This window comes from Hibiscus syriacus, unplaced genomic scaffold, assembly GCF_006381635.1.
Source record: "Hibiscus syriacus cultivar Baekdansim isolate YM2019G1 unplaced genomic scaffold, ASM638163v2 tig00019423_pilon, whole genome shotgun sequence".
Taxonomy (NCBI): Eukaryota; Viridiplantae; Streptophyta; class Magnoliopsida; order Malvales; family Malvaceae; genus Hibiscus; species Hibiscus syriacus.
This window is the reverse complement of record NW_024062470.1, coordinates 171,905-243,993: the sequence shown is the minus strand read 5'-3', so window position 1 is coordinate 243,993 and position 72,089 is coordinate 171,905. Positions and strand designations below refer to the sequence as shown.

General features: G+C 35.2%; 3 non-coding genes and 7 pseudogenes across 3 annotated transcripts; 3 read left to right on the top strand and 7 right to left on the bottom strand.

The window, feature by feature from the left end:
- The first annotated feature begins 16,827 nt into the window (after positions 1 to 16,827).
- LOC120209595 lies at positions 16,828 to 24,890 on the top strand (annotated as a pseudogene).
- Positions 20,227 to 27,711, bottom strand: LOC120209631 (annotated as a pseudogene).
- A 1,006-nt stretch (positions 27,712 to 28,717) lies between these two features.
- Positions 28,718 to 30,373, bottom strand: LOC120209593 (annotated as a pseudogene).
- Positions 30,374 to 31,075: 702 nt separating this feature from the next.
- Positions 31,076 to 33,869, top strand: LOC120209630 (annotated as a pseudogene).
- Positions 33,870 to 42,350: 8,481 nt separating this feature from the next.
- On the bottom strand, positions 42,351 to 42,427 carry LOC120209660. Its single transcript, XR_005524427.1, has one exon. It is a non-coding gene; the product is annotated as a small nucleolar RNA snoR122 (small nucleolar RNA).
- Positions 42,428 to 42,513: 86 nt separating this feature from the next.
- Positions 42,514 to 42,601, bottom strand: LOC120209659. The gene has a single exon (XR_005524426.1). It is a non-coding gene; the product is annotated as a small nucleolar RNA R44/J54/Z268 family (small nucleolar RNA).
- A 293-nt stretch (positions 42,602 to 42,894) lies between these two features.
- On the bottom strand, positions 42,895 to 42,970 carry LOC120209658. Its single transcript, XR_005524425.1, has one exon. It is a non-coding gene; the product is annotated as a small nucleolar RNA Z267 (small nucleolar RNA).
- Positions 42,971 to 49,713: 6,743 nt separating this feature from the next.
- On the top strand, positions 49,714 to 51,079 carry LOC120209592 (annotated as a pseudogene).
- A 711-nt stretch (positions 51,080 to 51,790) lies between these two features.
- On the bottom strand, positions 51,791 to 54,038 carry LOC120209591 (annotated as a pseudogene).
- Positions 54,039 to 57,697: 3,659 nt separating this feature from the next.
- Positions 57,698 to 60,169, bottom strand: LOC120209629 (annotated as a pseudogene).
- Positions 60,170 to 72,089: the final 11,920 nt, after the last annotated feature.

Here is a 72,089-nt window from a genome sequence, read left to right as displayed (position 1 = left end):
GAAAGAAGAGATGTGGTCTGAGAGACAGGGATGGAATCGATTCCTCGATAGAAAGCAGGCAGAGATTGGATCGTGGATGCAGAGATTCTCGACAAAAAGTCAGCAAGTAGATGAGCTCACGGGAGAAATGGGAGAATTACAGATAAGATTCGAACATGAGATGAACCAATCTCGAGCTATGAATGATGAGCTCAAAAGTCATGTATCGAACCTTGAGCAGTCCCTTCTGCAAGTACAAGTTCCTCCCGCTTCAGTGGACCTAAGAGTTGCTCTCGAGGAAAACAAATCCTTCCAGAAGGAAATCAGAGAATTAAAGGGTGAACTCCAGAAATGTCGAATTCATATTACCAATCTAGAGAAAGAGATCAAACGCATCAATAAGGGATGGGAAAATACATACGAGCATTATCGATCCTTAGTAGAAGAACGCGAGCGCATGATGGGGAAGCTATTGCTCAAATGGGTGAAGTGGCTCGGTACATGAATGAATTAGCCAATAGAGCGGAGATCATCCAACTGCGCACAAATCCGGTTTCTGAATATACAAGGGAGATCATCGCCATTATGAACGAAATTGTAGAGCTGAGTCTGAGGGCTAGGCCTTATATGTAATAGAACTCCTTTGTAATGAGTGAAACTTTTTATCCAATGAAAGTATTTCCGAATGGTTACTGCTTGGGTCAACGCCTTTTATTTGCATTTCATACTTGCATCATTCATTATGCATAAGTAAATTCATCATTTATAATGCATCACCAATAAAATGTATCATTTATAGCACATTACCAATAATATGCATTCGAATTTAAAAGAACAATAAAATTAATTTCCGAAGGGTTATGTGACAGACGATTCTGGCAAGTAAGAACTCCAATCCTTATCACACGCGAAGTAGAGCCATGGAGGCCAAGCTTGATCAATTAAAGAAAGAAATGCAAGAAGATTTACTAAGAATACAACAAGAATGGCAGGCAAAGATGGATCAGTCACAAAAGTCAATTATAGATCAAATACTGCAAAGCCAGGCTAATATGATGAATGAGATGATGACCAAGATGTCTGGGTTACGTACTGAAACAGTTAAAGAACCAAGCGCTGCCCCTGGTGAAGTTTCTAGGCAGGAGTCTACTCCGAGACTAGTTATCTCACCTGAAAAGCTAGTGGAACATCCTGCAGGGTCTTCAGCTGTAAAGGTTCAAATGGCCACGACTAACCCTCAAAACAGTCCTTATGAGTATATTGATGTAGATCCTGAGGAAATGGAGAAACCTAAAACGGAAGTACCGGAGCATTTAAAGGACTGGTGCAAAGGGTTTTTTAAAGAAATGGGAAAGCAGGGTTCTCAAGACGGAATGAATGCAGAGGAATTGAGTCTTGTGCCAGACCTAGTATTACCACCTAAGTTCAAAATGCCAGAATTTGAAAAGTATGATGGAAAAACTTGTCCTGTTGCTCACTTGACCATGTTTTGTCGAAGAATGACAGGATTCGTGAAGGATGATGGGCTATTAATTCACTGTTTCCAGGCCAGCTTGACGGGGTCAGCTGTCAGATGGTATAACCAATTAACCCGAGCTAAAATAGGGTCTTGGAAGGATTTGGCCAATGCGTTTAAAGAACAATACCAACACGTTACCGATATGATGCCTGATCGTGTTACTCTCCAAAATATGGAGATGAAGCATAATGAGACCTTCCGACAGTACGCTCAGCGCTGGAGGGATATTGCTGCTCAAGTGCACCCACCACTTATTGAGAGGGAGTTTATAACCATGTTTATAGATACGTTAAAATCTCCTTATATTGATCATATGTTAGGAGTGGCAACTAAGAGCTTCTCTGATATCGTGATGTGTGGAGAGATGATCGAGAGAGCATTAAAGAAGGGGCAGATTGCCGGTAGCCAAGTTCCTGCAAAGAAACCCTATGTGAAAAGGAAAGAAGGAGAGGTGAATAATGTAAATTTCTCTGTGAGTAAGCCGAAGACGGGAAACTCTTCTTCATCTCAAGGAGAGACTAAGCGGAGCATAACAATGAAAGGATGACGTTCACTCCCATACCAATGACTTACAGTGAGCTCTTCCATGGATTAGTCCAAGCTCACGTAGTATCACCAAAATTCATTGATCCAATTAAACCACCTTATCCAAAATGGTTCAACGAAAATGAGACATGCGAGTATCATGCAAATCTCAGAGGACATAACATTGAAAAGTGTCTCGCTTTTAAAAGAGTGGTTGAAGATCTGATCAAGAGAAAGGTGGTGTCCTTTAATGATTCTGAAGCACCCTGTGTTGCTGCAAACCCGCTCCCAAATCATCAGAATCAGGGAGTGAACGCTATTGAGGAAAATCAGAGAATTAAGAGGAGAATTGAAGAAATAAGAACACCACTGAAATGGGTATATGCTCAAATAAAGGAGAGAGTTGTTAAGCCCTAGAAATGAATGCTCAACGGGAAAGACAGAGAACTTTTGTGAATACCATGGTGAAAATGGTCATCAGATTCAGGATTGTCAAGAATTCAGGCAGATAGTCCAAGAATTAATGAACAAGCAGGAGTTGCAGTTCTATGAAGAAAGAATGAGTGAAAATGAAAGATATATCTGCGCTTCTGAAGAAAATTCAAGGGAAGCTGAAAAGAATTTAAAAAAGCCTGTCCTGGTCATATCAAAGCCAAATTATGAGGCCAGCAGTGGAAGTATAACATCTAGGGTGGTGATCAAAACCCCTGCGCCTTTTGCCTACAAGAGTAACAAGAGTGTTCCCTGGGACTATACATGCCAAATTAATACTCCTAAGAGTAAGGAGGAAGAGGTGGCTGAAGTTGGATTTTTCACCAGGAGTGGAAGATGCTATGCTCCTGGAAAGGCTGATAAAGCAAGAGATGTGGTTATTAAAGATCCTGATGATAAATTGAATGAGCCTGTTAAGATTGAGGAGGCTCAGGAATTTTTAAAGTTTCTGAAACACAGCGAGTATAATATTGTGGAACAGCTTCATAAGACCCCAGCACGGATTTCAATGTTATCTCTACTGCTGCATTCGGAAGTACATCGAAATACTCTGATCAAAGTGCTGAATGAAACTTTTGTAGGGAAGGATATACCAGTGGAACGTGTGGACAGGATGGTAAATCATATTAATGCAGATAATTTTATTTATTTTTATGATGACGAGATACCTGAAGAAGGAAAAGGCAGGGGCAAGGCTTTACACATTACGGCTCATTGCAAAGGAGTCATCGTCTCAGGAGTGTTAATTGACAACGGATCGGCCTTGAATGTTATGCCATTCGCCACTCTAAATAGACTTCCTGTGGATGTATCACAAATGAGGGTTTGTGGCAATGCTGTAAGGGCATTTGATGGGACAGAACGCAAGATAATGGGGAAGATGATTATTCCTCTCAGAATTGGCCCTACAACATTTGAAGTAGATTTTGTTGTCATGGATATTCATCCGAGTTATAGTTGCTTGCTAGGGAGACCCTGGATTCACATGGCTGGGGCAGTTCCTTCCTCCCTTCACCAAAAGCTCCGATTCATTGTTGATGGGACTCTAGTGACCATCAAAGCGGAAGAAGACATCATTGCCTCTATCACTACAGATGCACCATATGTAGGGGTAGATGAAAATGCACTAGAGTCCTCCTTCCAGTCCTTGGAATTTGTTAATGCTACTTTTATCTCTGAGGGCAAAAGAATTCCCATTCCTCATCTTTCAAAAAATACAAAGATGCAATTAAAGGAGACCTTAGCTAGAGGAGCAAAGGTAGGGAAAGGCTTGGGAAAGAAATTGCAAGGAATCACTGAAGGATCGGCTCCAGTTCCTAAAAGAAATTATTTTGGTCTCGGATACAAACCAACGTACCATGATAAAGTCAAGGATGCACAAAAGTTTAAAGAAAGAAGGAAGGCAAGAGTAAAGGGAGAAGATCTTGTTTGGGGACCCATGGTCATTCCACCACTCTCCAAATCTTTTGTGTCTGGAGGATTTGTGATTGGCACGCTGAAACAGTCAGGAGATATTGAAGATACAGAATTTGTTGAAAATTTATTGGGAAGCCTGAGCATCAACGTTATCACAGAAGATTCTACTGGAGAGTGTTCATTGGCATCAATTCGTCCGTGTCCTCCTGGCTATGTTTTGAACAATTACACTGTTGAAGAACTCCCTGTGTTCTATAAGCACTTTTCAAAGTAATGCATAATAACAAATCTGTCTCCTTTTGACCCAAATATAATAGGGCTTTTGTAAAAGGACAAATTGTTATTTGTCATTGCTTTAATGAAACAGTGTTCTTCTTTCATTCTAATCTTAGCAAGTATTTTATTCATCTCTTGAGTATTCTTTATTCTTTATTGATAATTATTCTCTTGATAAATATTATATAAAATTTTTGTCCACAGCCAATATACTCCTTTTGATTCGCAGGTCTTCAGATATCAACTGTTCGAGTAATGATATTTTTGAACCACAAATTGATTTTGAAAATGACATGTGTCTCGAAGAATCTGAGGGTTATAAAGATGAAGAGGAATGTGAGTTAAACTCTGAGCTTGTTAGAATGATGGAGCAGGAAGATAGACAAATATTGCCCCACAAAGAGACAACTGAAACAATAAATTTGGGAACAGAAGAGGATATAAAGGAAGTTAAAATTGGCACTTCACTCTCACCAAAAGTAAGAGATGGTCTTATAAGCCTTCTTCGGGAATATAGGGATGTGTTTGCTTGGTCTTATCAAGATATGCCGGGGTTGGAAACCGACATTGTGATGCACAAGCTACCAATAAAGCCGGAATACAAGCCTGTTCAGCAAAAACTTCGAAGAATGAGACCAGATATGCTATTAAAAATCAAGGAAGAAGTGAAGAAACAATTCGATGCTGGATTTTTACAAGTGGCCAAGTACCCTGAATGGGTAGCAAACATAGTGCCAGTTCCAAAGAAAGATGGCAAGGTTGGATGTGTGTTGACTACCGGGATCTCAATCGAGCGAGCCCCAAAGATAATTTTCCACTCCCACATATCGATACTTTGGTTGACAATACGGCTGGTCATGCTTTTCTCTTTCATGGATGGTTTCTCAGGTTACAATCAAATTAAGATGGACCCAGGAGACATGGAAAAGACAACTTTTGTGACAATGTGGGGTACGTTTTGCTACAAGGTGATGCCCTTTGGACTTAAGAACGCTGGGGCAACATATCAAAGAGCCATGGTTACGTTGTTCCACGATATGATGCACAGGGATATAGAAGTGTACGTGGATGATATGATTGCTAAATCACAAACTGGAGAAGAACATGTAAAAGTCTTAAAGAAACTATTTTTAAGATTAAAGAAATACCAGCTCAAGCTTAACCCGGCCAAGTGCACATTTGGAGCTACTTCAGGGAAGTTATTGGGATTTGTAGTCAGTGAGAATGGGATAGAAATAGATCCTGATAAAGTCAAAGCAATTTTGGAATTACCTCCCCCTAGAACGCAAAAGGAAGTACGAGGTTTTCTAGGAAGGTTAAATTATATTGCCAGATTCATCTCTCAGTTGACCGAGAAATGTGATCCAATATTCCGATTATTGAGAAAGCAAAACCCAGGAGAATGGGATGATAGTTGCCAAGAATGCTTCGATAGAATTAAGAGTTACTTAATTACTGCTCCTGTCTTGATGCCACCAATCCCAAACAAACCATTGATTTTATATTTGACTGTCTTTGAGAAGTCGATGGGATGTGTGTTGGCCCAACATGACGAAACTGGAAGAAGAGAACGAGCTATTTACTATCTCAGTAAGAAATTCACTGACTGTGAGACTCGATATTCCTCTATTGAAAAGCTGTGTTGTGCTTTAGTATGGACTACTAAGAGGCTGAGACAATATTTGTTGTATCATACTACCTGGTTGATATCAAGACTGGATCCGTTAAAGTACCTGATGGAATCAACGGCTCTAACTGGAAGGATGGCGAGATGGCAAATGTTGTTGTCCGAATTTGATATAGTCTACATGAACCAGAAATCAATTAAAGGAAGTGCTATTGCAGATTTCCTGGCAAGCAGAGCATTAGAAGACTATGAGCCAGTAAAATTTGATTTTCCGAATGAAGACTTGATGAGTATATTTGTTACTGAAGAAGATACTTCGAAAAATGAAGCATGGAAAATGAACTTCGATGGCGCTTCTAATGCTGTGGGACATGGAATTGGGGCAATACTAGTTTCACCTGAGGGAGATCATTATCCTTGTACTAGTAGGCTCGCCTTTGAATGCACTAACAATATGGCAGAGTATGAAGCATGTATCTTGGGTATTCAAGCTGCAATTGAGCGCAAAGTTAAAAGCCTAGAAGTATTCGGCGATTCTGCTCTGGTTATTTATCAGCTTCGCGGGGAATGGATGACTCGAGACTCCAAGTTGATAGAATACAAGAACTTAGTGATGGAGTTGATCAAAGAGTTTGAAGAAATTTCTTTTGCTTATCTTCCTCGTGAAGAAAATCAAATGGCAGATGCCTTGGCTACGTTGGCAGCTATGTTCAAGGCCGATGATCAATCTCGAATGATGCCTATTCGGATGAGTATAGAGAAATGCCAGCTCATTGTTGCAACATAGAGGAAGAAGAGGATGATAATCTCCCATGGTATTATGATATTCTCCAATATGTGAAGTATCGGGCTTACCCGGCGGAGGCAGCTGAGAATGATAAACGAACCTTAAGAAGATTAGCAATGGGGTATGTCCTTGATGGAGATATATTGTATAAAAAGGGCAAGGATCAGGTGCTTTTGAGATGTGTGGATAGAATTGAGGCCAAGAAAATACTTGAGGAAGTCCATGAAGGAGTTTGTGGAACACATGCTAATGGATTCACAATGGTTAGAAAAATCATGAGGTTTGGGTACTATTGGTCCACTATGGAAGGAGATTGTATCAGATTTGCTCGAAGATGTCATAAATGCCAGATTCATGATAACCAAATACATGTTCCTCCTTCACCACTCCATGTAATGAACGCACCTTGGCCATTTTCAATGTGGGGCATCGATGTCATTGGGGCAATTTCACCGAAGGCCTCAAATGGACATCGTTTTATCTTAGTGGCTATAGATTATTTCACCAAATGGGTTGAAGCTGCCTCTTATGCTAATGTCACAAAAGGAGCAGTGTGCAGATTTCTAAAAAGAGAAATCATTTGTAGATATGGAACACCTGAAAGGATCATCACAGATAATGCATTGAATTTGAACAACGATTTAATGAAGGAAGTTTGCACAAAGTTAAAGATCAAACATCACAATTCGGCTCCTTATCGCCCAAAAATGAATGGGGCAGTAGAGGCAGCGAATAAAACATCAAGAGATCATCACAAAAGCAACTGAAACATATAGAGACTGGCATGAGAAATTACCTTTTGCATTGCTTGCTTATCGCACGTCCGTTCGTACATCTACTGGGGCAACACCATTCTCTTTGGTATATGGGATGGAAGCAGTTTTACCTATTGAGGTGGAAATACCTTCTTTGAGAGTATTGATGGAGTTGAAACTAGACGAGGCTGATTGGGTACAAAGTAGGTTTGATCAATTAAATTTGATTGAGGAGAAAAGGCTGAGAGCTATCTGCCATGGCCAAATGTACCAGAGAAGGATGATACGAGCATATGACAAGAAAGTCAGACCTCGAGAATTTCGTGAAGGCGATTTGGTACTAAAAAAGATCTTACCTATGCAAAAAGACTTTCGAGGGAAGTGGATGCCGAACTGGGAAGGTCCCTATGTTGTAAAAAGGCATTCTCAGGAGGAGCTTTGGTGTTAACAGAAATGGATGGGGAAGATTTGCCTAATCCCGTGAATTCAGATTCGGTCAAACGATATTACACCTAAAAAAAAAAAAAAAAAAAATGAGAAAATGAAAAAGAAGAAAATAAAAAAGGAGGGTTCAAGATGAAAACCCAAAATGGGCATCTTGAAACCAAAGGAGGATTCGAGTTGAAAATCCGTAATGGACGGCTCGAATAATCAGAAATTGAAAGGGTAAATTCCCTCGGAAGCCTAACGGTTTAGGGAAAGACTCTCATGCTCACACATCTTTTGTACGATCTGAATCTTCGAAACACATGTCAACTTTCGAGAAAGATTTGGGGTGAAGAAATAGAAGGACTCAGCATTTGATATTCACTATATTTGTCCATTGTTTTTCTTTGTATATACTTGCTTTCTTGTCCCAAAAGATTGTACTTCTCATTATCTGTCTTCAGTAAAATTTTTGAATTTGATTCAATGTCCTCGCATATATTCACCAAATTACTAATCAATAACAACATCAGTTACTATGCTTTACTCTGAAAAGTGTCAGATTATGGGGATTTTGAAACAGGTGTTCACCAGAGAACACATGCAAAGGCACGCTCCCATCAGTCATTAAACAAATCATTGAGGGAAAAGAGGGTAAATTAAAGAAATCAGTTTCAACATAATCATACTTTTCCCAAGCAAAGAAGTCCCAATTTAAAGGCATGTAACAAGGAGAGTCCATTCTGAATGAATCGTCTCTGAAAAATCAATCAATGACCAAGAATCAAGATGCAAGATAAACTCTCTCGGGGTAGATCAGAAGGACCAAGTCAAAGAATATTTAATGAGAGGTCAAGAAAGTAACCAGGCACGGATGAACGCATAAATTTCGCATGTTCGATCAAAGAGTATGAGGGAGTCTCAATGCCAGGAACGAACCGAGCATAACCCTTTAAACATGCATTTAGATCATTCTTAGAGCATATTGATAACATGAAATCATGGCATATGACCATTTTTACAGGATCTTCAAGACTTATTGAAGCAATGAGTCAGTCAACATCAACTGACCAGACTTCCTCATCACGTAGGAGCCGTGTCAACATTAGGATAACCAGCCGTCCTCATCACGTAGGAACCGAGTTATCACCCTTCCTAAAGGTGGCCAGAGTTTTTCATCATGTATGAACCGTGTCATCCCCAGACCAGATCTCTTCATCACGTATGAGCCGTGTCAACCATAGATAACCAGCCGTCCTCATCACGTAGGAACCGTGTTATCACCTTTAGATGGCCAGATCTCTTCATCATGTAAGAGCCGTGTCAACATTAGGATAACCAGCCGTCCTCATCACGTAGGAACCGAGTTATCACCCTTCCTAAAAATGACCAGATCTCCTCATCACGTAGGAGCCATGTCACCCTTAGACGACCAGACCTCTTCATTGCGTACGAGCAGTGTCGTCCCCACCAACAAAATTATCCATCTTTTCAAACCCAAAAGGAGAACCAGACAAAAAACGTGTTTCTTGTCGTCTTTGCCCTATTCTTGTTAACACAAGAATGTGCAAAGAGGGGCAGCTGTAAACACCCGTTTTTGTCCGGGATTTTTTTCCGTTATTTTATTATTATTATTATTATTATCATTATATTATTAATTATTATTATTAATTATTTTACATATTACATTTTTTTTTGTAGGCTTAGAAGCCCAATTCAGATTACAATTGGCCCAATCCCGGAGCCCAACAACCCACCAGATTAGGGTTTCAAACCCTAAATCAGTTTAGGGCTTCAAACCCTAAAATCAGATTAGGGTTTCAAACCCTAAATCAGTTTAGGGTTTCAAACCCTAAATCAGTTTAGGGTTTCAAACCCTAATCCCCAACTGCACAGCCGCCGCTCAAGCCAGAGTCCAATCCCTCAGCCGCACGTTGATCTTCACCAGTCATGCCTGAGCCGCGTGAGCAACCGTGAGCCAATCACCGAGCCACCAAGCCGAGGTGTCCCGTCGCCGCCGACTGTTCTCCTGCATGAACAGTAACCGGTTCTTGTAAAAACAGTAGCCTAAATCCTAGAATCCATTTAAAAACAGATTAAATCCCGAAAAATCGGGAGGTAATCATGCAAAGACAGTAAGACCCATATCCTATTTTTTCTAGATATCATCATCTCACCAGATACTGAATATAAAGAAAGCAAAAAGGAAACAAAAAAATACCAGAGGGGACGGAGAAAAAATCGAAACAGAAAAAAAAAAAGAGAGAAAAAAGAAAGTTTTACCTCTTCCTCGAACCACCACCGCGAACCTCGTTGTGACCTTCTCCGATCTCGGCTAGCCCCGTATCTGAAGGTAAAGCCTTCTCCTCTTCTAGGTTGGTTAGGGTTGGAGTGAGGTGATTTTTAGGGTTTTGAGTCGCTTAGGTTTTTAGGGAGAGAGAGATGAGTTTACTCCCCATGGCCACCGATCCACGGTGGCCGGGGAGTTTTGGGTCCTCTGTTTGCTGGAAAAAGGGGTTGAGAAGGAGAAGCTTGAGAGCCTTTTCGGCTCTCTGTAATGAGAAGGAGAGAGGGAGATCGGCTGAGGAAATGAGGGGGAGAGTATATGATTTTTAGGGTTTCATAATAACCCTTAAGAGGGTTATTTTTCAGACGTCGAACGGCGTCGTTTTGAGGCCGAGTGTTGGGATTAAGGGCTAATAGCCCATTTGGTCCTCTTATCTCTGTAATCTTGCACGCGTGTCCTTAGCATTTATGGGTGAAACTACATTTTAAATCCCTTTAGCTTTGTAATGGTTGTAATATGATCCTAAATGAAATTTCATCTTTCTATTTGAGCTCTTTATTTATTTCTTGTTCCGTTTTAATCCTATATGATAAGTATTATATTTTCTAAGTGTTTAGATTTTTGGTTGCTTGTTTCATATAATATTCGTTTTAGTCCTTATTTGCATGTGTTGTAGGATTTTAGCTGATGTTCAAATTTGGCCCTCAGATTTATGCATCTTCTGTTTTAGTCACTATTTACTATGTAAAAGAAATACATGTTTTATTCATGTTTATAATCCATGTATTTTGATTCTGAATGCATTTTGATCACTACTTTTATATTGGGTTAAATGCTGATATGGCTTGCTTGTTTTACTTTCATTTTATTTTAGTCCTTAATAATATTGTTGAGTTATTTTGGCTTCTAGTATTTGTATTTTTAATGTTTTATATTTGGATTCTGTTTGTTTTGTAATTGGTGTTTAGTCCTTTAGATTCTGTTTTTGGCGTTTTGGTCCTTTAATTTTCTGTTATTGATTTTGGTATTTTAAATTCCTGTTTTTGCTGTTTAGCCCTTGAAGATTCTGTTTTTACCGTTTTAGTTCCCAAAATTCATTTTTATTTACTTTGGTTTCTAAAGTTTCGAGTATATTTATTTTGGTTCTTTAATTTCCTGTATTTTTGCAGTTTAGTCCCTAATATTTTTGTCATTTTAGCTCTTTTTAATTTCCATTAATTACATTTTATTGCCTTAAATGATGTATTTTGGTATTTTAGTTTGGTTTGTAATATTTAATCGTTTGCTTTTCAATCCTTGATACATGTATAGTAAGTGTTCTTATTTAATATTGTAAATATTTTATTTGTCATTGGCAATCATATTTGTTTCTATTTTATTTCCTTAGTTGTTAATTTCATTCAAATATTTTTCAAGAACATGAATTTATAGAACGGGCGTGGAAAGTATCGCTTGATCGAAGGGGTACAATCCGATACGACGTTCAAACGGAATAAAAAACGCAAATTCTTCCTTTTACAAGCTTATAGAAATTATTTTTATTGTTATTTTATTTTTTGTTAATTTATTTGATGTTCATATTGTTTAATATTTAAATTTTAATCTTTATTATTATTTCTTCATTGAATCTTAATATGAGTGATGTATGCTTTGGAAAAGTATAGTGTGATGCATTATGTCAATTTTCGTCATTTTTTTTATTTAAAGAGAAAATATTCTTTACAAGTAAGAAATAGACGAGGTAGCTTTCCCGGCGGAGGATTGCAAATCTCGGGATTTCTTATCGAGAAAAGGATTTTTTTATTTATTTATAACTAATATTCAATAAATAAATCATAATTTATTTATTATTCTATTTCATATTTTTTATTGTATTAATGGTTGTTATGTTAATATTAACGATACATAAATTAAGCATATTGTATCTTCTACTTATGACGATATTATTTAGGGGTAATTAAAAGATAGGACATACTTTATAGATAAGAAATAGATGAGATAGCTTTCCCGTTGGAGGATTGCAAATCTTGAGATTTCTTACCAAGTGAAGTATTTCTATTATTTTAATTTTAACAAATATTCAATAAATAGATCATATTTTTTACTTCATATTCAAATTGTAATTTCCACCATTTACGACGATGTGTAAGCGACACAGTACCAATTTTGGGCGTTGTGGGGGTGTTTATCCTTCCCCACACGTAACCGACTCCCGAATCCATTTTAATTGAATCTTTGGTAAACGCAGACTATTTTTGTCTTAAAAATGATCTTTCTTAAAATTGTTTTAAAAGACGTTTTTAGGTATTCGGCCTACCTAACCCAAAGGTCGATGGCGACTCTATTCAATTTAATTCAAATTAATTACAAATCACCAATTTTTCCAAAATAAAGTCGTAATCGTTTTTAAAATAATACAGAATTGTTTTACAAAAAAATGGTTATGACATGTGTTATATATTATATGGATACAAATTGCATGTTTGTATATATTGACTGCTAGAGCTTGAGCTTGAGCTTCCAGGACAGTATTCACCTCCAGACTTTGTTCACAGCCATCGACGAGCTTCCAAGAGTTGTATCATCCTTTTTTCTTGGATTGGGCCAGGTTAAGACGAGGATATGGGGGTGGTAGATAGGGGTGCTTATCGAGCGAGTCGATCGCGAGTTGGGCACTGTTTGAATTGTGTTCGTTAAAAAATTTTGTTGTTCGACTCGACTCGTTACTCGTTAAAATTATGCTCGACTCGTACTCTTTAAGAAAATTTGTTGCTATCCTCGTTGCTCTCTAAATTCATAATTTTTTTTAATTATAAGTAAAATCCATTAATACTATATAAAACTTAATATAAACATAAATTGGATTAGGGAAAAAAGTCAAAAGAGTGTATAAAATAAATTCAAAGTTTGAACACTAAAATAACAATCGATAAATACATTTAAATAATAATTAAAGTTTGTTTTTTAGGTGTAATAAAATAATAATGATTAATTAACAATTTAGTATTTAAATTTATTTATTAGAAAATCAATAGATTGGTAATTAATCATCTTTTTTATTATCTATTAGTAAATAAGTAATTTTTAATGAAGTAATTTTTTAAGATAATTATTAAAAAGTTATGAAAAATTAATGAGTTTCTCGTGAACTTATCGAGCCGAGTTGGACTTTGCTTGACTTGGCTCATTAAGGTCTCGAGTCGAGTCCACCCGAATCGAGCTTTTATTAAGTTTTAACCTAGTCGAGTTCAAACTGCTCAACTCATTAAGTACTCCTGCTGTAGATGCAACAATTTAATTCGAGTAAAACATTTCTCTTTAGGCATTGATGATGAAGAGTAGGAAATTCATTTTAAATAAACTTCTTTCTATGCAAGTTTCATTTATGAATTTATTTCTATAAATAAATATTATGGATATGGGTTTAAAAATAAGTTAATTAAATCTTAAATTATGTTTAGACACAAATCTTTTTGTATTGTTTTTTCGACATAGTGAGTTTTCTCATTTTCTTTCCATGATTATTTTCATATTAAATATGTTGTTTAAGAATGTTTTATATTTGTTATCATATTACTTATATTATTAAAATGTAAAACACTTGCAGCTTCCATCAGTTGTTTTCAAGAGCACACCACTGGTTTCATCAAGTGTGTTGGTTAAACATTAAAAGTAACAGCAAAGAACACAGCTCCTAAAACCTTGAAAAACATGCATGCATGCCGGCAAGAGGCTACTTATCCTCTCTCAATCGAAAATACGTACTCATCCTAAAATCTGAATTTTCTTCAATTAGTTATTTATTTTATTGATGATGTTGACCGGAAACACAACTCCTCGAGATAATGTTTTGGGATTTTTGTTATTAATTTTTTGGCTTATTTAGACTAATTTTGCCTCTTTTTGATTGGTGTAGATGGCCGACTGAAACGGCGCTGAACGGTTCCATATCAGGTGGCTAAGGAGGAGGAGGCGCTAGAAGAGTTACCAACAACCCTAAATGGTTTGGGTCATTTGGATGGGCTTGGTTCCTGGGCCTCGGATCGTTGGCTGTTTGTTGGGATTTGTTGTTGGGCTTTGGTGCAGTGGGTTGCATTGTTTCTTTGTAATTTGGGCCAACTGTAATATGAAAATAAATAATAATATTAGTAACGCTAAGAAACATCATACAGAGGATCTTCCCTCAAGAATATGCTGAAAGAAGGCCAGAACAGACAGTCTGATAAATTTTGGTAATGATCTGATACCGCTTTTCGTCATGGATGTTGTCATCCCGTGTCATAAGTTTCCACTCCACATATTTGAACCACGCTACAGACTTATGGTGAGTTTCATACTCTCTAATCATAATTGTGTATTATAAATGAAAGAAATTTGGGTATGTTATGGCTGTCTACGCATGTTGAATGGCCAGTAGTTCCTCTCTCTTTTTTTTCCTTCTGTTTTCTATGTTTCTTTTGTCAATTATATTTGTAGGTCATCCGTGATCCCGATACAGATTCAATTGCTGATTTTGCTTGTGAAGTGGAGATCACAGAGTAAGTGTTTGTAGACTTATTTCTTTTTAATGCGATTCCTTTGCTGCATTGTTTACATTTGAGAATATTTTGTTTTCTTAACCTCGTCTTTTAATTGGATCATGTATATTGTATGCTTAGATTCACAATTTCCATTATTCATACCAGTGTTGTCAAGGTGTGCGCCCAGGCACATCTGCACCTTATACCCTTTCAGCTCAAACCTAGTGCACCTACACGTGCTTTTTTGTAAGGTGATACGCATAAAAAATGGCTGCTTGATTGAATTTCTCTTCTTCTTTTATTTTTCACATTTCTCTTTAATTTCCTTAATTTTTTTTTCATTTGATACACCTTTACTACTAAGAAAAGGATAATATCAAACTCTATACTTCGTAATATTGAACATTCAACAACAAACATTGTTCGCAAGGGAATCATGCATATTGGCCAGTAAAAAAATTGCATGTTTTGTAGATATACTAGACTCCATATTAGAGTTTATTATATATCTTAAGCTTTATATATATATGGGTTAGGATCCAATTATATTGTGTAAATCTAAAAAGTTGTATACCTTTTTAGGCTCGTCGGATGAGGAGAAATCAAAGGCTAAGTCGTTAAGATTAACAATAGAAAATGAGAAGATATTTACAGTAAAAAGGAATTAATCTCAACATTTGATTTCATTCAATCCAACCGTCTAAAATGGGAAAGTTTTACACTGAGTGTAAGTAGATCCTAACCCTATATATGTGTGTGTATTACAAAAAACTTGCACATATGCATATTGTGCTTTACTTAACTAGCACTTTGCGCTCGAGGCAATATAAGGGTTTAAGTGCCAAGATTGTGCCTCAAACCCTTGACAACACTGATTCATGTCGGCATGAATTTGTTTCGGAACATCATACTTCTGTTATGTTATGTTTAATGCAGATACCGAATGGCGGAGGTTGAGTGGGTACAAGACATACCACCAAGAGATAGAGAAGATGTACGACTGTCTCTATTCGTGTTTCCCACCCATATTATTTTTCTTATTAATTTCTGAAATAACAAAATGGAGATATATTAAATTAATGAAACAATATACTGCAAGGTGGTGGAATTTGCCTCTTTTCTGTTTGTTCTTTTTGCTTAAAAGAAGCATCTTAGGAAAAATATTAGCCAGTTTTACCTCCAAAGGCATGTAGGTTTGTATGTAAGGTAGCAGAGCAGTGCAATTGTTCATCATCTTCTTTTAGTAGCATCATGGGTGAGACAGTTTTGATCTTGGATTCTTAGTTTATTCTGGTTGTGCACCTCCTGGATAATTTGGGGTTAGAGCCAGGAATGATGATGCTTATACAGATAGAAGCAGATTGATAGATATTATAGCAATTTGTTCTTTTCATCTCTCATTCAAATTTCAATAGCTATATTGCTCCGACTCTTCATTTGTTCTTAAGTACTGACATGCAACATCTATGCCAAACATATACTCAGACGTATGAACAGCCGTATAACCATTCAAGTATTTAGGGGGAAAAAACTAGAAAAGAAATAAATTACTTATGTCGGACGCGTCTGTATTCTACTCCTGGGATAGATAGAGTCTTGCTTCACAAAGCTTTTTGAGATGCAAGGCCTCAAACATTGGTAGACTTGACTTGATCAATCTGTTAAGTAATCATTAGCCTACAAGGATTAATAACTTCTTGATGCATTTGCTACTTTTGCTCTTTGTTCTTCAAAAGAAGAAACGTTTAGATATTTTTCTTCACGTTGATTTGTTATTATTAGTATTAGAACGCGTTCATGTCATTTTACACAGACCTGCCTCTTGGTATTCAAGTTAGCTTTACACTTGCATATATTCAGTACTTGTGTGATGTTGCTTTATTCGTGCAGTTGCAGGAGTTGACAAATAATGCAGCAGTACATGCTCGGTCATGGTTAAGTACAGCAAAAGCAGCAACATCATTTGGGGACGTGCAGTCCATGCTCTCTTCAAATACCGCTTGTTGTTTGAACGTAATCAAACCCATTTCCTGAATAATTCTTGATTTGATTTCATGAGTGGAATGCACGTTCGTCATTTCAATTCCTCTTACTTTTGCATGTACAATTTTATAAATAAAAACCTGAAATCCATTCATTTTTCATCAATCTCTCATTCTCAGATCTGACCACAGAAAGATACGTAAATTCTGTTTTCTATATTTCCGTTTTTTCCCTCATGGGTCAACGTAATTTCATTCCGCAAAAGAGATTCTTCAGCGGCGGCGGCGGCGGCGGCTTACCCACAACCAACAACGCCGTCGGTGGCGGAAGAAACCGAATGCCGCGTGGCCGTCAGTTCAACAAGTCCTTCAGCAACATCAAAATCACAATCTTTTGCGGCTTCATTACCATCCTCGTACTTCGCGGCACCATTGGCATCGGCAGTTTGGGAAGCTTCCAAGTCGAAGCTAACAACAACCAAAAAACTTATCGAAGAAACCAACCGGATCATCGCCGATATCCGCTCGGATTCCGACACGGACAAACCTCCGGAGAATGAGACCGACCATAATATCACCTTCTCCCTGGGACCCAACGTCTCAAACTGGGATCAACAGCGACAGATTTGGCTTTCCCAGAATCCGGGATTCCCAAACTTCATTAATGGAAAAGCTCGGATCTTGCTGGTTACTGGTTCGCCGCCGAACCCATGTGATAACGCTATTGGAGACCACTACTTGCTGAAGGCGATAAAGAACAAGATCGATTACTGTCGGCTTCATGGGATGGAAATTGTTTATAACATGGCTCATTTAGATAAACAACTCCGGGTATTGGTCGAAATTGCCATTGATAAGGAAGTTAATGTTGTCTCACCCAGAAGTTGAGTGGATTTGGTGGCTCGACAGTGATGCTTTCTTCACAGACATGGCCTTCGAAATCCCGTTTTCCAAATACGAAAACCATAACTTGATCGTCCATGGATACCAGGATCTGATGGAGAAGAAATCATGGGTTGCTTTGAACACAGGGAGTTTCTTGTTGAGGAACCGTCAATGGTCGCTGGATTTGCTGGATTCGTGGGCGCCGATGGGACCGAAGGGTAAAATCCGTGAGACGGCCGGTAAAGTTCTGACGGCGAGTTTGAACGGAAGACCGGCGTTTGAAGCAGACGATCATCGGCATTGATTCACTTGTTGATTTCACAAAAGGAGCAATGGATGGAAAGTTTTCATTGAGAATCGATATTATTTGCACGGGTACTGGGTGGGATTGGTCGACCGGTACGAGGAGATGATGGAGAAGCACCGGCCGGTGCTGGGGGACGAACGGTGGCCGTTTGTGACGCATTTCGTGGGGTGTAAGCCTTGTGGGAGTTATGGGGATTATCCGGTGGAGAAATGCTTGAGAAGCATGCAAAGAGCTTTTAATTTTGGGGATAATCAGGTGATTGAAAGTATGGGTTTCGACATAAAGGGTTGTTAAGCCCTAAAGTTAAGAGGATTAGGAATGAGACGGTGAGGCCATTGGAGATCCTTCATAAGCTTCATAGAGCCACCAACTAACCTGGGAAATATCACATATTTGTAAAGACGATGATAACGAAAGGTTGGGTCAAATTCCATGAATAGTCCATGTACTTTACTTAGATTTCGAAATTAATTCTTATATTTAATTTTTTTGATTAAATAAAATTAACAAATTAAATGAATAAACGTTTTGGCTAAATTATGAAAAATATTGTGTGATGAATTTATTAATCTCTAAAATAATTCAATTCAGATTTTAAAGTTAAATATTGTGATTAATAATGTATACATGTATATACAATACGATTAAATTAATTAATTGAAAAAATATTTATCTTTGTTTTGTTTTGAATCCTTAATTAAGCTTATGGTTGAGTGGAATAAAAATGTCATAAAACTCACAATCTGAAAAATAAGCTATTACTGCAAACTCCTTCTCAACATAAAATCATACGATCGTCTCTGATCCTAATCTCTTAATCTCAAATCTCTCACTTGAGTTTTCAAGCTCAACTAATAACCTAGCTTAGCTTCCTTACATTAAATATTAGGTAAACTACATAAATTGTTACTTTCATTTGAGTTTTATAATTTTTTCTCACCGAATTCAAACAACATAAGATTTAGTCATTTTCGTTTTATTTAATTAAGATGTGGTCACTAAAGGTTAACGGTTTGTTGAGGTGACACGATGAATATAAAATAAAATTACATCATATTCATGTAGATAATACTTTGATTAAGTTTTGGTCACTTTCCTTTCATATTTGTACACTTTTGGTCATTTACTTTATCGTTTTATTAAGTTTTGGTTACTTACGTTATCGTTTTGTTAAGTTTTGGTCACTCGAAAATGAGATACTCAGAGGCTGAATCAATGGCGGTGATGCGACAGATCACAAGAGTCAACGGTGATTCATAGAGGTATAGAATCGGAAAATTGCTTATTCTTGAGTAAAAACAAAGATTTCACGTTGAAGATAATGGATTTTGGATTGAGTTCAGTGGATGAATTCACGGATCCAATTATGGATTATTGGATTCGTTGATTATGTTTCACCATAGGAGCTTTCTCAAGGAAAATCATCACGAACAGTGATATCTTGTTATCGCGCTATTTGGATCCATTGATTTGTCTTCTTGTTGGATTTGACATTATGTAAGTTTAATCTTTTGAAATTGAATTTTTAGTTTGTATAGATGAGATTACCCAACTTCATTTTATCTATAGATGTATACTCCTCATTTTTCTCTGAACTTGTAGTGTTATTATTTATTATCGGAAGTTGAAAATCTTTCATTATTCTTGAAATGTACCCCGAGTCCTTGAAAGAAGGCAAATGGAACAACGGAGTAGAGATGTCTGAAGAAGCATGGAGAAGCTTAACAATAATGGGATTAGGAAGAAAACCTACTTAAAATGGATAAATTGAAATTTTATCCCTAAACTAATTTGAATTCACAAAAAGATACATAATCAATATTTTGTCTAAAGTGTAGGGTTAAAATAAAAATTAAATCATTTTACTAACGAGTCACGTCATCAAACTAATGACATTCAACGTCCAAGTGACCAAAACTTAATAAAACGATAACGTAAGTGACCAAAACATAATAAAACGATAACATAAATGACCAAAAGTGTACAAATACAAAAGGAAAGTAACAAAAGACTTAATCCACATATTATCTAAGTTGAAATGGTGTAATTTTAATTTTATATATTTAACGTACCACGTTAGCAAACCATTAAAAGTTTAACGGTTGTTAATCTTCAGTGACTAAATCTCAATTAAAACGAAGCGAAATTGATCATATTTTATGTTTTTTTTAGTTAAGTGAGAACACTCAAACGCTGTAGTTTACCCTTAAATTTAAGCAACCCGTCTCGGGGCAGTATGGGATTTGCACGACTCTGAGGTCTTATAAGACACCCAAAATGCAGATTCTTTAATGTAAGTACATTTGAAACATACAAAGTCACTAAATACAATATGAGGAGAAATGTAAGAGTGTAAAATTGTTACATAATCTGACCCGAGTGGCACCTAAGGTTGAGGAGTAAATACATGCAACTGTCATTCCATAGGATTTGATTACATTCTTCATTACACAAACTTCCTTATAACAAAAATGCTGCCAATACTTTTGGGTCTATTGTTTAAATTTGAACCATGGAAAACAATACACCTACAATGCTTAATATCCATTTACATGCACTCCACATGGGCACTGGTTCCTAAGGAAGCACGTCCAACATTTTGATCCGGCCGCTTTTCACCTGGTTCCGAAGGATGCACGTTTGCTCTGATCTGTGGTCCTCGCTCTTCTTCGGTAAGAAGGACTTCTTTCAATGGAACACTACTACTCCTTCCACAGAGGTACAGAAATATAATAATATAATATAAAATAAAATAAAATAAAAAGAAGATGATCCATAAATATAGAGTGAACATCAACAATCATTACGTATCATCTTCAGGAGAAGACTCCCTCAATACCTCCTCATTGTCATCTTCATCCTCCTCGTAATCAGCACAAGCAGGTTCCCCGTTAAGATCAACAGTTACACTATTTGATTTCCTCACAAACTGCCCCCTCAAGCGAGGCCTCCTCTCAGCTAGCTTTTTTCTATTTACATATCGAATCTTCTTATCGAAACAGCGCTCTTTCCTTTTCTGCCTAAATTTGACTAATGCTGCCTCTCTTCTGTCAACCTTACTTGGTTTCACTTCACTGGAAGATGAATTTCCGACTGATGGCCATGAGGAACCTGTCGGCACCGGACCAGGTTGCATGCACATGTTAACTGGATAGTACGGAAATGATGATGCCATCCCACTAGCATGTGGATGGGAATGACAATGTCGAAGGTGATTATATTGAGGTAGCACACTGGAACTTGCATGATTTCGGAGTTCAAGTAGGTTGTTCTGAAACAACTGGATCGATTGTGGCATCATAACTTGAGTCATGCTTCCCTACATATAGTATGAATAAGCATTCTGTGTTGGGAAACCAGATACATCATGTAGAGGTTCATTTCTTGGTGGCATAAGTTCCTGAAGAAACTTGTCTTCCCTAAAACTCTTGTTGTGAGAACTCAATTGATGCAGACCTTTCTAAGGAAAGTGAATCCGGAACACTGCTGCTGCTTTGAAAGTCACCGCCTTGTGAACAGTTTTCCCATGCTTCACCGTTCTCGTGTACTTGGGTACCATTAACCACTTGTTGACCGGATTGAGGAAGATTCGCTCAAAGATCTTATTTTGAGCAGCATTTTCGTCACTAGGGGTGGCCGCTTGAGTGCTGCTTTTTACTGCAGGTGACTTTACATAAGTAAGAAGGCTGAAGACTCACCAATCTTTAGCTCACTCTTATTTGGACCACATGCAAGCTGCCCTGCAAAAGACTACCAACATTAGGACATCTACTGAATAAGGGAACCAATGAATGAAAAAGTCTGGAAACCAGAGAAAAGAGTCACAGCCGTAGTTTTCTGGAATTCCCGTGTTATCACATGATAACTGGTGCTTGCATTATAAAGAATAAGATATAAGACACAGACTCTCCGAACAAGTCCCAGTTCTCGGCACATAAACTAGCATGATATTAATCCTATGCAAAGCCACTCATCCTTGTGGTATTGGAAACTAAACAGAAATGTTATGGAGACAGATATCTACCCTTCAAGAAACATTAAATCCAGTGTCAAGCCCTTGAAGAATTTCATATATATCTCTTCTAATAAAGATCGCCAATTTTGACAAATTGGTGACGTAAAACATTCTCTGACTCGATTAATAATAGAACAAAGCAATATTCCATGCATTCAAAAATTAAACGCTATACTGAAGACTAACGTTCTCCAAAGAATATGAAAATAGAAGGCAAAATTATATATCACTCCATGTCTCTACTTAAAAATATCACATGCATCAATAGAAGAGCAGTCCACCTGTTCTCCGAACACTTATTCCTGGAACACCGGGACGACATTCAGATGAAATCATTCTGAGGAGGTTCCACAGTAGCAGCAGCGAACTGAAAGACAAAAACACTTATTTGAACACAAACAACAAATTTCACTCTTTAAACCAATGATTTGCCATATATTTGTAAAACCAAGTAAAGATTATGAAATTACGACATGCATCCGCAGCAGCATAGATGTAAGAGAGGAGAATCTTAATGGCCTCAAGGTTTTGTGGCAAGAGTCGGTATATATTATACACATTCATATACAACTTGCCTATGCCTAAGGTGTTTTGGATGGGGTTACTTTTTAACCTTGTTTCGTTCATGCCTACAATTCCAAATTCTGCAAAGTGCATTTTATGACCCATCATATACAACTTCACAATGGCTGCAAACTACCTGGATAATCGGTTCCACAGATAACAGATTCCAGTTCAGGAGTATAAAATCACCTACTAAAAAATCTCATCACAAGAAGCAATGGAGATTAACTGCAACAATATTAACGGGAAGGCAATAACAATAGATACTTGTTAAATCACATATCTTATAACCAGCGGCCATTTCCTAAAAGTAAAAGTTAATGATCTCGGGATGCACATTCAAACACGCTTTTCCCCTAATTTTAAAAGCACACAAATACGTATTTTGCTATCCAACTTCAATACTCACCTCTTCTTCCTGGTGGATAGGAACTCCCATCTCTGGATTGGTGATCTTCCGTGACCTGTCAGCTGTGTCATCCGAGAACAAAGTGGTACTGTTTGTATTTGCATCACTAGGGTCTGATGCCACCAGATCAAAGTCATAGTTCAAGATGCTCCTTTTTGCCAGACCAAGCTGCCAGAGAAAACTTTTCAAATGAATATATAAATAAGTTCCCGTTAAACATCCATACATGCATACATGTCAAGTTCTGAAAGAATGTAAGTTAATGGTTCTTTTAGCTCTCTCTATATATTTTTCACCCTAATTGTACTCTTATAAGCATAAACAGCAATGGAACAACGGAACAATTTTTACAATAGGGAGGAACGAAGGACAGCCCGGAAGAAAGTACAATTGAAACCAACTAGTAAAAGAAAACTGCTAAATAACACAAACCTCGCGCCGCCTTCTCCACATATGCGTCCACAAATTCAGCAGCACCAAGCCTTAAACACTTAACAAAAATAGAGACCTCATCCTGGGCTGACATCACTTATCATTGAAAGGAAAGAAAAATGTAATGATCAGACCACAAACACCAGAAGGAAAATTCAAAACAACGAAAGTCAAACAGCTGAAGAAAAGAAGGTTAAAGGCAAACTTACTAATAACAGGAATCCGACGCAGTTCTTTATTCCGCATAATATACTTCAACAACTTCATTCCTTTTGACATTGGGAGGTCAACTTCAGCGAGTATGATATCAATTTCAGCTCCCTCGGCATTCAATGCATCAATAACTTGTCTAGCAGACCTTACTGAAGTCACTGCAAATAAAAAGCAACAGAATCAAGAAGCTGATTTCTCTTCCAGAAGAAGCATATGGGAAGTGTCATCTGTCATGAAACTATAGGGAACTCTAAGTGGAACTTATAATGATAGAAGTAATACAAAAAGTTGAGTTCCTACAAAACGTAGAAGCAGCCTAAATAAGCGACACAGTGAGCATACTCTAAAAGTTTTACGAAAATACATTATTCAACTTCGTGGATAGTAACTGAGAAATAGAATACAATTCAACTCAAAATGCCGTCCGTTGTATTTTCATTTTACTTCTACCTCGTTGCTCTATATGCATGAAAAGGATGTAGCATACTTGGCACTATGTTATACATGTCGAATTACACATAAGTCCTCATTTCCTGTATTGCACTTTATCCGGTGCTTCCTTAGAGGAGAGTTCATTTCTTTCTTTCCTTTATTACCCACATCTTACTAAAACTTCTCACTTTGGCCAGGCAAAGCATGAGAGTCAAGGAACTAGAAGACAAATAGGCAAGGCAAATACATGTATAGCTAACATACCCTTTTTACCAAGTTTCCTAGAAGAGCAGCTCTAGTGGGGCAAAGCAAATCAAGTCAAAAGACTAGGATTCAGCAACCAAAAGTAGAATAATCGGGAAATAAAAAGCATTATGAAAGAGAATAGTATATATCTGAGCATTCCTAGTAATGTTCTATACATGTTACAGCCTTACAAGCTACAAAGTCCTGTTTTTTCACACAAGAAAAGGGTAAGCTATTTTGTAGTTATTTATTTTTATCTAACTATAATAGCGAGTTTGCAACTGTATTTCAATATTCAAGCCTAAAAAAATCAACCAGTTCCAACAACAATCATGGCATCAACCCACTTATCATCCTTTTACTTAATCAAGCATCTAAATCACACAAATCAAACAAAACCAAACAACAAATGAAATTAACATAAAAGACAAAAATTAACTTATAAACTTTGAAAAGGAAATAAAATAGCTGAGAACTCCATAAGAATGACAAAGGAAAATCAACAAAGAGTGAAGTATACCCTGATAAGAACGTCTCAAAAGAAGAGAAAAAACCCTTTACAGCTCTTGGTATCATTATCACATAGCAAAATCCTTGCTCCTATCTGTAAACCTATCTCCTCCTATTCCTGCTTTACTCTCCTTACCAAAATTCAGCTCTTTGCTCTCCATCATTGTTTTGAAAATCGGACCGGATCGATCGGTTTAATCGAAAATCGTTGTCTAATTCGGTTCAATTTAGATCAGTTAAATCGTTATCAGCGAACCGGCCAGAACCGCTAAACCGAATCGACTGAAAACTGGAAAAAATCGCCAATTTTTTTTTTTAAATTAAATCAAACGACGTCGTTTGTTAAACAAGTAAAGTCGAACTCGAGTATTGCTGAGCTCGACTCGAACTTGAAAAATTTAAAAGTAAACTCAACTCGATTCAAACTCACGAGCTAAAAATTATGAAGTTTAACTCGAACTCGAAATATAATATTGAAACTTGAACTCGAAAAGGCTTGAACTCAAAAAAAATTTAGAAGTTCGATTGAAGTCTAAAATTCGAGCTTGATTGAAGTGAAAGAATAGTTTACTCAATGCTTACCAAAAGGCTCTATGATTTTGAATTATTTATAGAAGTTAGTTGGGATGATCTTCTATTTTTCTTAGTCACGTGGGATTATTTTTTAAAAAAAATTAAACCAAACAATATCATTTTGTTATGATTTTTAGTCCCAAATTTATTTTTTAATTATAATTATATAATTATATTTATTATTTAATATGTTTTACCTTAAATATTATGTTGTAGTTAATTTGAATCATTTTGTTTCACTTGATTTTATGGGTTTTAACTTATATATGTTATGACTTGCTTTGAATATGAATTATGATATAAAAAATTATTTTTTATTAAATATTTTTGGTATTTTTATTTAATTTTTTAAATAATTATAACGTCGTCCGATTTTTCCGACCGATCGAACCGATTCGACCGATTGAACCAATAAACCGATAGCATGACCGGTTCGTTAACCGATTCGATTCTAAAAACCATACTCTCTATATTCACAAACCCCAAAAAAAACTTTTTTATTAACTATAAAAGGAATACTAAAGAAAGCCCATAAACGTAGTTCTATTTCCCGGCGTTTATCTCGAAAAAGTATCTTTTTCATTTAATATTTTTTGTTAGACATCGTTCAGACTATATTTTTTCATCTAACACTCTTTGTAGAAAGACGCGTCCCTGTACTGTGCTGTGTAAAAATTCTGAGTGTTAATTTTGTAAATATTTTTAAACGGGTGCCAAATGTGTTATTAATTTTATTAGGGTGCCAAAAAAAACTTTTTTATTAACTATAAAAGGAATACTAAAGAAAGCCCATAAATGTAGTTCTATTTCCAGGTTGTAAATTGGCTGGGGTCTTGTAACAAGTTAATGAAGTGGACAGTGTGTATAGTGGTTGAGTTTATTAGTATTTTAGTGTCACAAGTTTATTTTTTATAATAATACTTTTTTTATAATTTTAAAAATTATAAATTTCATATATTTTGAAAAAATATTTTCTTTTAAAATTAATTGTTTAAAAATATAAAAAAATATTAAAATAAACTTTTAATTAAAATTAATAGATCAAATGAATTATTATTCATTAATTTTTATTTTTAACAACAATTAATAATGTTTATTCATTTTTAATAAAATTATTTTGATTTTTGCATTAAAATTACACAATACGTATAATCTAGTATAAGAAAATTTTGAGTGTAAGTATTTTAAAATATGAATAATTTTATAAAAGTTTTATAACTAATATTTATTTTACAAAATGATGATGGTGATGATAATAATAATATTTTATAATTTTAAAAATTATAAATTTCATATATTTTTGAAAAAATATTACCTTTTAAAATTAATTGTTTAAAAATATAAAAAATATTAAAATAAACTTTTAATTACAATTGAGGGATCAAATGAATTATTATTTATTAATTTTTAACAACAGTTAATAATGTTTATTCAATTTTAATAAAATTATTTAAATTTTTGTATTAAAATTACACAATACATATAATCTAGTATATAAAAACTTTGAGGGTAAGTATTTTAAAAAATAAAAATTTTTATAACTAGTATTTCTTTTACAAAATGACGATGATGATGATAAATATTTATAATTTTAAAAATTATAAATTTCATATATTTTTGAAAAAAAATTATTGCCTTTTAAAATTAATTGTTTAAAAATATAAAAAATATTAAAATAAATTTTTAATTACAATTAAGGGATTAAATGAATTATTATTCAATAATTTTTTCAAAATATATAAAATTTATAATTTTTAAAATTATAAAAAATTTATTATTATAAAAAATAAACTTGTGATACTAAAATAATAAACTCAACTACTACACACTGTCCACTTCATTAAAACCCTAGCCGATTAACAATATGGAATTAATGACGTATTTACACAATTCAAAATATTTATAAAATGTTTATGTTTTTACACAAATGTCATCATAATAGGAATTAATGAAATATTTGACACCCATTTAAAAATATTTACAAAGCAAACATCCAATTTTTTTACACATTTGGTATGGCGCGCCTCGGGGGCGCACCTTCGATCACGTGGCGTAAAGCGTGATGTAGGGGGCTCGCATTCATACAAAAGATGTTAAATCGAGAAATATAGTCGGCACAATATCTAACAAGAAAATATATAGTGTTTGGGTAATATTTCGGGAGAAACGCCCTCTTTCCCAACAATTTAAACTGGATACAATTTTCCTGATTACTACCCGTCCTTACACCCAGCCAAATAAAAGACTAAGCTTGATTGTTCATGTAAGCTGTTGTATCTTTTTCCACTTTGTTAAAAGAAATGAATCAGACTTTCTACAAAAGGCAAAGAAAAGCTCAAGTGGACCCAGTCGGACGGCGAGGATCGATGGTGAGATGAACCATGAACGGCTAGCATTTCAGCTCCCCCAAGGAACTAACCCCCGCGTTAAAACAACACGCCCAAACTGGAAGTGGAGATTTCCTCATCCTGAATTCTGGAAAAAGGCCAGTTTCATATTTTTTATTTATTTTCAGGGAGTTGACGGGGGACAGTGAGGGTGACTAACGTGCGCTGCATTTGGGAGATGGATTCGGGGCGCTGGATGGAAGGAGGGAGAGGGTGCGTTGTAGGGACGCCCAAAATAAATTGTTATTTGACTAAAATAATAAAAAACAGTGATTTAATTAAAAAAAATAATATATAAAAAATATTATTATAATTATTTTTAAATATATAAAGTAAAATTATATTTTTTAAATTAAATAAAATATTTTTCACTCTAAATCTAAACACAATCCAAACATCACATAAAAAAAAAACTCATATCATGCCCACTCTATACTTCGTAATAGGAGTGATAGACAGATTGGGGGGACAAGTGGAGGAGAAAAGAAAAAGCGAAGGGAGAAAGAGAAAAGACCACGTCTCCCTTCAGATCTTTACTTATTTAATCATTTAATAATAATAATACTTGGTCATCTTTGTTTCAAATTTGTTTGGCTTTCGATACCTAATTTAATAAAGTTACATTTCAACCACTTTTATCATCTATGTATTATATTTTTATCTTTGAATCATTAGTTTTTATTAATTTAATAACATAACACGTTAAAAATAGTTAATTTTTAGTGTAACTCATATCTTTTAAATGTAATTCAATCAACGGAGAGCTTATATTTGTTATCTTCATTTTCGAGTCTCAGATATCTATTTTTCAAGTATCAGAGAAGTGAGTTTTAGAGTAAGAGATAGGAGAGAAAAGATAATATTCCTTTTGTTAGAGTATACTTAGAATGTCTGATAGTCATGATCATGACCATTCATTTGTAGGCCCTGGAAAGTTGGGGACTTGATGTATGTGCTCGTCGATCTGCATAATTGTTCAAAAGAACGAACAGATCGAACTATTTTTATTTTCACAAGTTAAATAGTTAACAAAGTTGAATACACCGGTATTGAACTTGTATCCGAGTAAAATATGTTCTAGGCACGCTTTAACACTTGTTAATGCTAATCAAGCAAATTTCTATCAAGTTTTAGGGAAATGCAGATACAGATGTCACACGTTGGAGCCAAGCAGATCATAAACCACACAGCCACTGCTTCGCTCTTTTGCTGGTTTTGATTCCTCTAATAGCTGTTAAATTGTTCATAAAAACATTAGATGATACCTACAGAGATGGGAGCTATTTATGCCATCTCTGCACACATTCTTCTCAAGTCCGAGATTTTCTGACTTTGACACTCGATAAAGCTCTGCCCACCGAACCAGGGTTGACCAACATAATCAAGACAAGATCAACCACTGTCCAAAGCAAATGAGAGGTTATCATGTAAATTTCCTTCTATTTAGCCAATGAACTCCTAAAATCTTTAGATGTTAGAACAATGCAATGACGGATCTGCATAATAGTTGATTGTCGAGGTGTTGTAAGAAGAGCAGGCCTTGAAGTCGACACTATGAGTAGATTAAATTCAGATATTATTACTGGCAGTGTTCAGATGTCGAGTGTATTAAATAAATCCTATATCTTTTACTCCAAGTTGCCATAGGCAATGCCCGGTTTAGATTCGACATTTGGCTCTAGTAGGAAATAAGCCATGTAGGAATCTTCCTTGGACAAAATGAAAAGAATTTGAAGAAGGAAATAGAAAGATAAAATGTAAAACAAAAAACTCACCATCAATTACATATTCTATTGGACTAAGTGGGGTTGCAGGGTTTAGGACAACTCCAGCTTTGGCACTCAGATCTTTTATCTATACAACAAGAAAAATTTAAGGTATGAGTGGGGGTGGAAAACTTAATACTGAAAAGGCTGTAACACCGAAAATAGGGTGCGAAAACAGAACAGAAATTGTGCAGCCATTGCAAACATCCTGATCAAGCATCAATGCATAATTCTACGGGATGAATAGCTAAGACATACTTTCAAAACATGAACTAGCTTGATAGGATGAATTCTACGGGATCATACAGGTTCCTAAGAATTCCAAACATTTCTGTATCAGCATATGATGCGGCATAAAGTGCAGATACATCATAAAAGATTGGTTGCGCAAAAATTTATTCGATGCTGGTTTTCAACCTAAAGCATACATCCATGTAGTGATTCTAAAATAAATTCGATGACAACATCCACATGAAACCGTGCATTAGAAAACAAGGCTTACTTTTCTAGTCTATCTGACCTTATTTTTATGAATGCAACCGAGTTTGGGCTTTACTTGATTTGAATATAATATTTGATAGAATTCATTCAAATCTTGTATATAAACTTAATATGGGTTAATCAATAGTAAGGTGTGATAAGCTGCTGTTACCTCATTTTTATCTTCGAATATAGAGGAGAAAGGCTCAGATAAAGAAAAATCTAACCTGATTAAGTGTACGATGCAAATGGATTGTTGAAGATTGTTCACAATGAACACTAACTATGTCTGCTTCAGCCTTGATAAAATCTGGAACTCGTTGCTCGGGTTCCACAATCATCTGCAGCGCATCTATATGAGATTAGCAAATAAATAATACTGGCTGCTTAATGATAAGGTCTGCAAAATAGAGAAGCATACCAAATGTACATCCAGCAGAAGATCCATTACAGGTCGTAAAGCATCAACCACGAGAGGTCCAATTGTAATGTTTGGAACAAATCGGCCATCCATGACATCAACATGGATCCAATTGCAGCCTGCCACTTCTACTGCCTTTACCTAGAAAATCACAAAAAGTCAAAACTTCAGAAGCAAGCTCCAAACTGAGTTAAAAATGTCGTGGAGTTAAAACAAGAGAAAAGCAGCCTAAGCATGCACTGTCCCTGTAAACCTATCGATGCATTCTAGATCGTCGGTAAACCTTTTAAAAAGTTCATTAACACATCCCATGTTTTTTAATATTTCATATTAATACATCCCATATTTTGCTTGTTTCTTACTATCATATTGTTAATTTTTTCTTGTAGCATTATAATCTTGGGTAAAATGTATCATATTTATTTAACTATCAGTAAGACTTTAAATAAATAATTAAATTATATATATTATATTTTAATTATATATATACCAATTATTTAACTTTTACAACATGATATCCCATCACTAAAATTAAAACAGACATTATTTTTTAATTAAAATCAAGTCTTTTTATTTATTGATTATAACAATCAGATCACTCAATTATAACTAAAAATCAATATACATTACATATTTAACTATAGAATGACTTATTTATAACGATTGATTAATTGAATATTTTTTTTATAATTTTTTAAAATCGATGATCCATTTGTAATTTAGTAATAATCTAGTGATACGTGGTGCATTTTTACCCTTTTAGAAACAAAACGACAGCGTATCATGGATATATTTCATATAGGTATAGGACGATACGATTGTGGTTGCTGGCAGAGGACAGAGATCCATTGCCGCAAATTCATGTAAAAAACCAGTCAGTGACCGACAGATTTTGGTGGGAAAAACACACGTGAGAGTGAGACTTCACATTAATTGCGATTCGTCTCAAGATCTCTCTAAAGTCTAATCTATACCCTCCGCATCCGATCCTACCCCTGCCTCCTTCCCTTTTCAATCTCTTCTTCTGCGGCTGCCTACCATTACTATTATTTTGGGGCCGATAACAACATGAAGCGGTTAAGGAGAAACCCGGATGAGAATGACCCGGAAACCAACGGAGAAGCCTCGTTCTTGAAAGATCAACAGGAAAGGAAATGCGGGTTGGGCTCCGTGAGGTTTATGGGTTTAGTCGTGGTGGCTTTAATGCTTGTTTCTGTTGTTTTCACGGTCACAGTAGTGCTCCATGACCCACCCAGTGATGGGGTTTTGGAATCTGCCAAAGATGCTAGTTTTTCCTCTTGTCTTGGAATCAGCAAGGAGCAACAAGTCAAACCCCAGAAAGGTAACTCCATTTTCTTTTCTATGATTGATAAACTAAAAAAAAAAGTTCTTCGGCTTGAAGTAAGGATTTTTATTTCTGGATAGGTTGTTAGCTTACTTGTTTATGACTAAAATGGTAAGCTACTTGATTGAGTTGCTTAATCTCATCGTAGCTGTTGGATCCATGCCTCTACTGTAATAAGGCTTAATCCTAGATCCAATGTAAACTCATGTTTTGAACATGGATTATGTCCTGTAGATTTACTTTACCTGCACATTGTATTTCCATTGCAAGAAAAGTACCAAGCTCAAGTTCCCCTCTATATCAGATTGTCTCACACAAGAGGGCTGATTGTCGTGTCAAATTGCGAAAGTATCATGTAGTTTGCTCGAACATTTTGTTACTTCCATGGTTTATCTATTGGTTCTTTTCTTTTAAGTATGAATCTGTTGTATCTGCCTTGTTGTTGGTTGAAACATTTCAGATTTCAGTACACATTTCAATGTTCGAGTCAAAACTTGATACTGAGCAAGTGCACTATGTTCTTTTGCTGCTTTAATTTTGAGTGCACAATGGGAGTTGTGGGTTCAAACCTCGATTCTCTCAACCCAATGATTGTCTAGATTATAGTTCTCAGTCTTTCAATATGAAGTCCTCTACTTTGTTTTGTAATTTGCATCGACTGTGGAAATTACCCCAATTCCAACTGATTTCTTAGTTAACTTTTGGCCTGAGAATAGATGCATTGCAATTGCTTCCATATGAATCGTGGCCTTCCTCGTTCTCACCTATTTCTTTTATTTGCTCAAATTTCGATAGCTGTTTTCTTAAATGATATGAATGATCTTTATTTTCCCCCTTTTCAGTCGGAGGTCCAGTTGACGATAATGCCCTTCCTGTTGAGGTGCCTAAAGATAAACTGCAGGGTGGACTTCTTGCAGCCAGATTTGATGAAAATCTGTGCCAGCAGGTATCAGTCGGTCTTATACCGCAAAGAATTGCTGCATAAAGCTTCACCTTATCTAATCTCAAAGTTAAGGAGTTACGAAGATCTTCATAAACGATGTGGGCCATACCGAATCATATAACAAAACTTTGGAAAAAGCTCAAGACCGGACATCACCTTGAATCTACAGATTGTAATTATTTGGTGTGGATTTCCTTTAGCGGGTTAGGAAATAGGATACTGACTGTGGCCTCAGCATTTCTACGCCATCCTTACAAATCGTGTCCTACTCGTCGACCCTGGAACCGATATGGTTGATCTTTTTGTGAACCGTTTCCGGAGGTCTCCTGGTTTCTCCTCCAGATTTTTCCCCTGACAAGTCAATTTGGCAGCTTCGATCAGAAATCACCTCATTGTTATGGAAAAAATGTTAAAGAATAGCACTTTTGCGAATTCAGGAAGGTCTATATCGTCATCTTTCGTATCTCCATCTGGTACATGATTATGATGATCAAGATAAGCTCTTTTTCTGTGATGAAGACAAACATCTCTTCGGGAAGTGCCGTGGTTGATCATGAAATCAGATAACTACTTTGTCCCATCTCTCTTTGATCCCCACTTTTGAGCAGGAACTTGGTAATCTCTTCCCAAGAAAAGAAACGGTTTTCACTTTTGGGCGGTATCTCTTCCACCCTACAAACCAGGTTTGGGGACTTATAACCCGATATTATCAAGCTTATTTAGCTAAAGCAGATGAAAGGATAGGCATCCAGATCAGGTATTCGACACTGGGACCGGTCCATTCGAACATGTTTACATCTTTAAGTGCCGGTTACTTTGAGAGATTAAGGGACATGTACTGGGAACATCCACCCGTGACCGGGGAGATCATCGGATTTTACCAACCGAGCCATGAAGAGCATCAGCAAACGGAGAAGCGGTTTCACAACCGGAAAGCATGGGCTGAAATGTTTTTATTGAGCTTGACGGACATCCTTGTAACAAGCTCATGGTCAACTTTTGGTTATGTTGCTCAAAGCCTTGGAGGATTGAAGCCATGGATACTGTACAAACCGGAGAACCGGACGGCCCCAGACCCGCCTTGTCGTCGAGTCATGTCGATGGAGCCGTGTTTCCATGCCCCGCCCTTTTATGATTGTAAAGCCAAAAGAGGCATCGCACAGGTGCAGTGGTTCCTCATGTAAGGCACTGTGAAGACATGAGTTGGGGTCTTAAGCTTATTGACAATGAGAGTGAGTTATAAGCATAGTTTTCCTCAGTTTTTTGTTGTAGAAAGTTATATTAAATCAAATGTCCCTCAAGTTTGCAACATTTTTGTGCTAATTCGTTCAATGGTTTAGGGTTATGCAATAGTTGGATCTTAGACAAGGATTTCAACCAATTTGAGCCTTGTTATCAAGTGCTATATAATTATAATTTTTTATATAATATTTTATAAGATATAGATATCATCTATATATCATACGGTGCATGTCTGTCTTGCTCGAGATCGAGATCAACATAGTTGTTAAAGATATTGAAAACGAAAATAGCCAAACGTACAAACCCATTTCCCAGATTGATGCATTGACATGTAATCAAAATCTAGAAAAACAGTGGACCACAAGAAATTTATAAAAACTTTCAAAACCATGCAAGATTTTCTCACTAAAGCACCAGTGTGTGTGTGTGGCACATACTCAAACGTGGATATGGGGAAATAATCTTCCAAGAATCCCCTCTACACATGCAAATCTAGATTTTCGTATATACTCATGTCCCACAATAAAACACACCTGAGTCCAAGTAAAATAGATTTCTCATGTCTACCAATCTTCCAAAGACCCTAAATTTGCCCCTTCTAATGATTATCGTAGATCTAATCCTGCCTGGTTCTGTAATTTTTAACACCTAATGGAGTTGATAACTTCACACCTCATATCCTGCCTGGTTTCTGTATTGTGGTATATTTTGTATCATAATGTGTTTATGCGTGTTATTGTTTAATTCAGAGAATAATTGAATGTATTAAACAATCTCAATAGTTTAAAGGAGTATTATTTCCTTAGAAGTCTCAGATTCTAGTAGCTGCGTCAGCATGGTGTGCATTTTAACAATGTCTAAGAAAGATTGGTAATATTTTGATACTACAAAAGCATAAATTTATATATATATATAAAGGATTCGATAGTATTTTGAGCAGCAAGGCCAAAACGAGATGATGCTTGCATCTCCAAAAGTCATTTCCTACTGAAAACTTGGGAACTGTTTGAAGAAGCCAAAGTGGGTGTATGAAGCCAGCCAACCCAATTTCCTGACTTGAACCAATTCAATAAAAAAACCAGCCACGAATTGGTGGAGTATTCTCACTTGTTCCTTCGTTTATATAGGCCTGCAACATAAACCCCAAACAAAATTAGACAGAGAAACGAGCTCGGAGTAGTATTTAACAAACTGAACCACATACCGCACTGATGGTGGAACAGTCAGTCTACGTTTGCCGCATGCCTAGGAATCATGTTCATTTAAACTCACTAGATATATCATTCAAACGAAGGAGGCGAATCAATACATTCAATAGGTATAGGTTGGCGATAAGCAATTTTGAAATGAAGTTCAAACCATCAAGGCCAACGTTCCATGGCTCTTGAACTTTTCCCATATATTTTCAAACAATATCATTTCAAACAAATGCCTTTTCACCAACAGAAGCTACTTTCCCATCTCCATAGCATCCCCGGCCCTCTGCCTTATCATTTTCTTCTTTTTCCTCGTATTTTAAGAATAGAAATGAACACTGTACAGAATACAGAGTTAAAACTCCCAAAAAACAGAAAATGAAAATGATTGGAGCAAGAAAACAGAGTCATGCGGTAGCGAAGCCAACTAAGGTAAAAGAGAAATATCATAAATCAGAAATGAGAAGACTGCTATTGCTGTATGACTATTCATTACTGGTCAGTTTCTGATTTTGGTCACTTTGCTCCAATATCCCTTCATTCATGCAATGATCAGCTCCCGATCTTTCTTCCTTTACCAGCTCTCCAAGCTTATCTCCATTCCTGCGCATGGTATGAATAACATCTTGGGTGATTTATGTTGTCGGTAATGTCCTGCTTGGTACAATACTAGTTTGGTTTTGTGATAACTAGTCCATGAGTAAATGCTTCAAACGATTTACAATGATCTTCGTGATTGTTTTGTAGATCGTATTGCATAGGCTTATAGGCCTAAGTTGGTTTATTCGTCCAGTGCAGCAACCTTTGGAAAGAGTACAAGGAGGGTTCTGTTTATCTCCGGGGGTTTGTTTGCTCTCAAAGATGTCCTTGATGTAATTACTAATTGATTTCTCTCACTACGTCCCAGTTTTTTTTTTTTGTTTTTGTGGAAGAAGACAGCTTGGAATCCATCCGATCCTGCTGCCTTAGCAGCGTGAATTTCTTCGTTTGTGATGGGGCTTACAAGAGCAGCAGCGTTTGATTTGGATAGCTTCTGGAGTCTACCCTTTAAGTTGTAGTTGTGCAAGATGGTAAAACAAAAATAGGAGAAATTGTGTTGTCGAAGTAAATCCAGAACTTTTCTTTTTACAAAAGAAAAAAGTGAGAGGTTGAGACTTTGCGAGCTGAGATGAGATTGAGATTTAAGAGAATGAAAGTTCTATAGTTTGCTGCTATGTTTTTTGGTTTTGACCCATTCTATTTTTTTTTTTAAATTTTTTATTGTTATAAGTTCTAGAATATAATTTATTGGATATGTTAATTTGTTAGCTCACTCCCTCTAACTTTTAGAATTTATAATTTAATCCTTAGTTTAGAATATAACTTTAATATTTATTTAATTTGAATTTATTTTCTAATTTCAGTAATATAAACTTATGCAATTTAAAATTTACACGTCTATTTTAATTCAATTTAATTTAATCATTTTATGTTCTTTAAATTTATTCAAATTCCATTCAACATTTCAACAATCATTTTTCGTATTCAATAAATTTTTATTATCATTACATTTAATTTCAACCTAATTTTTATCTTATCATATTATCGAGTTTGTAATGTTCTCTATTTGGTTAAACTAAATTATATATATGTATATACATGTCATTTTACTTAGAAAACATTCTAAAATCATTAAATGACTCTTTATAATTATAATTATATGTTTTAGGATAAATTGTGTGAAATTTTAAAAAATATTCACGATCACGACACCCGTAGTGACCGTGATAGCATCCGTTATGTCCGCAACCGCGATAAATACGACGTAACTGAAAACGCGACCGTGAACGCTATTTAAACCATAGATGAGATTGTGTTGGTCCGTCTACGAGCCAATGTCGAAGCATGGTAATACTTCGTGTTTTGTCGCCATGTGCTGCCCATTGTGTGCACGCTTTTTGTTTCCATAGGTTTTCTTCGTGTTCTAGAACGGTTAATAGTTCTGATCGGAGTTGCTTTCCAGGTTGGTCAGAATTCAGAGTGCCGCTGTTGTAAAGCTTTATCAATCCCTCGTAGTAGAGCGGGAAGTTGTTTCTTCTTCTTCCCTATGTGTCCGAAGACTTCCCAATTCCATTTGTGATTTCCTCTTTGAAGTTTTGGATATTTTCCGGAACTGTGAGATCGCCATGCCGCTACAAATCGAAATGGTCTATTGGATTTGTCCTTGTGTTTTCCTTCAAATGAAGGAAAAAGAGGTCTATGATCAGATCCAATTCGCTCTAAGTGCACTATGGTTGTTTCAGGGTATTTAGTGTTCCAGACGTGATTCACGAGACACCGGTCAAGTCTTTGTTTCAGTTGTCCTCGCGACCGTGTGAAGGGAGGCCCGCTGAAGCCTATATCAATCAAACCGGCATTATGTATAAAATCGACAAATTGTTTGCTCCTTTCGCGTGATATGAGCCTCTCGTTTTTTCATCGGGGCATATTATGATGTTGAGTCGCCTCCTAATACCCAGGGGTATCATAACCGGATCTAGTTTAATTAGTTTGACCCATAAGTGCTTCCTTGTCATGTTTTGGGGGCTCGCATATACAGTTGTAAAATGCACCCATGTTTGAGCTGCTTGATCGCGGATCCTGCCATTTATAAACTGATTTGATATGTGTAAAATTTCCAGGTCAATTGAGTCTCGCCATAGGATCCATATGCCTCCTTTGAAACCGTTGGCCTCGATACGGAAGGAGTTGGCAAAACCGAATGTAGAGATAATTTTGTCTGCCTGATTGCCAGGGACTCGAGTTTCAAATAGCGCGACCACGCTAGGTTGGTACTCTTTTATCATTAATCTGAATATTCTTCGAAACGCTGGGCTTGCTGCGCCTTGACAATTCCAAAATATAAAAGACATGATAAAGTTGTAAACTAGAAAGGTTTCTAGAGACTTAGAGCTTGGACCTATGTTCGGTATCATCCCGAAAGTCAACATCGACCAATTCCTTTATTTGTTCGTTTGTCACTTCATTTTGTTTCCTGTCATTAGCTCCGATTGTTACCGTGATTCCCTGTTATGATTATCTACAACTTCTTGACTGCTTCCATTAGTTGCGAACGCATCTAGCTGTTTGAAAAATTCTTGACCCAGTCTTTTGTCTGCCTGATTGCCAGGGACCGAGTTTCAAATAGCGCGACCACGCTAGGTTGGTACTCTTTTATCATTAATCTGAATATTCTTCGAAAACGCTGGGCTTGCTGCGCCTTGACAATTCCAAAATATAAAAGACATGATAAAGTTGTAACTAGAAAGGTTTTCTAGAGATGGAGCTTGGACCTATGTTCGGTATCATCCCGAAAGTCAACATCGACCAATTCCTTTATTTGTTCGTTTGTCACTCATTTTGTTTCCTGTCATTAGCTCCGATTGTTACCGTGATTCCCTGTTATGATTATCTACAACTTCTAGACTGCTTCCATTAGTTGCGAACGCATCTAGCTGTTTTGAAAAATTCTTGACCCAGTCCGGTGGGATGGTATGTAGAGGGACTGTGGTTCATTCGTTTTTTGGGCTCCTCACACCCTTTTTCTTGGTCTCCACGGGTGTTCTGATGCTTAAACCTCTCGTTTTGGTTAACTTGTTATTGGTCTGAGATCTTGGTTCAAAGCCGGCTCCTTGATTGCTATTGCTGTATGATTACTTTTTTTTAGGATGTTGTGGGTTGCTGCTTCAGCCACTTGGCCTTCTATTGTTGGGATCACGGCCATTCTTGCTTGGTCTGATGGTTAAAGGGTCTGCTTTCTCAATTCTTTCTCAAGGTTTAAGACTATGTATGCAACATTCTTTGAGGATTTCCTATGTTGTACTTCGTTGTTACTGGGCCTTATGTGCGATTGCTGTTTTGTGCATCGTGGGAACTTCCCGTTACTGTTGATATCACATGATCATCTTCCTCGTTGTTTCCTGTGTTTTCCTCCCTTAGTACAGCAAATCTTGAACCCTTTGTTTGGTTTTCAACTTGTGGTTTGTATTGGCTTTGCACCGTCGGTTGTTTACTATCATCCAGGGTCCATAAAATTCCTCAGTGTTGTTTCTGAAGTAACCGGTTGTTCATGTCTGTCTTTTTCCGTTGTTATTTCCATTGCTGCTGTGGAAGTGCACATACATCTTTGGTGAGACCGTAAATCCTGTAATTGTAGCATATTTGTTGAAGTCCTTCGTAATCCAATTTTTTGTATAAAATTATCAATGTCAATACATGGTTTGAGTGGTTTATTCAAGTCTACCATTACCGCTATTCTCGCAAACTTACCCCTTTTGCTGCTTGGGTGTTGTAGTCCTTATTTCAAAAAAAAAAGGTGGTAGTCCACTTTTTACTTGCCTTACCACCTTGCACTTCTCCTTAAGAAAGCTTTACAGTAGTACATGTATGGTAGACCCGGCAGGCGAGTCCAAACAAACGACATGTGAGGGATGCTTTTCCGCTATGGAGAAGTTTACTCCATGGTTGAACGTCAGGTAATTTTCATAGATCATCCGACCCTTCGGTTAAGACATCATATAATCTCTTTTGTCTTCGAATGTAACCAAATAGTTGTTGTTTCAAGGTCGACGAGTTGCAACTCCTCGGGGCCGCCAGAGGCTGGAATTCTGTAAAGTAGGGTTTTGTAGCTATCGTAAGTCTCAAGAGTCGTACTATTATAACGTTTGCATGCTTTATCGATTGGTCGTGGACCCTTTCAGAAAAAAGTGATTGTCGGGATTGCACCAGATTCATCCACAACACAATCTTCATCCAGTACAACTCTTCTATTTCGAAGCCTTGGACCAAGCCTTCATGTCCTTCCCATATGGATTCTTGGCCGCCATCAAAGTATACGATGCTTTGTGGGTTGTTACCGGATTGCTAATTGGTTCCATATTGGTTCCCATGTTTGTTCCTTTATTTCCATCATCTTCTTTGTCGGTGGCTCGGTTTGCATGGGTGATGGAGCCTCGAAGATTTCGATTGTCCTAGTCTTTTCGCAGTCTGTTTTATTTCATCTGGAAACAGGGGAGCCTGGTCGTTCCAGGATGGAGGGTAACCCAGGTTGGCGACACTTTCCGGCGGGCGTCCATTGGAGTTATCATGGATGTCGATCATATTTTTCTAGGGTTTCTTTGGTTTTCATCGATAACGTGGTCCATGTTGAGAGCAGTCCTTTAGCCGATCATTTTAATTTGATATTAAGTTCAAGAATTCCTTTGTAAAAGAAACGTTCAACATGAATATAATCTAATGTAAGTAGGGTCAAATGATATATGCTTAATGTATACATATACAATAGTTTCAGGCTGAACTAAAATAAAAGAATACGATTGTTGAGCCTTATTCAATATTAAGTATAAAATAATTATTTTTTGTTTAAGAAAATAAAAAAGGGTAAATTACAAATTTTATCACTGAACTTTACTCTTTATCTTATTTTGCTCATTGAATTTTAAAAGTGTCAATTGCCTTACGAATTTAATATATGGATTATTTTGGTCACTAAACTTAATCCCCTTCTATTTTGATCAATCTTCTGTTAAAATAGTCAACGCCGTTTTAAAAAAAAACCAAAAAATTCACTAAACGACGTCGTTTGCATCTATATAACAATTCATTTTAACACCTTAACTATTTAACGGTCAAGTGACTAAAAAAACCCAATTATTAAGTTCAGTGAAGAAATTAAAAAGATTTAAAGTACATGAGTGAGATAAGAGAGAGGGTAAAGTTCAAATACTAATTTTGTAAGGATAAACTACTTCAAATACAACTCGCCTTTGAGCTCAAACTCGTTTGTGCCACTAAACTTTCTGCACTCGAGTGCTTGTCTTCTTAGGAAAAGGTCTCAGTTTCAGTAGCATTTTTAGCTTGTTCGAGCATGGTGACTACTTCCCTAGCAGTAGGGGTCTTTAATGAGCTTCAAAGAATGCTTTCTTTTGAGCCACTGAACTAGGCCTCGCAAATCTCTCCGCCTCTTCAACATATTAGTTATGAGAAACCGCCGACCACCACTCCCGAAACAAAGATTTCGACATGAATCTCCCGAACAATATAGAGTGTCCAAGACCATGAACTAAGTTTCCCTGAAAAAAACCATTTCTGAAAACTTGGGTTGCTTGAATTTTCCTGCAGGTTCCAAAACAAAAATTAGAGATATTGATTAGATTTTTTCCAGGTTCCAACACAAATTATTAATTTCCAGGTATTTCAAGTTGGGTTGCTTGAAAATTTCAAGTTTCCAAGTATTAAATGTTGGGTTGCTTGCATTTTTCATGTCCATAGTTTTGAACCCTGTCAGAGGGGGAATGAAACAAATGATTTTGTGATTTAGGGTTAGGTTGCAAATTGAGATTTTTTTATTGAATAAAATATTATTAAAATATCAACAAAGGTCCTACTTAGATTAAAATCATGATTTTAATGAAATCATTCAAGTTATCACCGTCAATGTGACATAAATGTAACTAAATATAAGCATTAGTGTGTTAAAACGTCGTATCAACATCCTAACGTTAGAATGCCATAATTGCAACTAAATAAACATTAGTGTTAATATTGTTAAAATTGAAAATCATAGTTCAAGCTCAAAGGTGAATGGTATTCAAATAATTAACCCAAAAGTAACAAATTATATTCGCCGCATGTATCTAACTATTTAGACCAGTATTATCCCAGTGTTATCTAACAAATTAGATTAATTTTTTTTTCTTAAACATCCAATCATGTATGCTTGCCAGCTTCTATATAGTAGATTAATTTGCTAGAAAAGAAAAAGAAAAAAACCTTCCCATTTTGCTCCATGAAACTTTGTATGTCTCGATATGCCTTCATATCGGATATGGAAGATCTTATCATCATATGAGATGCCCTTTTGGAGCTCAATACGTAAATCAAGTTCAACAAAACGCACCATCGGATCTCCGTTCTTCTTAACAATCATCAGGCACAAGCGTTTTCTATAACTCTATAGAATATATTATTTTCTTCCATCTCCATTGATAGAAAGGTTTACTTGACCAATACACGTGCTGGAACAATGTTTACTCCAAATGTACACCCCAGTAGACGAATTTACGCCATCAAGATGAACCTATTAAGAATGTCATTTACTTGGAACAAAGATAACATGTACACAACAAGTTTAAATGCAAATACGATATCCAAATATGCACCCAAAATCTTTTCAAAGCTAGCATCCAGCATATTCAACAGAAAATGAAAACAAGGTCGGCAAAACCGAAAATACTAGACAATGAACATCAGGGCTCAGAGAGCCATTCAGCCCCGAAAGATGGTATTTTGATATCGCTCTACTCACAGGAGATTCATTCTAATGCTTAAATTTGTATAGTTTAAACCGAAATCAATAAAAAAAATGCACATGGTCTGTCTCAGAGGTAGTGACAATTATCAGATCATCATTATTTGATCTGATAATACGTGCATTTTGATGCATCATAGACAAAACACGGTATTACATCTTAACGCAACCATCATTGGCGTACATAAAAGGAATTTTGATAAAGACCTGGATAAAAAGAAAGCATTTTTGTGCATCAGAGAGATTCCCATTGATAGACAACTCATCATCCTATAAAGGGTTCTGATGTCCCTGTCTGTTTTATCATCACTTGCACAAATTTATGACAAATAAATCAGATTTTGATGGAAACTAGAAAAATCAATTGTAAATCAAGACTCGGAAGCTGACAGTGGTAACAAAGAATAACATATATCTTTAACATAAAGCGATTCCCTTTTCATTGCATAAACAATATCAACATTAAGATTTCATAAGCAAATTCATATAAAATGCAAAGCACTTGGTAATCAAATGCATGTTCATAAGCTAATTAAACACGAACACTCAAGCAAAGATGCAGATTCAAGAACAAATTATAAGGTCCATAGAACACACAAAAGAATTAGCCGTTTTGCCTCAGATCTGAATTATTTCAAAGAGAAAAACATCTCTCAAAGAATATTTAACACCATCACAGGCAAAACGGAAAAAGGAAGGAGGCAAAATATACACTAAAAGATCCGGCATTTAAATCAGAAGATAATGAAAAATCATAAGATTAACTCAAGCTACCATGGAGGGTTTGGAGGCTCTAGCTATGTAGGGTTTATAGCAGAGAGATCGGATTGAAGGAAATTTAGGGCTCGCTGGTTGTTTATATACAGGGAGATGGTATGGAAATGGAAACATCTAGGATGTTTGAGTAGTGGGTTATATAATTGCATCCTCAGATAAACAAGCCCGTATATTTGGGTTCATTTAACACCCAGGTGTTTTTGGCCCAATAGCGCACCAAATAAGATTATTTGGCTTAATAGGGCACACAAAAAATTATTTTGGAATCTACGGCATTTTTACAGTGCAAAGAAACTCTCACCTCGATATTTTAATATATCTTATCGAACTCATCATCTCGAAGTAACGAGTTCTATTAAAATAATAATATTTTTCAAGATAATTATGAAAATAGTTTTGGGGGGGGGGAAATACAAAGGAACTCGTTACTTCTAGATGACGAGTTCCTTTGTTTAAATATTTATATCCATTTAGATTTGAAAAAAAGAGTCATTGGTAGCCGTTGGAGCTTGTCACCTTATAAATAGGAATTGGTTTAGTTGATAAAGTTATAGGAGAACCAAAATATGCACTTGTGGGAAGAATATTTCAAGCAATTTTCGAAAGATCATCTTTGGTCTGATTACTTTGATATTGATGATTAGGATTAAAATCCGTCTTCAGATAATGAGTGGGTGAAAGAATCAATAAAGTTTATCCTTGATCAACATAAGAAGTTGAAAAGGGAAGAGGAGAATGAGAAGAAGAAGAAGAATAATGAAGAATGAAGAGCTAACAAGCCGACACAACAAACGACTCATCGAAAGGAATGAGAATAAGAAAAATAATGTAAAAATTGAGAGGAAAAGATGTTTTTTGTTGAAAAAAATGTTTCAAATAAATGTATGAATTTGAATTTAGTTAAACGTTGTAGTTTGTAATTATATATGAAAGGTAAAAAACTGAAAAATTATCATTGATATTTATAAAATAGGTATGTAGACATCTATTTTCGTCCGGAGTTATATAAATTTATTTATACTTTTGGTCTATTTTATACTTACTTTATTATTATCCTATTATTATAGTATTTACTATATGTCATTATATTATTTATTAATATTACCTATTATTAGTTTTATTATTATTAACAGTTCATTATTATTATTAGTTATTATTAGTATTGTTAATATTTACTAGTATTATTATGTATTAATCTTATAACTATTGTTAATGTAGGTCTAAGAAAAAGTCAGTTAATGGTCCAAGTTGAAGCCCATGCATCGTCGAACAAGTGGACAAGCCCGACCGTGTAGCTCACTCGCCGAAGCTCATACTTCTTCATGCATCGACAATCTCTCCTCAACATGGCACCATTGACCATGCAATACAAGGTAATAACAAAACATGGAAACATAATTTGCACAAAAAAGGTTCATTAACAGCACATACGGAGTGATCATCTTCTCAAAAAGGGCAAGAGGAAATTTGGAATCCCTTGAAACAGAAACAAATTGGAGAAGGAAATCTCCAAATCTCCTATGATTTTATGTACCAAAAATGAAGAAAATTTTAGCTATATAAACCAATGATTGCTTTGTAAAAGAGGAGAAAAAAAGTGAGTACACGGAGGAGTTTCTACACAAGAGAGGAAGAAAACGAGATAGAAAAATAAAAAAGGGAGCCCTTCCCTTTTGACCAACGATGTTCTCCGGCGACCGGAGCCTTTGTTCACCAATTTGAACGGTGGGAAGTTTCATTACGGTGAGACAAGCAACATACTTCGAAACCAAGATGATCTAATGGCGGACGACAGCAGATTGGAGTGGAGAAAGTTGAACGACTAACGACTTTTTTTGTGAAGTTGGAGACTGTTCCTCGCAAAATGGAGGTCGGATCCGTGTTCCTCGTGTCGAGATGAGATCATTTTCGCAAGTTCATATTAGGACATGAAAAGATCTTGTCAATTCATTCCTAGAGCAATATAAGCACATGAGCGACATGGGACATGATCGAGTAGCTCTGCAAAATTTGGAAATGAAGCGTAATGAGAGCTTCATACAATATGCACAAAGATGAAAAGATATTGCAATCCAAGTACGTCCATAATTGATTAAAAGAGAATTCATCACTCTATTCATGGATACACTCAGGTCACCCTATATTGACCACATGTTGGGAGCCACAACCAAAAGTTTCTCTGACATTGTTATGTGTGGGGGAATGATCAAAAGAGCTATAAAGAGTGGTAAGATAAAGGGCACCAACAACACTGATGTAAAGAATAACGTCGAGATCAATGAGGTAGAGTCTCGCTCAACCAATCATTGGAACAAATCTCATAAACATGTTTCATAAAAGACTTCATGTGACATACGAGGAGTTACTTCAAGTGCCTGTTGAGAGGAATCTTCTATCTACTATTTAATCGAAACCAATAAAACCCCATATCCTAAAGGCTATAATGTCAATGCCACATGCAGTTACCACGTGGGAAGTTTAGGACATACTACTGAGAATTATAGGACACTAAAGAGCAAGGTCTAGAATTTAATCGATTCAGGAGCATAGACATTTGAAGAATAATAAGACATTTCTGATGCATTATTCACTTGTATTCTATCTTGTTCGAAATTGTTTATTTTTTTTTAGAAAAATCTCTTGACGTTCAACATACTAAATAAAATGCTACCTTATGAGGTTATGACCAATGTGTAAACTTTAATCTTTGAGTTCTTTAAATATCAACTGAATTAAAGGATCTTTTAAGAATTTGGATTATAGACCTTTGACAAGTTGACTTGATTACACTCTTAAAATTGATCCCTTCGATCTTTCACCCAGCACAAAATCCCTTGATTTTATTCCAAAAAAAATCACTCGATTACCCTTTCTCAGCCATACCCTAGCCTTTTTAGGCACAAAGGAGGTCTTCTTTCGATACAAGTCTTAAGTGAAATATGTGTCTTCCCGTAAACAGGTAAGATGGGGCATTCGATGTATGCGGTATGGCTAGACCATTTAGACTGCAGTTCTATTTAGTACGCTCAATGATGATTCATAATCTGCACAATTGGAATGGTGGAGAAGATAAATTCAACTTAGGCTAGTTGCTTGGAAATTGAGCTCTAAAAATAGAACTTTCTGACTTTTACTGACACTCAGACTATAATAGGTTTTTCTTAATGAGTTTAGAAATATTGAAATAAAAAACATGGGAAAGTAATGTGATATTAATGAAAGTTAATTTTAATATTACTGGGGCACTCCACTAAAAGTAGTAAGTTGTTAATTTTTGGAGGTAATGTCTAAAGCAACCATTGAGGTAATGTCTGAGCTTTATGAAGTGAGTTTCGTTTGAGTTGTCAAGTCGAAGACTTTTTGACACTTGAATCCTTTAATTAAGGGTATTCCGCTAAAGTAATATGATATGTCAATAGCCCCAAATTTATGAATACGATTACATTCAGATCATTACACTAGTCTCTATGTGTAGAGATTAATCTCCTAGCAAATCTAAAGGGAGGGCATCGAAGTTAACAAATTATAATTTAAAGAAAGGCGGTAAGGCCTATATAAATGTGAATTGATAATGAGTTTGGATGAAAGGTGGACTAAGAGAGTTAATAAACATTTGTTATAGTCGACTACATAAAAACGCTCAGGAGTTTTGCTTTTAGATCGATATTTCTTCACTACTTTTGCTAAAGGAGTCTACGAAATATGAACAAATGGAAGATTTCAGATGACTTAAATATGAAAACTCTCTAAAATGTCTAGAACTACAATATTGAATGGGCCCATAGGGGCATTTCAAGCAATCACTGGCAATTTGCACGAGCTCAAGGGGCATCTCAAAGGTATACATGAACATATGAAACGAGTATACGTGATCATCAAATAATGAATCCATAAAAAAACAATCTAAACCCTTTCTGGATGAACCTTTACCATTAGTCTTGACACTTGTCAAAGAACTATAACTTTGAAAGATTAAAAGAGCATTTGATTCTTTTGATATCTAATGAACTTATGTTTTACGATTTACTTCAATTATGAGCCTAAAGCAAGGGGCATAATTTTATCTTTTCAAAAAATTTCTCGCATTTTGAAAAAATAAAACAAGATAGTTTCTCTAGGGAATGCATCTTGAAAATCGAAATATTGCTTAGACATGGAAGCTTAGGATCGATATCGGGACAAAAAGAAGAAACATTATGGCAAGAGTTTATTGGGGCTAAAGAACAATTTTTGCAAGCCAAGAATTACAAACATATTCGACCAAGACGATAATAAAGATTGGAGATTTCGATAATGAAGACTTCTAACACATTTCTGCATCATTATCATTCATGAAAGCATTCACTTGCATCATTGACATATTTGCATCAAGAATTCATAATTCATTCTAAAGATCATTTTCCCTCATGAGAAAACTTTCCAGTTTTGTCTTTCTTAAGATAATTTCTTTTCCCCTCTTGAGGATTTCATCAAAACCTTCAGAAATTTGTGTCTTTCTTATACCACGAGACTATTTTCCTCTATTGCGATTTCGTTAATTTTTTTCCTTCAAAAAAGTCTTCCTCAAGACCATTTTTCTCTCTTGAGGACATCTTTAATATTTTCGATGAATATTGTCTTTTTTAAAAACATTTTTCCTCTCTTGAGGATATTTTTTAAATCTTTCAAAAAATCTATCTTCTTTAAGATCGTTTCACTTCAAAAAAATTTCTCATTCGAGACAGCTTCTCTTCAAACAAAAATTTTTTCTCACTCGAGATAGCTTTCCTCAAAAACAAATTTCGTCTCACTTGAAATAGTCTCCTTGGAAAAAAATTACATCTCACTTGATATATTTATCCTTGAAAATTCTCGTTTCACTAGAGATAGTTTCTCTTGAAATTTTTTTGTCTCACTCGAGACAATTTCTCTTGAAACTAAAATTTCATCTCCCTTGAGATATTTTCTCTTGAAAACTTTCCGTCTTACACGTGACAGTTTCTCTTGAAAAATTTCATCTCCCTTGAGATATTTTTCTTGAAATTTTTTATCTCACTCGAGACATTCCTCTTAGAACGAAAATTCAATCTCACTTGAGATATTCCTTGAAAAATTTTCGTCTCACTCGAGACAGTTTTCCTCGAAACCAAAATTTCATCTAACTTGAGATATTTTCTCTTGAAAAAATTTTGTCCCACCTGATATATTTTCTTAACATGACTCAACTCGTGATAAGGAGCTAATTTTCTAAATTTCATGCATTGCATTCATGACTTTACATGCATGTGTATGATTTCGCAGATTGTTCGAGTCAGTTTCAACTTCACAACGAAATGTATTGCACTTGAAGCATCCAGAATATACTTAGACCTGTGAGGGGAGTCATCCAAAGAATCAAGACCGATTTAGAACCTCGAAGGGGAGTCACCCAAATAATCAAGACCAACTTAAACCGCGAAGGTGAGCCATCTTGTTTGGCTTAAACTCGCGAATGGGACATCTTCACTTGGAGAAATCATTTACAACATAGCTTAAGTCGAGAAAGGCTATCTATCAACCAAAGCTTTTGAGTTTGATTCTACTCAGCTCAAGAGCGCATCAACCACATGGTAGCAGCAAGGAACTACATTTAAGTCAAATTTCAAACCGATGTCTTTAAGCCAAGAAGAAGACCTATGTTGACTTTGATTTGGCAAAATGAACCACTTCCCTGTCAGGTTTCGAAAGCACATTGATCGTATGGTAGATATGAGGAACTACCTTCCGATCAGAACCCAACGGAGGTCTTCAAGTCTAGAAGAAGGCCCTAGAACCAACTTCCCAGTCGAATTTCAATATAGCTTAAGGCGAGAAGAGCTATTCGTCAATCAAAGCTTTCGAGTTTGATTCCACTCAACTCGAGAGTGCATGGACCATATGATAGCAACGAGAAACTATCTTTCGGTTGAATTTGTTAAAAATCAACTACAGTCTAGCAACGAGGAACTAGTCTCTAACTGAAACCTTCACACTCAGATTTCAACTTTACTTGACCTAGAAGCACATTCAAAACCAATTCTAAAAGTAAGATTTCAACTCCACGACAGAGGATACCTGGCTTAGAAAATGATCAGTTGCAGATTTTAACTTCAATTGAGCAGAAATCCAACCTGATTTCGAAAGAAAAATTGAACGTCTCAACATCATAAGAGTAAGCTTGGCTTCAGAATCCATTTTACTTCAAGAACCAAACGAAAATTTGTCTTTTTATCTTTATCCTATTTTTGTTACACGATAATAGACAAAGAGGGACAACTGTAGATACCTATTTTCGTTCGGAGTTAATCTAAATTCTTTTTACTTTTATCTATTTTATACTTACTTATTACTATTATCTTATTATTGTATAATATTTACTATATGTCATTATATATTATTTATTAATATTACTTATTATTAGTTTTTTTATTATTAACGGTTTCATTATTATTAGTAGTATTAGTATTAATAGTGTTAATATTTACTAGTATTATTATTTATTAATCTTATCACTATTGTTAATGTAGGTCCAAGAAAAAGTCCGTTAATGGTCCAAGTTGAAGCCCATGCATCGTCGAACAAGTGGACAAGCCCGAGCATGTAGCTCACTCGCCGGAGCTCGGACTTATTCATGCATCGACAATCTCTCCTCACCATGGCACCATTGACCATACAAGGCAATAACAGAACACGGAAACATAATTTGCAGAAAAAAGGTTCATCAACATCACATACGGCTAGGTTCCCACTTCCACAAACAAAACCTTTTACTGCTAGGTTCACCTCCCAGAATTCACTTGCAAGTTTTAGTGGCCTCAAAGCAGCAACATACGTGAAATGTGAATCAGAATCCTCATTCCTCGGCACTGAGAGAAGTGCAACTCTAAGAGGCTTGTATGTTCCGAAAGCACAGATAGCAAACCTGAGGTCTCAGTATGGCCTACAGCCTGTGGCATCTTACAAAGTGGCAATCCTTGGAGCTGCTGGATGGATAGGTCAGCCGTTAGCACTTCTCATCAAGATGTCTCCATTAGTTTCAGCCTTGAACCTCTATGATATAGAAAATGTCAAGGGAGTTGCTGCAGACCTCAGTCACTGTATACTCCTCCTCAAGTTCAGGATTTCACTGGCGCTTCTGAATTAGGAAACTGTTTGAAAGGTGTGAATGTAGTGGTCATTCCTGCTGGCGTTCCAAGAAAGCCTGGTATGACTCGTGATGATCTCTTCAACATCAATGCCAACATTGTGAAGACCTTGGTTGATGCAGTCGCTGATAACTGTCCTGATGCATTCATCCATATTATCAGCAATCCAGTTAATTCCACAGTACCGATTGCTGCTGAAGTCCTGAAGCAGAAGGGTGTTTACGATCCGAAGAAGCTTTTTGGTGTTACCACATTGGATGTTGTGAGAGCTAACACATTTTTTGCTGAGAAGAAGAACCTTAAGCTCATTGATGTGGATGTTCCAGTTGTCGGGGGACTTGCTGGTATAACCATTTTACCCTTGCTGTCAAAGACGAAACCCTCTGTTAGCTTTACTGATGAAGAAGTGGAGCAATTAACTGTTAGGATCCAAAATGCTGGGACTGAGGTTGTGGAGGCGAAGGCTAGTGCAGGGTCTGCCACACTATCCATGGCTTATGCAGCAGTAAGATTCGTCGAATCATCTCTTCGTGCTCTGGATTGAGATGGGGACGTCTATGAGTGCGGTTTTGTGCAGTCGGATCTGACTGATCTTCCATTTTTTACATCTAGGATCAAGCTCGGAACGAAAGGGGTTGAAGCTTTGATTCCATCTGACCTTTCTGGATTATCTGAGTATGAAGAGAAGGCCTTGGAAGCTCTTAAGCCTGAATTAAAGGCCAGCATCGAAAAGGGAATCGCATTCGTGCAGAAGCAACTGGTTACCGCTTAAAACCTGAAGTTTTTGAAGCTCTAACATAATTGAAACCATGCTTGAGTGAGAAATAACTAAGTCTGGGTTTAACCCTGCATCAGTACTTTCAGTTTTGCAGAGTGGAAGGAATGACAGTGTAGCAGACATATAAAAAGCGCATTTTGGTGGTGTTGAGAAGAGAACTGAATCATTTCTCCGAGTTTGTTGTACTTTTGACGGTTTTGAAATAACATGTCTGCTGCACTATACTACTTTTGTTATGATGTCCTGAACCTGATTGCACAGTTTTACTTCAATGAGAGGCTACCATGAAAGAGTATTAATCAACATTGCAAGTATATAGCAGACAGATCTAAGACAAGCCAATATGCCGTTTGGTTTTGTATTAAAGGTTCGTAAATTTATGGAAAATAAAGGAACACAAAGTTGAAAATGATGAAACTTGTAAGATCTGTGTAGTTGTAACTGAAAAATTGCTCAAAAAAAGCCCACAACTATTATCAATGTCATGAGCTTTATCTAAACCCGAACATGGCCGTCGTCGGCTAAAACCCGAAATTGTGGAGATTCCATGATCATTGTCGCCGTCATCAGCTTCCTGTTCTTGTAATTGGCCTTGAAACAAGCTTGTCAAAGCCTCTTGGTTTTAGCTTTCAATTGTAAATCCATCATCTCTTCCACCATTTTCTTCTCCTCCTCTAAAGCCTCCACTACTTCCTTCACTTTTCTGTCCGTTTTCATTCTGCAACTCCTTTGTTAAACCAACCCCATAACTAGTCCGGAGGAAACAAGACTAGGGATACTTTCAACAACGCAAGTGGTTTCGGGTCACTTTAGAATTTGTATCTTAGTGTTTCTTCTTCTTCTTCTTGCATTTCATTTACGAGTTTCAAAGCTTCCTCCATATGGTCTGCATTGCAATACCCATCGACAATTACATTGAAAGTGAAGACGGTAGGTAAGACACCACTTTACGGCAAGATGTTGAAGAGTTCCAAGGCTTTATCCAAGAGCCCCATCTTAAAGAATCCATAAATCAACCAGTTGAAACTGTTGGCAGTAGGAATTAAGCTATTGTTGATCATCTCAATTAAAAGTTCCATGGCTGAATCTAGATCACCTTGAAGACAAAAGCCCTTGAGCAAGACACTGTAAGCAACCAGGTCATATTCATATCTGGAGGTAGCAAGATTACGGAACATATTCAGTAAAACATCTGCCAGTCCGCTCTCAGAGCCCATCAAACACAGCGATGTATAAGTAACAAACCAAGGCTTCATGTCATTATGTACCATCTCCTCAGAATCACCTCGTTTACAAAACCCATCAACCAAAATGCTATAGCTATAAGGGGGTGTTTGTACGGAGGAAAATAAGATTACTGTGGGGGAAAACATTTTACAAAACCCATAAACCAAAATCAATATTCATGTTTGGATTGCAAGCATTCCCAATGGGGTAATAAATCATTTCCAACAGTAGAATTTTAAGGGCCTTTCACTGGCAATATCAATCCCACCTCTTGTTTAGGTATTTGTTTTTTTCCCTTCAACTTGGATTAAAATACCCTTGAAACAAAAGACTTACTTCAAAAATGCCCTAACCTTTATTTAAAAAATTATAGTATTTTTATTTTCACAAACTTGTTAAAATTTATTTTCCTAATCCACAGCTATATTTTTCCTTGTTTTGCTAGCCAAACCTATATACATTTTATTTTTTATTTATTTATTATCATCACTTTTTAAATAAAGAAATAAATTAAAAAAATAAAAGTATCAAAAAATCACAATAGACATTTTATTTACTATCATTATTAATACTACTATTGTTGTTATTATAAACAAAGATGAAAAGTAAGACCTCAAATTCAATATACACCAAAAGATTATAAAATAAATTGTCTATGTTACCTCAAAAATTAATATTAATTAAGATTAAAAGAATATATGTTATATTTACTATTTTAATTTATCCATTTATCTTTTAAATTTTATAAAAAAAATTATATAATTTTTATGAATTTAAATTTAATAAAAATATATAAATTAAAAATAATACAATAATATATTTTCTATGAATTTTTATATCAATATTTTCTTTTGAATATTTGGAATTCAACTCGTTAAAAAATATCACAATGACAATTTGATAAAATATACATTCTAGTAATCTTTTATTCCTTTAACCAAACACTGTAATCATACATTCCTATCAAACAAATCAAACACTGTAATCATATATTCATTTAAAACAAACCAAACACAATAATGTAACATTTTAGTAATGTGTCAAATAATGTAACATTTCCAGTAATCTTATTCTCGAATGTAATGTTACATTTCATGAACCAAACACCCCTAAGAATCCGATGATATCTTCTTCATTTCTTCCAAAACCTTTGGTGCTTCATATGGCTCGCCTTTTTGGCAAAGCCCATACATAACAGCATTATAACAAAAGCTATTCATAGGATGGTTTCTAGATCTCAAAAACAGAATGAAATCTAGAACAAATTCAACATGACCAACACTACATACACCATAAATATATGTACAGTATATTAAAACAGATGGGCTTATCCCATCTCCCTCCATATCCGCCATAAGTTCGGATGCTTGCTTCTTCTATGTCTACACCACTCCCATGATATCCTTTGCAATAAAAGTTCATCCTAATCGTATAGGTGTAAACATAAGGTGATGGCCCAGAGTTTTTCATTTCTCCAAACAAACTTCTCACAAGTTCTATTCTGTTCGCTTCAACTAAACACTTGAGCAAGAAGTTGCATGACTTAATACTTAGCTCAATCCCAATTGCTTTAGCCTGCACAAAAACGTCTACACCGTTCTCGAGCATCGAATTGGATGCAAACACCTTGATGAGCAAATTAAAGATGTCAGCTGATCTATGGACATGCTCAGGCGAATCTAACAGATACGGTAACAGTTTAAACATATCATTCTTAGCTAGTCTTTAATAGCAAACAATATCTCTGAGCAAAGTATGTGCTTCCATCTGCATCCGTGTCATAGCAAAGGAATGTAGACAGTGGACATGATAATGGGAATTTGCTTCCATTTGCATCCGTTTCATAGCAAAGGAATGTAAACAATGGACATGATAATGGGAATTTGAGACTTGGTATTTATATAGAAGAAGAAGAAGAAAGAAATGTGAACAGTGGGTATGATAATGGGAATTTGAGACTTGGTATTGAAGAAGAAGAAGACACGAAGTGTTTTTGATTTTTTTTTTAATTATCAATTTAGATTTCTGTTAATAGGTTAACGGAAGAAGAAGTTTTTTTTTTAATTGCTAACTCATAATTCTATTAATGGGTTGACAGAAGTTAATGGTCGAGGGACTTAAACTAAACGGACCGATAAGATAAAGAATCAAGCACATTTAAATTAAAAATCGGTAATCAAATTCGGTTAGACCAAAAACAAAGGGAACTATTGGCATAGTTTACTCATTTCATATTTGTCGTATGTAAATTTAATTAAAATATGTGACATCAAAGTAGTATTGTCTCCAAAATTAAGAATTGTGTTATAAACCTATGTCGTATTGTCGGTGATGTATAAGACTATTGCTAATATTTTACTGGAAAGACTTTTTTGTGTTCTCCCTAGATATAGTTGCTTTAAACTAATTTGTCTTTGTCCAAGGGTGAAGCATCGTTGATAATACTCTTTTGGTGTAAGAATTGATCTAGGGCTATGCTAAAAAAATCTCTCTCCTTGGTGTGGCCTCAAAGTAGATTTGTAAAAAGCTTTGGATTCTTTGAATCGACTTTTTGTTATTGTTGTTTTGGAGGCCTGAAATCTTTTGTATTTGGATCAGGGATTGTTTTACATGCTTTAGAATCTTGATTTCCTTAAATGGAATTTTGGTGAGTTTTTCAGAGGGGCTATAGGAATAAGAGAGGATGATCCTCTCTCACCCTATTTGTTTGATTTAGTCATGAATGTTCTTTCTAATCTTCTGAATATAGTTGTTGTTAAAGGAGTTTATGACTATTACCCTAAATGCACTCAATGCATGAAGATTGGATTAACTCATTTGTACTTTGCGAATGACCTTCTTATTTTCTTGCAAGGGATCATTTGATTTAGCTGTGGAGGTTCAGTATATCTTAGATCAATTTTACGGGGTTTATGACCTTAGACTGAACGTTGCAAAGAGTTAACAACAACACTTGTATTCAGAACATTATTGGGTTTCTATTGGGGCAGCTTCTCGTTAGGTACTTGGGAGTTCTTCTGGCTACGATAAAACTATCTGAGAAGGTTTGTTATCCTACAGTTGATAAGATAAAATCAAAATTGGGGAAATGGTGGGTTAGGAATCTCAACTACGCTAGTAGGCTCTAACTCATTAATGTAATTTTATTCAATGTTATGAATTATTAGTGTAGACAACTGGTGCTTCCTCGGAATGTTGTAAACAAGATTGATCAATTGTGTGCCACATTTTTCTAGAAGAGGGAAGATTCAATTGCTGGTGGTGCTTGGGTGAATTTGAGGCGAATATGTTCCCTTAAATCCAAGTGAGAACTGGGGCTTAGGGATACACAGTGCTGTAACAAGGCATGCTTGCAACAATTGGTGAGAAACATTCTACCAAGCAATATTCATTGTAATGACATGACTGAAGGCGTGTGTTCTTAAAGGAGGATTTTTGACAGGATGGGAAGCCTGATGCTGGTCTGTGTGTTAAGAAGCTAGTAACCCTGGTAGGATCTGAGTTCAATGGATTTGGAATGAGATTTGAATTAAGTAACCTAAAGTTTCCAGAAATATGGTGGTTTGATTTCCTCTTCACATCCCCAGACATTCCATTATAAATGGCTATTCTGAGGAAGCTTCCCACAAAGGACATGTTAAAAATGGGACTGGGTGTAGATTTGCATACTATGTAGAAGTGTTGATGAGAGTATCAGTCATTTATTTTTTGAGTGTTCTTTCTCTGGGAATGGAGATCGGTGTAGACTTGCATACTATGTCAAGGTGTTGATGAGAGTGGAAGTCATTTATTTTTAGAGTGTTATTTCTTTGGGAATGGATGTTTAGGTAGCTTTTTTGTGATTGTGTGGGTTGAATAAGAGAGTGATGTGTTGGGAAAGGGTGGTGGCATATTTGAAAGGTAAATCCTTGCTTGTGCTGATTCTAAAGTCGACTTTAAGTGCAATTATCTACTGCTTCTGGGAGGAACAAAACTGCAGGCAGTCCAAGAATCAGTATCAGGAGAAAGGGGTTGTACTGGACATAATGGAGGGGTGATTCTAATTTATGTTCATAATGGGGGTTTCAGACTTTCAGTGCAGGTTAGAGTGGATCTGGTTGTAATGGTACCTTGTAGCAGTTTACTGTTTTTTCCTTTGGGTAATATACAAAGCTTATAAAAAAATATTAAGAATTGGTTGAAAAGAGAAAAAAGATTAAATCTTATTCACTTTCTTAATCTTCTTCTAAATGTTCGAAGATTTTAACAAACTTACAAACATGTCCAAATATTTGTATAAAAAATGCCAAATCGACAAGTGATGACAAAATCATAACTTCGTTTTACTAATTCAAATGAATTCCTACAAATATCATGAAAATGTCATATATTCTATATAATAAATCCAGGAACACAATGCATACCAAGACAAGCAAAAACCTACCGTTCAAACAAAACCAGATTCAATTATAATGGTCTACGGAAGTCTGAATCCAAGAAAAGCTAATGCTAAAAGCGTACCATGTTAAATTCAATTTCATTCTATGAGCCTGTTTGATGGGATATTCTAGTTAATCACCAACAGCTAGTATCAAAGCATACATGTAGGCATTATGTTGATGATGCTGAGACCATAAACTCAATAAACAAATTCATATATGCAGGAAAACCAAGAAAACAACAGTTTTAGGACTGAGGAACCAAGGAGCAAATTCCTTACAGGGATAAAATTCAAATAGGGCTCAGAAAAGAAGTTAGCACAGCCGGTGGTGAGCCAAACCTCAAATTGAAGAGTTCAACACTACCAACCGAATAGGATTCAAAAGCATGATCTGAGCTGAAAGAACTATATATCAACCACTTTTCCCAACTTGGCCAAAAAGATCAAGACACAAAAGCCTGGTAGAAAAACTGGGCAAAAATGGGAACCCCAACCCCAACCAGAGGTATAGACACAAGGTAACAAATAGCAGCACTTGCTGATGTTTTAGAGAGACACGGAACTCTTCATCAGCACGCCATGTACATAGGGTGTGCTCACATTCAACTACTATGCAGATGCCTTGTTGCGCTCAAAAACAATTCCCATTTTAAAGTTGTTTATAAAACCATGTCCAATTAGCAACAAGTAACTCAATAAAGTATCCATAAAAATCAAAAACGGCCCAAGCATCCTGCCAAAAGGTGAACAGCATTAATACTGCACAAACCATTAAGTAAAAAAACTAGCACAGATCAAAACAATACACAAGGATAATAAATTACCAGCTTGACTCCTGTTTATTTACTAAGATACCGAAAACAGGGCAGCCAAAATGGGCATCTAACTAAATATTCTACTCCTCAAGTGTGAAAAAGCAAAAAACCCAAATGGTGTACCCCTCCCATCATTCCTTCCAAATACCCATGCAATGACCAGGCCATCTTTCATAATTGGGCAATGAAAATGTCAACGAGAAGTTGGACAGAAGTAACGGCAAGTGCTGTTGATAATGCATGAGTCACAAAAATGGGGCATTCAGAGAGCATAAGACCATATTTGAAAGTGCATGTCAAGAAAGCACAAAACTCCATCGAACCAAAACATCGAACACAGCATTTTAGGAACACATAAATAGTTGTAGATTTGTGCCAAGTTTCACACTTCAAAGGACTGAACTATTATAATGTTCCACCCAGACAACAATGAAGATAGCACATCCTGTAAGAAAGAAACTTCATGCTTTGCCATAAAAGCAGTAACCTAGTTCATCAGCTGCAATAAAAATAAGCTTCCATCGGTCCAATGATAATAACAAATTTCATTCCAAAAGGGAAGAAGGAAAAAGGCAAGCAAAAAGAAGAACGAAAGTAAATATGCACACCACAAGCAGCTTAACCAGAACGAGGAGCTCCAGTTCCACGACGATCATATGGCCCAGATCGATCACGACCATACCTATCACTTCCAGACCCCCCACGACTGCCTGCATCCCTGCTGCGCCCACCAAATCGATCTCCATTCCGATCAGGACCATAACGACTACCACCACCACCACCACCACCATCATAACGATCACCCCTACCACCATACTTCCACCCCTAGCCCCATCACTTGGACACTCCCTAGCAAAGTGCCTGGCTTCCCACACTTAAAACACTCCCCGCCATTAGATCCACGCCCACCATCATAACCCCGGCTACGGTCATGGTCACGATCACGTCCACGATCACGGTTACGGTCACCATCATAATCTCTTCCTGACCCTTGCTGAGGCTTAGCTCTATCAACAGTTATATTCCTCCCATCCAAATCCATACCATTCATTGCTTCAATAGCTTCTTCCATGGCCGCTTTCTCATCGAAAGATACAAATCCAAATCCACGAGACCGACCAGAAATCTTGTCGACAGCGACCTGAATTAAAAGTTGTCAGACAAATTGTGGTAGCAGGAAAAAATTGTAAACACTTAAGCCATCATGTACTAAGAAAAATAAAGTTCCATAACACTTTATCAATTGTAATGCTTTAAATAAATAATTCTATTGTGTACTAGTTTCGTTCGATTAAATATAGTCCTGTTATCAAAATAATCATGCCTTTCAGGTTTTTCATTTCCTTCTCTCCAAATTGAAGAATAAACTGACATCCACAGGTACAAAGAATAGTTTTCAAAAGGGAGATGGGCAACACAGTCAGAAGAAGGTGGCAGTATAGAAGTGAAACAAAGACACCCAAAAAGCCTATAAACTAAAGAAAACTATTATCATCTGTAAAAGTAACAAGAAAGAAAATATGTTTTGACAATGATTCAATTTGATGATGGTAATCAGTTTTCTCAAGTTTGAAAAAAAAAATAACAGAGAAGGTGTCATGAAGAGAGAGTTTCATGATTCAATACCTTAGCCTCAATAAGATTTCCAAACTTTCCAAAAGCATCCTTTAGGCCCCTATCTGATGTTGACCATGAAAGGTTACCAATAAAACAACGGTATTCTATGTCTTCTGTCATACTGTAAGCTGCATTTTCAGAAAAGGAATATCAATACAAAATTATCTACTAGCATAAACGTGTCAAACAAATTTGAGAATTGTTTTTGAAATCAACATGCCATCGCCACATCAATATCCAGAAATGTAGGCCACATGCTAAATATATGTAAATGAATAAATGATCGAGCAAGAGGATTTCAAAGTATTAACAAAAAATAATAGAAGCAAATTATGACTGATAAAACTTCTACTACCACAAGGGATCAATTTACTTGCATACCCAGCATCTTTTATTTGGAAAGATCAGAACCCAAAAGATGGAAACACTACACACAATTACAAAACCACATCACACAATCAAAAGAAATCACTTGTGAGAATTAGAAACGATTAAAGGTACCAAACATTTGGTAACAAAAAAATTAAATGACTGGCTACTGCATATAACAAATCCACTCATAATCCGCAGCAAAAAAATTACACAGCAGCAAAAACTTCCCATTTATTTATTATCAATACAGTCATCCTGATTCTTTATATTATCTAGATCAAACCCTAAATTACATATGAGTATTGTTGTATAGATTGAAAGAAAAGTTTGGCAAGCCCACTCGGGATTCTCCGCAAAACCCTAAAAATAGTCCGTTTACAATTGAATATAATTCAAGAATTCACTTTAAAAACAGAAAATTAAAACACTTAAAATCCGCTAACAGAATGAAAAAAACAACAGATAGAAATGGAAAGCGATATAAAGCAATTCGATAATGATTCAGATCCGAAGCCAAAAGCAATTAAGTAAACCCTAATCGAAGACGAACAAACAATTGCGAGATCGCTGGGAAGATAAAGATTTAATGTAAAGAAAAGAGAGAAAGAGAGACGAAGGGCGTACCAAAGAAGCAGAAAAGCGAAAGAGAAGTAAAGCTCGAAGGAACCCTAAAAAATAAACAGTGGGGAGAGAAACAAATAAAGCGAAGCGATAGAGTCTGAATTGTGGAAGAGACAGCGGTACGCGGTATGTTTAACGGTTTAACCTTAAAATTAGGTTTTGTTTACCTAAATATTTGTTATTAAATTACTTATTTGATACTTAAATTTGATAATATTTCCAATTCAATATTTTTATCTAGTGTGAGAATGAACCTAGTAAACCTTACACATATTTCTAAAATTAATTTTAATAATTTAGATATTATTTTTATTGATAATTTTCTCGACTAAACAATTAGTATAATAAAATAATAATGTAAGTGATCAAAATATCTACGAATTAACTACTTTATTCGTTAAAAGAATGATTGTTGTCTTTAGAGGTTTCAAGTTCGAGTATCAATGATTTTAGGGTATTTGAGCCTTCATTACCATATAATTGAGAGTCTTTAAGATAGATACTACCACTTGCAATCACCTATATTAATAAAGAGAGGAAACTAAGCTCTACTGGTTGTCATCCCTAGCTTCTGCATGAGGTGCATCACGAACCTCAATTGGCAGCTCCTTGAATATATGGGTCCCGAATGAGAAGAATTTTTTTATTTGTTAATGGAATGTATTAAAAGATTAATGATGAATATTAAAAAATATAATCTTTTTAAAATTGTATGATGATTTAAATTTTTTAAGGAAGCCGATCTCCTTCCATAAAATTTAAAAACATTATCTTTTTTCACGACGAGCTCTACATGTATTATAAGAAAGGGCTTAAATCTTAAATTAATTCTTAAACACTTACAATTTTTTTTAAAAAAAACACCTGAAATATTTAGCCAACGAGATCCGACCTCTTCTCTAGCCCCATCGGTCCATCTTGTCTACTAATAAATTAATTTATAGTTGGTCAACATCAAGTATTAACTCAAGTCATTCTTGACTATTATAATCGTAATTATCCTCTGTTATCTTTACAAATTTCTCAAACGAAATTATTAACAACATAATAACTAATGGCGGAAGGCTATGGGGACTAATGGGGGCCATGGCTCCCCCACCCCACCAAAAAATATTTAAAAGTAGAAATATATATAATTTTTAGATTTGATATTCTCAAAAAATATTTATTAGTAAGTCATTAAATTTAATTATTCCAAAAATATGTATATTATTTTAAAATTTTTAAATTAATTAAAAATATTTATTAAGATGAGTTTTTATTTTTTGTATTATTATTTTATTTTTAAATGAATAAAAATCCGTTTACTTTTGTTATTTCTAACTTCAAAATACAAAAAAAAAACTTTGTATTTTTTCATATCTGGTTCTTCATTTTCTTTGAGTTATTTATCTTTTTTAAGTTGAGACTTCAGTCAAATTATAATATATTTTATTTCAGTTTAAAATATTCTTAATTCAATTTATATTTATATTTTTTTTTCAAATATCTATTTTTATTATGTAGATTCATGAAATTTTATTGATAAAAGTTTAGAATATACATATATATATATATATATATATATATATATATTAAAATACTTCTAAATATCTTGATTATATAAATATATATAATTTATTAATTAAATTTGTATGTTATGTGAATTTTTATAAAATTAAGTTGATATATTTTTATGGTTATATGTAAGTTGTGTCATACCCTGAAATAGGGATTAAAATTTTAATTAGTTTTGTTCGATTCATAATTAGAATTAAAATAGAGTTTTAGAATTTAATAAAAATAAATAAATAATATAAGAAAATACTAGATTTAGGCCAAATATGTAATTTGTAAGCATAAAAGTTATTATAGGAAAATGACAAGAAGATAAGGGACTAATAGAGTGATTTAACCATTTTTCTCTAAAACTCAAAACTTCTCTCCTCAGGAACTCTTGACGTGCCAACTTCCAGTGAATTAACAACTAATTTATGATGGGTAAATGGAATTTAAAGCATTGTCTAAAGGAGAACTTAAGGGGTTAATATATTAATAGGAGAAATATACATTAAAAGGGGATTGAAGAAAACAAACATGGTTACTCTTTTCTTTCAAAATCCGAAAGAAAACCGTAGAGCATAAATAATAGTTCTTCGAATTCTATCGTTAGTGTCGACGTCGTTCTTATCTACTATTTGTCGCGTCGATTGGGTCTCGCCAGAGAGGGAGAGTGCACACGTTCTTGTTTAGATAAGTTGAAAATTTTATTTTTAATTGTTTTGTTCATTATGCTAAACGTTGGTTGGGAATGAGTGTCTTTGCTTAATCGGGGTTTTAGTCGTGCTGCTACGGGACTAGTAGACTAGGACCAATTTTAGCTGCTGCGTATCCACTATGCGTTAAAAATAAAGAAAGTATGCATGTTCCTAAGGAAATTTACGGGTGATATATATATAAAAGAGAATCGAATGAATTTGGTGGCAAATTTGGTGTTGCCATATGAATTGCAAATATTATGAATCAATTGGGATTTATTAAATCTTGGATCATTTCGATGCAGTGAGTGAATTTGAATAATCTCGACATCAATCGAATTACGTTGGACCTAGTACCTCGTTGGGACGTGGAAAGAGAGTTGCTCGTTAAATAAGCGGATTTCAGATTTTCTAGGTATGTCTTTTCCTCGTCGACGTATAAATATTATCAATTTACGTTACTAAGATATTAGTATGTGTGTCTTTCCCCTTATTTTAAAGTTAAACTAATTATTCGTAAGTCCGTTTAGTTTAGTACGAGTATATTTTCCTGTGTTAGCGATTTATAAATTTTAAAATTAATAATTGTTATGTTTGGTGATTGTGTGAAAATGTGAAGCATGATTAAATTATTTATATGTTCGTAGAAGCATGTGGTGTTGATTGTTGCTGTGTGAAATTGTAAAATGTTAAGCCATGTTATTTCTTGTGGTGGATATATTAATATATGTTGAAACATGAAATGCATAATTAAATATATAGAGGAGTTTGGGGGTTGGGGAATTGCGTTTTAATTTTTGGAGTCGCTGTTAATGGAGTATCGGGGGTTAGGGGATTATTGTAACATCCCGAATTTTGGGTCAGTGGCTAAAATGAGAATTTTTGAAATTTGGGGATCAATGTAGGAAAATTTAAAAGTTCAAGGACTTAAGTAGGAATATTTTAGTATTGGATTAAATTGTAATTAGAGAATGAGTGAAGGGCATTATGGAAATTTCAGCTTAAAAGAGATTTTTTCATTTCAGCTTAAAAGAGATTTTTTCCCCTTAATAAGAGTGAAACACGTAGGTTATGGATAGTTATCTAGAACTCTTCTTCTTCTTCTCCCTTTCTTCTTCCCGTGTGCTCAAGCTTAAGCCTCATAGGTGAGTTTTAATTTTGATGGTTGATTCTTGGATTTATAAGTTGGTTTTGATTATTTGGGTGTTATATAAGCTTAAGGAAAACTTATATAAGCTTAAATCATCAAGTAGAGAGAATTAGAAAGGAAATTTTATTAAGGGTTAAGAAATGAATTTTTGATACAAAGAGGTTTTTGAAGTTTTATTGATGAATTTGACTTGTCATTAGAAGGATTAAGAAGATTGAAGCATTAGAAATGAATTTTGAACATATGTAAAATTTGATGAAATTATTTGATTCAAGAATTATGGTTAGTTATGAAAGATAATGAAGTGCTATAGTGTTCTAAGAGGGTTTATATATGTATAGATAAGTTTTAGTGCATAAGGAAAAGTTAACAAGTAGAATTTGGGGGCAAATGGTTAAATTTCCGGGCTTAAAAATATAAATATGGGCAAGGGGTATCGGTAACAATTGAATAGGTACCGTTACTACAAGGCCATTTATGAGGATTTGTTGCAGAGGGTATCGATACCTGTATGAACAATATCGATACCATATGGTAGAGGTATCGATACCTATATGGAGGGTATCGATACCCGAGAAACTTTGAAGCTAAATTTGGTATCAGTATCTGGGTAGGGTATCGGTACCCTATCATAGAAGTATCGGTACCCTAAGGGTGGTACCGATACCACTTAAGTTGGAAAGCTGAAATTGGAGTTTTAATTAGTTGATATTGATATGAATCGTACCAAGTAATTTGAATCTCGACATTCATTAAATTTCGTATTCGTGTAGATATCGATCGAAAGCAAAGTTCGGATAGACTGTCAGAGTAAGATTCGAGAGAGCGATCGAGAGCTTGATATTGGCAAGAAATCAAGGTGAGTACATGATATGAAGGGTAGTTATGTTAGGAAATTATGACTTGCGAGAAGTCAAATTCTGATATTAGATTACATTAGTAATAAGATGTGAGCATCTAGTGATATGATATCTAGAGCTATATGAGTCCATGCATATGTCTAGATGTATGTGCATCTCTATGTTTGTGATATATGTGAATATATATATGTGTGTTAATTATGTGAATATTTGTAAAATGATATGAGCTATATGAATACAATGTGAACATGTGACATAAGTTATGAGCGAAAGAGATAAATGATATGAGATTGGACATATGTGGTTACAGGAGACATGATATGAAAAAAGTATAAGTATATGTGATAAGATATGTGAAAGTGAATTATATGAAAATGTGCTATGTGTAAGCGAACCATGTGCTTATATAAATATGTGAAATGACATAATTAAAATGCCCATGTTATGTGTTATGAGAGCTAGGGGTTTGGCATGCCAAGAGTCGATGGTTCTACGTGGTCCTTCGGGACATATATGTAATTTCGTGGAACATATATGTGGTACTTCGGTACATTTATTTGGTCAATTGTATTATGTATATGGTTATTAAGGAGTGGTCATTCGGTATATAGTGACCCTTCAGGACATAGTGGTCATTCGGGATAAATTTACAATGCCCCTAGTGGGAATTATACGAGCTGTGGTGACATCATATGTGCACAACCTCTATGTACTCACATTCCTTATGTTCTCAGAAGTATACATGGGCTTTAAAGTGATTATATAAATAATATTGGTTTGATACTATGTGTGTTTTATTGTGAAATGAGCTATTTGTGTTATGATGTATATAGAAATGATAAGTATATGTTTACATGATAAAAAGGAATTCATGACAATAATATAATTAATGTTTAGCATGTTAATGATGATGTATGTGTATATGGAAGCATGGTGTTGTCTGATATGTATATGCATTTGCTAAGTAGTTATAGTTTCATTATTTATTTACATGTCTCACTAAGTCTATGACTTAGCATGTGAGTGTTTCACACGTAGGATCCAAGAAGTGTTAAGAGAAGATAGGCAGTGGAGACAACATAACTTCAACGAAGATCAAATCAGAAAATGTACAGTAGGTTTCCCTTTTGTATTATATAGTGTTGGCATGTATTTCAGGGATTGAATTTGTATAAACTCTGAATAGTTTTGTAAACGTTTTAAATTGATATATGTAAATTATTTAGTATATTTGAAATTTCTTAAATTTCTATATATTTTATATAAGAAAAATGATTCAAAAAGTTGATGTGACATCTCAGACTCATATTTAGATCAAATATTGGTTGGGGGTGTTATATTTAATGGTATCAGAGGTAAGGTTTAGCCGATTCTAGGTTTAAACTTATGTCAAAAGTGTTTAAATATGTATACATGCTAACAAAAAAGTGAAAGTTTCTGATTTGATAGATTTAAGAGTATGTCGTATTTTAATAGAGTTATATGATTATGTCTTAGATGTCTGATCGTGAGAGTTCTCGAAATGTAAGGAGAAGTGGTGGACCTGGAGGTAGTAGTAATTCACTTGCCCTGGCCAGACAGAGTGAAGAGAAACCACCTCAAGAAGTACTAATACGAGATCAAGGGTTGTTATTTGGGACGCTAAACGCTATTTTGTCACGTTTTCAACCTTCTGCTCCTTAGCTCCTCGAATGAATATAGCTAAGGAATTGAAAGGTTTAGGAGCGCCCGAGTTTAAAGGTGAAGCTGAGGAAGATCCTGTTGTTGCGGATCTTTGGTTGAATGATGTTAAGATAATGTTAGAGGGACTCCACTTCTCTGAAGTTGATAAATTGGATGAAATAGTTTCATTGTTAAGGGGTCAAGCTAGAATATGGTGGATAAATGTCACCATGAGATTAAAAGTGATCAAGTGACATAGTTATTCTTCTTGGAAGAATTCAAGCGTAAGTATATTGATGAACATTTTTTAGATAGATGAAGAAAGAATTTCTGAATTTGAAGCAATCGGATTATACAGTATATGAATATGAGTGTGAATTTAATAAGTTAAGTTGTTTTACTGTTGAGCTTATTCCGACTGAAAAGGATGCATGTAATTGGTTTGTGGAAGGTTTGCGACCAAGGCTTAAGGAGATGTTAATCATGTTGAATCTGTCATCGTTTCAAGAAGTGGTTAATCGAGCTAAAGCTCTAGAAAGAGCTCAGAATGAGAGATTCAAATAGCGGAAGATTCAGAAGTCTAAGAGAATTGGTACTCCGTCAAGTTTATCGCCATCCAAGAAAAGTAGAGATTTAGATTCTCCAACTCAGAATATGTTTGAATCAGCTACTTCTAAGACTAAGAGATCAAATATAAGTAAATCCAGGCAATGTTCATATTGTGGAAAGAATCATACTGGAGTCTGTAGAGTGATTTTAGAACCCTATTTTAAATATAGTGATGTTAGACATTTTATCCGAGACTGTCATTTCTTGATTGATGAGGATGTACAGAAAGAGAAATCTGTTACGACATCTCAGAGAAATAGAGGTAGAGGTCGTGGAAGAAATCAGTATGATTCATCCACTCAACAGGGTATGCATCCAATTGCACGCGTTTGTAATTTGGATGCAAATGAAGTTTTCGAGGATCCAGAGATTATGGAAGGTAAATTTCAATAATGTGGTAAAGTAGTTTTGATTTGAATAGATTTGAGATTGATATAGTTATATGCTAGTGACAATTAGAAGAAAATTTGAAAAATAATTTGGAGGTAATAAGTAATGAATTGTTAGAGATAAATAGGATATGGTATCCAAGTGAATAGATTATGTTGAGTTTGTATATAGTACGAGTAGAGGAGATATGTATTGAGTCTCGAAAGAGGATTGTATATGAGTATAAGGTTAATAATAAAAGTAAACCAAAATTTGTTAAGTATCATAAAAGGGATTGTTTCATTTTACTATGAAGTGAAAATTCGAGGACAAATTTTCTTAAAGGGGGAGATTTGTAACATCTCGAATTCTGGGTCAGTGGCTAAAATGAGAATTTTTGATATTTGGGGATCAATATAGGAAAATTTAAAAGTTCAATGACTTAAATAGGAATATTTCAGTATTGGATTAAATTGTAATTAGGGAATTATGGTAATTTTAGCTTAAAAGATATTTTTCCCCTTAATAAGAGTGAAACACGTGGGTTATGGAGAGTTATCTAAACTCTTATTCTTCTTCCTTTCTTCTTCCCGTGTGCTCAATCTTAAGCCTCATAGGTGAGTTTTAATTTTGATGGTTAATTCTTGGATTTATTAGTTAGTTTTGATTATTTGGGTGTTATATAAGCTTAAGGAAAGCTTATATAAGCTTAAATCATCAAATAGAGAGAATTAGAAAGGAAATTTTATTAAGGGTTAAGAAATAAATTTTTGATACAAAGAGGTTTTTGAAGTTTTATTGATGAATTTGACTTGTCATTAGAAGGATTAAGAAGATTGAAGCATTAAAATGAATTTTGAACACATGGAAAATTTGATGACATTCTTTGATTCAAGAATTATGGTTAGTTATGAAAGATAATGAAGTGTTATAGTGTTCTAAGAGGGTTTACATATGTATAGATAAGTTTTAGTGCATAAGGAAAAGTTAACAAGTAGAATTTGGGGGCAGATGGTTAAATTTTTGGGCTTAAAAATAGAAATATGGGCAAGGGGTATCGATACCAATTGAATATGTGCCGTTACTACAAGGCCATTTATGAGGATTTGTTGCAGAGGGTATCGATACCTGTATGAACATGATCGATACCATATGGTAGAGGTATCGATACCTATATGGAGGGTATCGATACCCGAGAAACTTTGAAGCTAAATTTGGTATCAGTATCTGGGTAGGGTATCGGTACCCTATCATAGAAGTATCGGTACCCTAAGGGTGGTACCGATACCACTTAAGTTGGAAAGCTGAAATTGGAGTTTTAATTAGTTGATATTGATATGAATTGTACCAAGTAATTTGAATCTCGACATTCATTAAATTTCTTATTCGTGTAGATATCGATCGAAAGCAAAGTTCGGATAGATTGTCAGAGTAAGATTCGAGAGAGCGATCGAGAGCTTGATATTGGCAAGAAATCAAGGTGAGTACATGATATGAAGTGTAGCTATGTTAGGGAATTATGACTTACGAAAAGTCTAATTCTGATATTAGATTACATTAGTAATCAGATGTGAGCATGTAGTGATATGATATCTAGAGCTATATAAGACCAATCATATGTCTAGATGTATGTGCATCTTATGTTTGTGATATGTGTGAATACATGTATGTGTGTTAATTATGTGAATATCTGTAAAATGATATGAGTTATATGAATACAATGTGAACATGTGACATAAGTTATGAGCGAAAGAGATAAATGATATGGGATAGGACATATGTGGTTACAGGAGACATGATATGAAAAAAGTATAAGTATATGTGATAAAATATATGAAAGTGAATTATATGAAAATGTTCTATGTGTAAGCGAACCATGTGCTTATATGAATATGTGAAATGACGTAATTAAAATACCCATGTTACGTGTTATGAGAGCTAGGGGTATAGTTGGCATGCCAAGAGTCGAGGGTTCTACTTAGTCTTTCGGGACATATATGTAATTCCGTGGAACATATATGTGGTACTTCGGTACATTTATTTGGTCCATTGTATTATGTATATGGTTCTTAATGAGTGGTCCTTCGGGACATAGTGATCATTCGGGATATAGTGGTCCTTTGGGACAAATTTACAGTGCCCCTAGTGGGGATTATATGAGCTGTGGTGACAACATATGTGCACAACCTTTATGTACTAACATACCTTGTGTCCTCAGAAGTATACATGGGCTTTAAAGTGATGATATAAATAAACTTGGTTTGATACTATGTGTGTTTTATTGTGAAATGAGCTATTTGTGTTATGATGTGTATAGAAATGATAAGTATATGTTTACATGTTAAAAAAGAATTCATGACAATAATATAATTAATGTTTAACATGTTAATGATTATATATGTTTATATGTAAACATGGTGTTGTCTAATATGTATATGCATTTGCTAAGTAGTTGTATTTTCATTATTTATTTACATGTCTCACTAAGTCTATGACTTAGCGTGTGAGTGTTTCACACTTAGGATCCAAGAAGTGCTAAGAGAAGATAGGCAGTGGAGATAACATAACTTCAACGAATATCAAATCATAAAATGTACAGTAGGTTTCCCTTTTGTATTATATAGTGTTGGCATGTATTTCAGGGATTGAATTTGTATAAGCTCTGAATAGTTTTGTAAACGTTTTAAATTGATATATATAAATTATTTAGTATATTTGAAATTTCTTAAATTTCTATCTATTTATATAAGAAAAATGATTCGAAAAGTTGATGTGACATCTCGAACTCGTATTCGGATCGAATACTGGTTGGGGTATTATAATTATATTCTTATTATCGGAGTCGTTGTTAACGGAGTCGCTGTTATTGGAGTATCGAAGGTTAGGGATTGTATTTTTATTATCGGAGTCGTTGTTATTGGAGTCGTTGTTATTAGAGATGTTATGAAGATGCTGATATTGATAAATTTAAATTACATAAGTGTTTGGATGTGGTGCTTTGGTAATGGTTATTAAATGCATAATTTCTCATATATGATGTTCATTATATATTTCTTTTGCTATCATGATTAAATTTGTGTGTTTCACTTGTAAATTTTATTACTTGTTGAATTAGTTTCAAACCACACTGGGTTTTGGCTCACCCCGTTTCTTTCTTTCCTTTCAGACGGTTCGAGACATTAGGACATGATCAATATATGAAGGATCAAGTACGATTTCTATCAATAATTGGCAGACTGTGATATTTTATTTTATTTTTAATTACTTTGAACCTGCATTTAAATTATTAGACTTTTATAATTTTCAAGTATTTGAACAAATTTTATCTCATGTTAAAATGATTATTTTATATTACTATGAAATATATGTTTCAATCATATAAAATTTCTAAGTCACTTCGTGGAATGTGGTGACATCTGATATTTGGTCGATATATCTAGACCGGATAACGGATGTTACAAGTTGTGTGAAATCACGAACAAACAAAAAAGACTAGATGAATTTTATTTCTTTATTTTTTGATATATTAGTATGATATTTGAATGTATAATTTACATTGATAAAAACACTAAAAATTTTAGGTTAATAATTACAATTTTTAAATGGCCTTCACATAAAATAATGTTGAGTATCGTCATTGATAATAACTCACATATATTTTCACCTTAAATTTAAGGAGTTGAATAATTTTATTTCTCATATGAAAAAAATAGTTGTTCTCTTTGTATGAATACACTATCACATTTGCTCCAAACCATGTATAGAAATAATTAAGCTTTATTAGTAACAACCTATCATTTAAAAAGTATGTAATTTACTAATTAAATGATCTCGGTAGTAAAGAAATTGTTATTATTCCTTTTGGTTACATTACTCTTTGACGTTTCCATCACCGATTTAAGTTTCTTTCTTAGAAAAGGCTTAATGCAAAAATAAGTGTCTAAATTATACCTCGAAATTCAAATTTGTTGCCTAAAGAATTTTTCACTGAAAATAGGTGTCTCGTGTTTCCAACGTTAAACTTTTAGGTGCATGGACCGTAACAAAATTAAATTTGGTATCTATATGATACATATCACATATATAAAATTTTAAATATTTTTCTAATTTTTTTAAAATAAATATATTATTAAAAAACATTTTTCTTTTAAAAAATCTCAACCGTCCCCTTCCCATTCCTCCTCACCTTCTCTCTTCCCTTCTCCCTTTCACATTATTTCTGTTATCTTCCTTTCCATCCTCTCAAGCTTCTTCTGTAAATCCCCTAATTTCCACTACAATTCCCACTCTTTTGTATGCTTCCTCCATTCTCATAACTACTACACCACTATCCTCGTCCTCTTCCAGCCTGACCATTTTCTTCCCACAACTTTAAAATCCCCGAAAATTGGTTCACAACGGTCGACTAATGCAGAACATGGTTTATATTGTGACTTTTACTGAAGTTGTATTCTTTTTATTCTTCTTTGTCTTCGTCATCTTCCTCGTCGTTATGGTGGTTATTTCGAGCTTCATGTCCATCTTCGGGATAAAAGTGTTTCTCTCTGGTTGGAACATTGGTAGTCAATGGTCAACCCAAGATAAAAGTTTTTCTCCGTTTGAGACTGTAGAGAGCGGGGGTGGTCGTTTATGACGGTGGTGATGTGCAATGGAGTGAGTGGGAAAAGGGGATTGGTTTTTTTAAAAATTTGGTTTTTAATAAATAAATTATTTTTTTTAAAATTTTCCCTTTTAAAATTATATTTTTATTATTAAAAAATTAAAAAATTAAAAATATAATGGTAGACACTTAAAAGTGTAATAGAGAAGACGTTATATACATATTTTTAGTTAAAATTATTTAGACACTAAATTGTATTTCAAAGTATAGTTTAGACACTTATTTTTATATTAAGCCTTAAAAATATTTAAAGTCGGATATGAAGAGAATAAAAGCCTGTGATATTTTTCACTAAAAATAGGGTTTAAAAGTGTATTTCAATGTTATCCATTTCCACCGTGATACGTCTAGCCTCGTGCTTCCAGACTAAATAGAGCCCGTCCAACCAGTGTTTGAAAACCGGACCGGCCTGTTTAACCGGGAACCGCTGTCTAGTCCGGTTTATTCTACACCGGTTAAATCACTACTAGTGAACCGCAAGGAACCGGT